This window comes from Quercus suber, unplaced genomic scaffold (genome assembly GCF_002906115.3).
Source record: "Quercus suber isolate HL8 unplaced genomic scaffold, Cork oak 2.0 scaffold_474, whole genome shotgun sequence".
Classification (NCBI taxonomy): Eukaryota; Viridiplantae; Streptophyta; class Magnoliopsida; order Fagales; family Fagaceae; genus Quercus; species Quercus suber.
Window position 1 is genome coordinate 243,770 of NW_027069925.1, and position 72,089 is coordinate 315,858.

At 34.5% G+C, this 72,089-nt stretch overlaps 4 protein-coding genes, 1 long non-coding RNA gene and 1 pseudogene across 10 annotated transcripts; 3 read left to right on the plus strand and 3 right to left on the minus strand.

Moving 5' to 3' along the window:
* The first annotated feature begins 4,054 nt into the window (after positions 1-4,054).
* On the plus strand, positions 4,055-7,228 carry LOC111994719 (probably inactive leucine-rich repeat receptor-like protein kinase IMK2). The gene is made up of 2 exons (XM_024026598.2): positions 4,055-6,088; positions 6,370-7,228. Exons 1-2 carry the CDS (start codon positions 4,165-4,167, stop codon positions 6,987-6,989), a joined length of 2,544 nt encoding a protein of 847 aa, XP_023882366.1. The 5' UTR covers positions 4,055-4,164; the 3' UTR covers positions 6,990-7,228.
* Positions 7,229-8,251: 1,023 nt separating this feature from the next.
* LOC112015178 (uncharacterized) lies at positions 8,252-11,817 on the plus strand. 3 transcript variants are annotated; one of them, XM_065762815.1, is made up of 3 exons: positions 8,252-9,300; positions 9,865-9,959; positions 10,069-10,434. In XM_065762815.1, the coding sequence occupies exons 1-2, from the start codon at positions 8,428-8,430 to the stop codon at positions 9,919-9,921; spliced, it is 930 nt and encodes a 309-aa protein (XP_065618887.1). In that variant the 5' UTR covers positions 8,252-8,427; the 3' UTR covers positions 9,922-9,959; positions 10,069-10,434. The 3 variants fall into 3 exon arrangements, with proteins under 3 accessions (XP_065618887.1, XP_065618888.1, XP_023903312.2); XM_065762816.1 differs by having other exon boundaries at positions 10,102-10,434; XM_024047544.2 differs by lacking the exon at positions 10,069-10,434 and adding an exon at positions 11,132-11,817 and having other exon boundaries at positions 8,261-9,300.
* A 3,173-nt stretch (positions 11,818-14,990) lies between these two features.
* LOC112025144 (uncharacterized) lies at positions 14,991-21,369 on the plus strand. Of its 2 annotated transcripts, none has more exons than XM_065762811.1 (2): positions 14,991-16,401; positions 19,405-21,369. In XM_065762811.1, coding segments are annotated over exons 1-2 (1,815 nt in total). In that variant the 5' UTR covers positions 14,991-16,399; the 3' UTR covers positions 21,218-21,369. The 2 variants fall into 2 exon arrangements, with proteins under 2 accessions (XP_065618883.1, XP_065618882.1); XM_065762810.1 differs by lacking the exon at positions 14,991-16,401 and adding an exon at positions 17,996-18,353.
* A 660-nt stretch (positions 21,370-22,029) lies between these two features.
* LOC111994712 (protein DETOXIFICATION 44, chloroplastic) lies at positions 22,030-29,738 on the minus strand. Of its 3 annotated transcripts, XR_010624714.1 has the most exons (14): positions 29,411-29,738; positions 29,210-29,331; positions 28,727-28,882; positions 28,472-28,614; positions 27,499-27,634; positions 26,870-26,966; positions 26,662-26,762; positions 25,344-25,507; positions 24,377-24,448; positions 24,147-24,263; positions 23,258-23,353; positions 23,056-23,177; positions 22,420-22,652; positions 22,030-22,326 (listed from the first exon to the last, which is right to left on the minus strand). XR_010624714.1 is itself a non-coding variant. In XM_065762812.1 (13 exons), exons 1-13 carry the CDS (start codon positions 29,674-29,676, stop codon positions 22,589-22,591), a joined length of 1,647 nt encoding a protein of 548 aa, XP_065618884.1. In that variant the 5' UTR covers positions 29,677-29,738; the 3' UTR covers positions 22,030-22,588. The 3 variants fall into 3 exon arrangements, 2 of the variants coding, with proteins under 2 accessions (XP_065618884.1, XP_023882359.2); XM_065762812.1 differs by having other exon boundaries at positions 22,030-22,652; positions 28,472-28,605; XM_024026591.2 differs by having other exon boundaries at positions 22,030-22,652.
* A 22,446-nt stretch (positions 29,739-52,184) lies between these two features.
* On the minus strand, positions 52,185-55,581 carry LOC111988219 (uncharacterized). Its single transcript, XR_002880397.2, has 3 exons — positions 55,022-55,581; positions 54,670-54,720; positions 52,185-53,166 (listed from the first exon to the last, which is right to left on the minus strand). It is a non-coding gene; the product is annotated as an uncharacterized LOC111988219 (long non-coding RNA).
* Positions 55,582-58,955: 3,374 nt separating this feature from the next.
* Positions 58,956-59,547, minus strand: LOC111988221 (pyridoxal 5'-phosphate synthase-like subunit PDX1.2; annotated as a pseudogene).
* Positions 59,548-72,089: the final 12,542 nt, after the last annotated feature.

The window sequence follows — 72,089 nt, forward strand, 5'->3', positions numbered from 1 at the left end:
TACATTGATATTGGGTCATTGACATAGCTTTTCACATTCTTCTATTTTCATAATGAAACGATTGTGAAAGCTGATGTTGGTATTTTTAACTATGGGTTTCTTGCCCTCATTTTGATTTTGATGCTGATTCATTTGCATTCTATTGTCTAAATCTTGAAAAGCTAATTATAGCCAAGAAATGTTCAGTTGTATTGCCTTGTATTTGATAAATAGTCCTGTAGTTCAATTTGATAAACAGCCATGCATGTTCAGTTGCTTGCTATATAATTATGATGTTGCTTAAGTTAGTGTAAGTTATTATGGAGAATGCTAGCAGCAGCAGTGATTGTTAGCCACCTTTAAGATACTGGTGCCACTTTATATTAGAGCTAGGGATGGCAGTGGGGTGGGGCGGGGCAGGCCGAAGGATGGGGTCTTCGTCCCCGCCCTACATGGTTTTGTCTTGCCTCATCCCAGCCCCGTCCCGCCTTGCATGATGGGGAAAACTTTCTCATCCATCCCTGCCCCTTGAGGTTCCACGAAATCCCGTCCCACCTCGTAAAACTTTACTTTTTGTTAATTTGTCTTACAACTAATACAATTTTTTTAGTGAAACCTATTTCATTAATAAAAATATACTTGAAATTACAACTAAATTTATCTCATCAAATCAAATCAATTTTTCTTAAAAAATTGAATAATATTTTCAAGCATTTAACAAGACAATCACAAAAAAAAAAAAAAAAAAATCTCATAGTATAATACATAACAAAATAAAGGCAGAAAATTACATTGGGTATAATAAAATAAGCTAATATTGATATGTTTGTTTAAATAGTAGGGTTTTAGGGTATGAAAAATTAACAAATATATCCCTTAGCAACGCGGGGCGGGTCTAAAAAGTCTAAACTCATTCCCACTCCGCCTCATAATGTGCGGTTAAAATCTTGCTCCATCTCCGCCTCATCACCTTTGTGGGATTGGAAAAATCCGTGTGACGTGAAGCAGAGAGGGACGAGTCAAGCGGGGCGGAGCGGGGCAAAATTGCCATCCCCAATTAGAGCACCAAAAGATTGTTAGTTGTTATTTTCGATCTTCTTCTTCTTCGTTTTTCTTTTATTATTACTATTGCTTTAAATTGTAGTAGTCATGGTATTATGATCATTCTGGGTGCGTTTGTGACTTCCAATATTAAAAAAAATGGTATTATGATAAGGGTTGTGTTAACCCGTTAACCACAATTTTTTTTACTTTTTTTCTGACAAAATTTGTCTGTTTTTGCAGTTTATGTCAATTTTTTCAGTTGTGAGGCGCCCGTTAACCACAATTTTTTTACTTTTTTTCTGACAAAATTTGTCTTTTTTTGCAGTTTATGTCAATTTTTTCAGTTGTGTAGGTACTATTTGGTTTTTTTGACTTTTTCTGACAAATTTTTTTGTCTTTTTTTTGCACTTAACAAGCACAGGCGGTGCTTGATAACATCCCCTTATGATAATTTTTTGATTGAATCTGCTGGCGATGAGTTGATCCAAGTGTTGCCAGTAGGCTCAGTGGTCCCAGAGTACGACGGTAAAAATTCAGCCATTGGGTTCAGTCTTCAGTGGTCCTGAAATGTCTTTGCCGACGAAATTGAGTAGGCTAAATCCTAATATTACTGTCATGTTCATTGTGAAACCTAAAAGGACGAAATCGGTAAATAGCCATAAAATCTAAACTATGTAGTTAGTTGTTAATAGTTTCAAACTATACTTTTTACTAGCATTTCGAGTTTAAGAAACTCGATTTAATATTTTGATCGGGTCTGAGTTGACATTTTTTTCACGTGGCGTCCATATGGAAATCGAGTATCTGATACTCGATTTATAATCCCATATATATCAGAACAGCTCCAGCGAAAAAGAAAAAGAAATTAGAGAGAAGAAAAAAAAAAGCCGAAAAAGAAAGAAAGAACACAGGCCGCGCGAACCAGGCCATGCGGCCGCTTGTTTCTGGGTCTTTTTTTTTTTCCTTCTCTGATGAACACATGGATGGGTATTTGAGCTTGATCTTTTTTTGGAATTGAGTATCTGAGACTCGATTTATAATCCCATATATATCAGAACAACTCCAGCGAAAAAGAAAAAGAAATCAGAGAGAAGAACACAAGTCACGCGACCCAAGCCGCGTGGCGGATGGGTTGCATGACCTAGGCCTCGCGAGCCCGGGTCGCGTAGGCTGCCTGTTTCTGGGTTTTTTTTTCCTTCTCTGATGAACACATGGATGGGTATTTGAGCTTGATCTTTTTCTGGATTCTTTCTCTCTCCCTCCCTGTTATCTGATTGTATTTTTTTTTTTTTTTGGTATTTTGGCTTGTATATGAGAGACTTGGAGACTTGAAATATTTTCAAAATTTTTTGGTTTGTAAACTGAGTCTCTAAGACTCGATTTCCAAGTGGTCTTCATGTGGAAAAAGGTGCCACATCAGACCATGGAAATCGAGTTTTTGAGAGTCGATTTATAGGCCAAAATTGAGCAACTTAGACTCGAGATACTAGTAAATAATAAAGTTTGGAAACTGGAACTATTAACTAGATAGTTAGAAAAAAAAAGTAGTTACCTATTTTTCCCTAATCTTGGGTGATGTTCTTCTCGTTGGATTGTTTATCATGTAGAATCTTTTTACTGCTGTACTTATTAAAAGGAATCTCTCATCATACTGGAAAGTGGAAACAAGAAGACTGCAAAGATCCAAAACAATCAATCAACCCGTGCCTCTTTAAGACTTTCAATTGTGGATTTTGGCGTTCGGAATTTGATTCAGTTGTTATGGATCACAAAAGCGTTTCAAGCATATATTAAAGTTTTTCATCTAACATAAAGAACTGGTTAGCCCGTACGAGTGGAACATTTTGCATTCAGCCGCGTATTCAGTAGGATTAACATAATGTATCGCGGAAGTGGCATATTTTTTATGCAAGATTCTGTTATGAGATTAAATCGGTGGTGCTTTTTTTCTACCCTAGTTCTATCATCTGGATGATAAAAAATAAAAAATAAAGTTCTATCATTTGGATAAGATCTTTTTTCTAATTCCTCCAATCATCGTATCATATATATATATATATATATATATTAAAACTATCGAATAAAAAGTTTAATTCTTCTAACAAAAAATTTAGAAAAAAAAGTGGTAATTGAGAGAAAATCTGATTAAGAATCAAATTAGATTTTAACTGCACTACAATTTTGCACTAATTATCCCTCTAATTGCTCACCAATTTGATACTAATAAGTGTCTTTTGATATGATATGGGTTTCAATTGCTCCAAGTGTTATTCTATCTCTATATTTGTGAAAAGTGTATATATAGAATCATGAATTAAACTTAAAAAACATAAAAACACTCAATTAAAAATGTATTATACTTCTATCTAAAACTTTTGGACATGTAAAATACTTCTAAAACCTAAAATTATTTGGTTTCAAAAAAAAAAAAAAAACCTAAAATTATTTTAAATCCATATAAATTTTTTTTTTCTTTTTTGGTAAACTGGGAGAATAATATTAACTAGGAAGAACTGTTACAAGATACAGAAGAAACCACCCTGGTCCGTGACATCCCCAGGGAATCAGCCAACAAAAAGGGGGTTACAACAGGGGGAGGATATAAATTTACATTTTGCCCATTATGTTTAAATCTCATGTTAACTTGTTATCATGTTATGGTTATTCTTAATTTCCACGTTATTAGCCTATTACCTAGGCAAGTCGATAAGGTCGTTGAATCGAATCTTCAGGCCCACCATACTTACCCCTCAGATAAAAACATCTTTAGGGTTGCAGGCCCATAACAACATCCAGCACATGTCGCCGCAAGAAAAGTAGCCGTTGGGAGAGTGACCCCCCACCTCTAATGACTGACTTTGTTTCAACCCCAACCGTTACAGAGAGAAAAAAAAATGGACCGATTAAAACTAGCCGTTAATATAAACTAAGAGCAAGACTAAAACTGACCCCATTTCAACTGACTTTGGACTCTGAACCCCATCTCTCTTCTAATCAAGATTCCCTTCTCTTCTCTCTCACTTCTCACATGCTTTATCTGACCCTTCCCTCTATATTTCTTCCTCTCAATCATTTCACTTTAGCTATTTAGTTTTTCCTTTCATTGTTCCTCAATATACAGTCCTCTAGATCAAAAAACTCATGGACACCAAGTTTGGGAGTCCATTTGTCACAAACCCATTTCAGTTTCTTCACTTTCCATCTAAAGAAACCACTAATTGGTTTAGTAAAGTTTTCCTTTATACCTTGTTGTTTTTTCAAATTTTGGGTTTTACTAAACTTGTTTCAGGTGGTCACCAATGGGATGGGATAATTGTTACTCAAGCAGATTATCAAGCGCTCAGGGCCTTGAAACATGAACTAGTCGATTTCAAAGGCGTGTTGCGCAGCTGGAATGACAGTGGTTATGGTGCTTGTTCTGGTGGGTGGGCAGGAATCAAGTGTGTACATGGTCAAGTCATTGCTCTCCAGCTTCCTTGGAAGGGATTGGGTGGCAAAATCTCTGAGAAGATTGGCCAGCTTCAATCTCTTAGAAAGATTAACCTCCATGACAATGTTCTTGCTGGCAGTGTTCCTTGGTCTCTTGGTTTCTTACCCAATCTCAGAGGGGTGTACCTCTTCAATAACCAGCTTTCGGGTTCTATTCCTCCTTCAATTGGTAACTGTCTTCTCCTTCAGACTCTTGATTTAAGTAATAATGCACTCACTGGGGCAATTCCTAGTCTTGAAAACTCAACCAGGTTAATTAGACTCAATCTGAGCTTCAATTCATTGACGGGTACAATCCCAAATAGTCTCACTAAATCCCATTCTTTGATCTTCCTTGCTCTCCAGCGCAACAATGTCTCTGGCTCTATTCCTAATACTTGGGGTCAAATAGGAAAAAATACTTACCACCTTCAGTTCTTGACTCTTGATCATAATCTTATCTCTGGAACTATTCCTGTTTCTCTTAGCAAGTTGGGAAGGCTTGAAGAGATTTCTCTTAGCCATAACAAGCTTTCTGGGACCGTACCTAGTGAGCTAGGCAGCCTCTTGAGGCTCCAAAGGCTAGATTTGTCATACAATGCTATTAATGGAAGCTTTCCTGTTAGCCTTTCCAACCTTTCCTCTCTTGTTTCATTGAATCTAGAGGGCAACCACCTTGGAAACCAGGTCCCAGAAGCACTGGACAGGTTACAAAACCTTTCAGTACTCAATCTAAAGAATAATCAATTCAAAGGCCAAATCCCAGCAACCATAGGGAATATCTCGGGCATTAACGCAATTGATTTGTCTCATAATAATTTCAGCGGAAAAATTCCAGATTCACTTGACAACTTAGCAAATCTCACTTCTTTCAATGTTTCTTACAACAATCTGACTGGTGCAGTCCCATTGCTCCTTTCCAAAAAGTTCAATTCAAGCTCTTTTGTAGGCAATATTCTATGTGGGTATGACTCTTCTATCCCATGTCCTTTTTTATCTCCACCTCAGAACAATCCAGGACCATTTCAAGGGCCTACTGTGAAACCGCACCACCACCACCACCGCAAACTAAGCACCAAGGACATAATTCTCATAGCAGCTGGTGCAGTCTTAGCCGCTTTGCTTCTTCTGTGTTGCATTTTGCTTTGTTGTTTGATCAGGAAAAGAGCTGCTTCAAAAGGAAAGAATGGTAAAACCGCGAAAAGTGCTGCTGCTTTGGGAAGTTCCGAGAAGGAAATTACTTCTGGCACTCATGTTGAATCCGGAGGTGAAACAGGTGGCAAATTAGTTCACTTTGATGGGCCATTTCTCTTTACAGCTGATGATCTATTGTGTGCAACTGCTGAAATAATGGGAAAGAGCGCTTATGGAACTGCATACAAGGCTACTTTAGAGGATGGTAATCAAGTTGCTGTGAAGAGGCTGAGAGAAAAGACTACAAAGGGTCATAAGGAGTTTGAATCTGAGGTTGCTGCACTAGGCAAAGTTCGACACCCGAATCTCCTAGCCCTTAGAGCTTATTACATGGGACCCAAGGGAGAGAAGCTTCTTGTCTATGATTACTTGACTAATGGGAGTCTAGCATCCTTCCTTCATGGTAAGTAGATTCGCAATCTATTTAATTTCCCAAAATGATTTTTGACATGTTTGGGGCTATGCAAATATTAACTTTTTATAGTATAGAAATTCAATGGTCAATAAGGTCTTCTACAATAGTCATTTTCTAACCATGATACATTAGCTGTTATTACTGGCTATTCAATATTCATGCTAATGCAATCCAGTGGTTGAATTTAATTGAAGAATCTTAAGGTACAGTGCCATAGCTTTTTACTTTACCATTTTTAGTTCTGACATATGTACCTTATGCATGTGCAGCTCGTGGGCCAGAAACCATTATCAATTGGCCAACAAGGATGAACATTGCCAAGGGCATTGCACGTGGTTTATGCCACCTGCACGCACAAGAGGAAATGGCACATGGAAATCTCACATCGAGCAACATAATACTTGATGAGCAGATCAATGCCCACATTGCAGACTTTGGCCTCTCTCGTCTTATGACAGCTGCTGCAAACACCAATGTGATTGCTACTGCAGGCTCACTTGGCTACAATGCACCAGAGCTCTCAAAGATGAAGAAGGCCAACACAAAGACCGATGTCTATAGTCTTGGGGTGATTATATTGGAGCTCTTGACCGGGAAATCACCCAGTGAAGGCATGAATGGGATGGATTTGCCCCAATGGGTGGCATCAATTGTGAAGGAGGAATGGACAAATGAAGTTTTTGATTTGGAGCTCATGAGGGATGCGCCAATTATAGGTGACGAGTTGCTTAACACATTGAAATTAGCTCTGCATTGTGTTGATCCTTCACCAGCAGCACGGCCAGAAGTTCAACAAGTTCTTCAGCAGCTAGAAGAGATTAAGCCAGAGCTGCCAGGAAGTTCAGGTGATGATGGAGCAGTCAAACTGCCATCATCAGCAAGTGAATGATTAGTTTATTTAATTTTGGGGTTTTATATAGTTTACTTGGTTTATAGGAGATGAGAGATATAGGTATTAGGTAGTGCTCAAATTCTTTGATTCTTATTGTTTGTATGTAAATACAAGCTCATTCCAAACATTATTTAGAATAAGCATTCTTTTCTTATGTAGGAGAATGATGTATTCTTTCTTCTTTTTTAAAACCAGAATTGGTGTATTCTTTCAATAAAATTATGAATTTGCAAGACTTTTTATGTGTGATTTATGTGATTTTGTGACTACTCCATTTTTCTAACATGGCCAGTGAAGTATATCATTTTAATTCAGTTTCCATTGATAAACAGTGGCAGTTGCTTTTGATAATGTCAAGAATGTTGGTGATGTCCCACAGAGCAAAAAAAGAGCAATTTTCAAGAATCCCAATATTATCTTTGATTGCCATTGGTGTTACAAAAATGTACTTGAATGCAGTTTTTCATGTGAAATCTACGGATTATACACAAGACTAAATCTAGGGATTAGCTCATTCTTAAACTGATATATGAATTCAGATTGGTTTCCAATTAAAATGATAGGGGATACTTCAATGAACAGTTGATTAATTCCTGGAGATTTGAACCCTGGCCTTTGCCCTTCACACCTCACAAGCACTTATACTTGTAGAGTGACCATTGCACCAAGGGTGTGCGGTGGTTAAGTGTTTCCTTATGAATTAAATGTTACTTTTAAATTGGTACCTAAATTATGAAAACTCGCAATTTGCACACTTAAGTGTTACTATTTCGACAATATCAATATGCTCTTTTTGTCGATATCTATTAGAAACTTCGAAATTGTTAACCAACACAAAAATGACATTTTGGACGAAAAAAAAAATGATATTTTTTTCAAATATTCTTAAGTATTTCTAGAATATAATGAAATAATACTTCTTCCTATCACATTTATAGTAGACTTACCATAAATTTAATGAGTAAACCCATTAAAAATGTGAGATGAAAGAGTATCCTTCATTGTATTTTGGAACTTACTCATCTTTTTTAGACATGTTAACTACAAAAATTTTAGACTTTCCCTAAGACATGCATTGGCATGTTAACTATAAAAACTTTAGACGTTTCATAAGACATACATTGATATTATTATAAGAAAAAAAGTTCGGCTTTAAACATATTTAGAACCAAACTCGTATTAATTATAATATTTGGCGGTGAAAGTTTTAAAAGCTGGGATATCTATTTATAAGTATCCCCAAATTTAGGGATTGAATGTTTGTTTTTGGCATTTTCTTTTTGGCTACTTCGTACTTTGGGTAATTGTAAAACCAAAATACATAGAACATGTCATTCCAAATTTAAGCAAACAAACTTACCAGAACCCCCTTAGCTTTCTCTCTGGTCAAATCCTTCACTCTCTCTCTCTCTCTCTCTCTCTCTCTCTCTCTTTCATGGACGATCTTCCCATAGAGAAGATAGCAATATCAGGACCCACCCTAGCCTCCTTGATCCAACGGTTCTCCACTTCCCCAGGCCCAATAGACGGTCTCCTATACGGCCACGTGTCCCTCCTCACTCCCTCCACTCTCTCCGACGACACATCCTCTTCCTCCTCTTCCCTTCCCTCCACTTCCACTTCCCTCCCTCCCATTTCCTCTTCCTCCCAAACCCTAATCGCCACCATCACTTCCTTCCTCTCCCTTTCCGCCGGCCACGTCAAACCCCTCCTCCTCCCTCCTCCGCCGCCCTCCTCCTCCCTCCTCGGCTGGTTCTCCGCCCGCCGCCGCTCCCCTCTCCGCCCTTCCCTCCGCGAATTCTCTCTCTCCCACTCCCTCTCTTCCCTCCCTTCCCTTTCCTTCCCAATCCTCTCCTCTCGCTCCTCTCTCTCTCCTTGCATTTTCCTCCTCTTCTCCTCTCCGATCCACGACCAAACCATCCACACTCACGAATACCGCGCCTACCAATTCCGCTCCTCTCTCCTTTCCTTCGATCCCAAATCCATCGAAGTTATCAACATCGGCCCAGCTTTCCGCTCCCATTACGGTGCGTTTAGCCCTAACTCTCCTTTCCCTTCTCTGCCTTGCGACCATAGCTCCTCCATGGTTGTCGACGACGAGAAGGAAGAGGAGGAGAGGCTGAGAGCTGAGCAGACTCAGCTCGACGACTGCGCTGAGGGATTCCAGGTTGGGAGATTGAGCAAGATGATGGGAAATGAAGCCGCCAATTACTCCGCCGGATTGGAGGATTTGTACGGGAAAATGCTCGTTAAGATCGAGACCTTGGCGAGGCAAGTCGAGCAGAGCTCTGCTCTGGTTTTCGAGCAGGTAATTGTTCGATTTTCATTGATTTGTTCAAGGAAATAACTTAATTTTGATTTGAATTATGCACTGTGATTTATTGTTCGACTTAAGGATGTGATATAATTTGATTAGTTTTTAGAAAGACAGTAACTGATATTGGCTTTGTTTGTATTCAAATGATTTTTTTGGTGTAATTTTTGAATTATGTACTGTGATTACTCAAATCCATTGATTTTGAAGAATGCGGATGAATTCGAATTGGTTGATTTTGATGAATGTGGATAGATTTGATGAAGTTTCAGTAAGACAGTAACTGAATTTTGATCTAGGAAGCACGGACACCTCATTTAGGGTATCGTACCGGCAGTTTCATGTTATAATTTTTCAAAAATTCCTCGTGTGACCATGTCATACCCGTGTCCTTACCCATACCTGTGTTTGTGTCCATGCTTTCTAGATTTTGATCAATTCAGTTATTGGGTTTATATGTATTCAATTTTTTCCCCCAGTTTGGTATTGAAATTTTCATCCCATTGACAATGAAATTAATGGGTTTTTATTTTTTCTTCTTTTTGTGTTTTTGGGCAGGAAAATCATAATAGGAAGTTGAAATACAAAGCTGCTCGGTTCACTGGATCTGAATAAATGCCGTAATTTGCTGGTATCTATTTATTCCATGTCAGGTAATTTTGTTTATATCATTTGAGTTTATCTTCATAATTGAGTGAAACAATCTGTAATCACTTAGTAAAGCAATTATTCTATATTTGGCAATCTGAAATGGCTGTACAGGTTATGTGATTCTTCTTTATATGACCAATACAGAGTTCACACTCAAAAAATTATCAACTAGAAGTCTTCTTTGAATATAAAGTAGCATGGGGAAGACATGATTCAAGTGATAAGTTTTGATCAAATTTCGTGTATTATAGTTTAAAATTAAAATGGTGCATTTTGTCTAATTAAACATTACACATATGATTTATGTAATCTTGCGCTGATGCCTAGTTGATGTACTTAAAATATTGTGTTTTGAGGCCTTGGAAAAAGATAAGAAATGTCATCTCAATTGGAGTTATATTCTGTTTGGCATTAAAAGACAATCTAAAGCTACATTATTTATCATCTATATGAGCCACGTTAATTTAGTTGGTTCTAGATTTTATCTTATGCTCTACTTATCAATTAGTGATCGTGTACTCACACAGCCATCTTTTATAGAGGAAGTGGTCATTTCTGTATGTAATCTTTTGCTAATGATAAATAATTAAATATCAATGCCTGAAAATCCAGGCATCTTCCTATGCATCTGTTTCCTCATGTGGGTGGGCATGTGTGTTTTGGGGTGGAAGAGTTATACAGGGAGAGGATCCATCATCCTCTAAAAGTTGCATATGTGGATTGGAAAAAAAAAAAAGAAAAATGCAACACCACCCCCCTCTACCTCTGTGAATAAAGCCCATGAGGACTTCCTTCTGATCTTGTCCGCTTAAGTGGGACCACATTCATTAGTGGTGGGGTTAAGATACATAGTTTCAGTTCTCTCAGTTTTTCTATGAATAATGGTTCATCGAGTATGGATAAGTAGATTGTCAGCTTTGTCTGTTGGTTTAACTACTTTATATGTATTGTTTCCAGGTATGTCTTAGGCTTTCATTTTTTTTTTTCCCAATTTTAAAATCCTGTGTGAAAGATGGGGTTTTTGTGATAAAATTTTGTGATGTTTGCCTTTTCTGCTTCTTCCTCCATTCATTTTTAAATTTTATTTTTTGCTTCTGATATTAAATATTGAGTTTTTCAGTCCTCAATTGTAAAATTGATGCTTGCTTCTTCATTTTCAAATACATCCCTCCAGGTGCTGACCCTTGATCAAGTCACTGCCCTTCTCTCTGTGTTTTTGACTCATTCCATTCACTTCTAAAGCTCTTTGTATAAAGCTTGCCTTGGCAGCTGGAATAAGGAGTCTTATTATGGTCATACGATGCATTAGCAACGTTGCAGGTCGTGGCCAGACAGAGCTGTTTTTGCCCCACCGTTGTGAGTTCTTTATAGAAAGGCTTGCCTTGGCGGCTGGACTAAGGACTCTTGCTATGGTCATTTCCACTTACATTAGCAACAATAGAGGCCATGTTAATCATATGGCTGGATGGTGCTGTTGCTGTCTTTTGTTGTGAGTTTCTGAGGGAAGGCTTTGCCTCGGCAATTGGAGTAAATATCAATTTGCATTAGCAACAATAGAGGTCATATGGCTGGACGGTGCTGTTGCTGTCCCCTCATGATCTACTTTGGTACTTTGAAACCTCGCTATTAGCTTGAGATTTTGTTGCTGTATTTCAAATTTAAATTTGTTTCTAGTAGCTATCCTCCATTTCATTTTAGAAAAGAGAGAGAGAGAGAAGCCATTGTATGGGATTTGGATGTTCTTTAGTTTGCAGAGCTTAACTAGGGCTTCCTTTGTTTCTCTGCTTTTCTCTGAAGCAAATTTCTATTAACTATCTCAATATGCTTCCAAATTGCAACATAAGAAGTATTTATTGATAACCGAAGATACTGCATATATTTTACAATGCTACATAGAAATGATTCCTGAGGTAGAGGTTTGGCAGAGGTGGGTGAGATATAGGTGCCTTCTCTTGGGTGAGGGCAGAACAACCGGGAAAGAAAATGAGGGAAGGTTAGGCAAACGGAGGAGAGAAAATAATAGCCTGAAGCGAATATGCATCTACTCCAGTTAATGTGCTTCAAGTTTAGAAATTAAAAAAAAATCCCTCTTGTTGATGCATTTCGTTATACACTAGCCTCTCAATTACATTACCAGATAATTAATTCATTCAATTATCTCTCCCGGTTGCTAGATTTTGCTTTATCGTATTATCTGTCTTGACAAGCTTTTAATAGGTAAAGTTTGTCATATTGTCTTAATCTCATTTATCAATTAATTCGTTGAATTATGGGTAAGAGTGCCTCACTTCTCGAACTCAACAAAGTTAGGAATCTATTGTGGGGCGAAGTGGTTAAGATGTTTCAAACTCAATATCTCATAAATATTAAGCTAGTTTTTGAAGTTTGGATAAATGTATATACTCCCTTCGTCTCATTTTTTTTTGTCCCGTTTGAAAAGTCAAACTTTTTAAGGGAACATCATTTATTGTCTTGTCTACTTTTTAAAAATATATAAGTTTTTAAAACTATCATTTAAAAAATTTATCAAAAAATTGAATTTGTAAATTAATATGGATATAATAGGAACATTAGTAAATTAATGACTTTTATTTTTAGAAATGGGACAATATTTTGGGACATCTCAAAATTGAATAGAGGACAAAAAAATTGAGACGGAGGGAGTATTAACTATCTATAGTTGTGTATTAATTATATATGATTATTTTTATAAATTTTATATAATAATTTATTTTTTATTTGAAATAACAACAATAATAACTATTATTATTATTGTTGTTGTTGATGATGGCATTTCTTCTCATGTTTAGTTAATTTGACAATAATTGACGCAAAAACCATAAAAAAAATTAAATATTTTTGAATTTACTAAAATTCATCATAATCATTCAAATTTCCTAATTCCTATTAATCAAATGTAACGTTTATAATATTTATTCTATGTAATTAAAAAAGTACTAATAGAATAAAAATATTTATTTTCTTATATTAATTATTTAAGTATTATGTGGAGTAAAAACCAAGCAACCCAAGGATTGAGGTTCAAACCGAAACTACTAATTTGTAGAGATGGATAAAAAGTCAACTCAGATGTTTAAGGAAAACTCAAATGAATTAATAACAACAAGGATAGATGATGTAGGGAAAAAAAGAAAGTGTTTCACTCTTATAGACTTCCTCGGTCAATTCGAGGAGAAGTACAATTCTTTGATATCACAACTTACAATGAAGTTTATATAATGTTTTTACAATCTTTCTCCTTAGACTAAAGTTTTTGGATCCCTTGTGCATGGGGGATTAGCTTCTATTTATATTGAGGTTGGATTCATTCCTACCGTCCACCTGTAGGGCAGATATGTGCAGTAGGGAGAATACTTGTCTCTTGCCCTATTTTCCTTTTCTTTTGAGGCTGAGATGAGTGGGTAACAAGTTGCTAGAGCTATTCAAGGGTGTCATTTGGTTATAAATGCAACATGGTTTTTTTGGTGAAATGCATTTAATGCAGATGAGATAGTTGCTTCTCCCCGAAGTTTCTTTCTCCATTGTCTTAGGCTCTACTATTCCTCTGTTGGAATGACTGTATGTCAATAACTTATTGGTTTAATTGGTTATGAAAATGTTTTTGAGGTCAATATGCTCCTTGGACTATTTCCGACTTCCGATAAATTGGTAATCATTGGACAGATCCTTTTGAAATTTGCAACAACAATTCCCTTAGGCTTATTTGGGTCAAATCTTTGGATGTGATCAGGGTGAGCTTTGCTTGGGCTGCCTCCCTTTTATTTGGGCCCATTATTTTTGGTTTGCTATTAACTCGTTGGAAGCTTTTGGGCCTTGGGCCCATTCTTTTGGATTTTCCCCCGCACAAATATAATGAAATTTTGATGTCATTTTTCTAAGATTTATATGAGAAATAATTGGTCTGAAATATGGTATTCTTGATCAATTTAGTTGCTTTTGCAATAATTGAAACAAAGTTTAACAAAAGAGAAAAATAATTAATATTTGCATTCTTGAGTATGCATAAAACATGTCTATCTATATCAGTTACTATATCACACAATTTTTAAATTTATAAATACATATAGTATGATCAACCCTTATTGTCTTCAATTTTTTCTATAAAATAAAAAATTTTACAACAAAAATTATTGAAATATTGGAAGAAACTAATAACAAATTAGTGATATTTATGTCAATTTGAAATAATTCGAATAGTTATAATGATTTACATACTTAAAGAAAGTATACTTTGTATATACTCTCTGTTTTTTATAAATTTGACAATTACAATGGGAGAGAGGATTTGAATCTTGCTAACTAATTGAGATTCAAAACTCTTGGCAATTTATATATACTCGATCTATGAAAATCTACTCAGTTATTGGATGGGATATATTTTAATATTTCTTGTGGGCATAATTTTGCTAATAAGGTAGTGTGATTATGTATTTGAATTAGTGTAGCTTGTTGGTGAGGCAACACAGCATTACATAACTAAAATTTTGAGATCAAATATAGATCCACATGACACTGATGATATTTTAATGAAATGAGAATTTTGTATTTGTTGTAAATATAAAGATTTGACATTCTTTGAAAGTTTATTGCTCGAATTCCCACTCTTCAACAAAGAAATTTATAATGTTTAAATTTAGGAGTTATATAAAAATTCTTGTAGTTCAATTAACATTTTCCCTCTTTCAACTATCAATTTTTTAAATTAAAAAAAAAATACAAAAAAATTGGGAGTCCATAAAATGATAAAACTAACTTTTTATAAAATATATGATTAGAGCAACCGTATTAGTCCGTGCAAATTTTCTGTCTATTTTGCAAGAAAAACTTACTTTTTCTATTTTATACACTCATTTTTATAAAATACCTACATCAATTTGTCTATTTTACTATCTATTTTATTTAAATAATCATTTTTCTCTTTTTTTTTTTTTTATTTCTCACCGGTCCCACCATCTTACCAAACTCTCCAAAATATCTCTGACACTCTTTATATTTTTATTTTCCACTTTCTTCTTGTTTCTTGTTTCTTTTTTTTTTCTTTGTTTTTTTTTTCTTTTCCTTCTCCTTACAACTTCGGCATCTTCATCTTGTTCCTCTCTTTCTCTTTCTCATTCTTTTTCTTTTTCTTTTTCTATTTGAGTTTGATTATGGCCAGTAATTTTGGGTTTGCAATTTTGGTGGTGATTTTGGGTAGATTTTTCCACTACATAGATGGTGATTTTGGGGCTCTCCATTGACTGTTGTTGCTGCTACTCTTCTTCTTCAACACCTTGTTCTTCTTGCCGATCCACTCGCCAATCTAAGCCCCGATCCACTCTCTTTGTCTCTATTGGTGTGTTCGCTTATGGGTGTGTTTGGTTTTGTGGCGTTTGTAGTTGATTTTGTGGTTGATTTTTTATTTTGTGTATGTGGGAGTGCGTATCAGAGGAAGAAAAAGATGATGAGGGTGTTGGTTTTGCATATGGAGAAGAGATAGAAAAAAAAAAAAAAAAAGAGCGAAACTAGAAATTATTAAAATAATGTATAGAAGAGTTACACAGTATATATATGCACGATTATTGTAACACTTGAATATTTATACACAATTTTACACTAATATAGGTGTTTTTTGGCCAAAACGTGTCAAATGAGCTACTTTTTGTATTTTACAAAATTATTCATAAACTGTTGCTGCTCTCATAGGGAATAAGGACTTAAAATATTTTATCATTTATTTAAAGGAATATAAAACTTTTTTTTTTTTTAACATATCATGAACTGGATGACAAGACAGTTTTTTATTTTTTATTTTTAATTCCGTTCCCTTTTATCAATTTATCTTCTCCGGTACAGAAAGTAGCCGCAATTTCCTAGAAGATTAGAGCTACAGTTTTTAGTTTTTACACGATGCTTTTGGATAACTGGACATAGTGAAACTTTACTAAAATAAACAAAACTAAAACTTGGCTGGAATGGACCTGGAAGGTACGAGAGGACAGGAAAAATCTTGTTCACCAAGAAAACGAGGTGCGGTACCCGTAAGCAAAATTGTCCACATATATTTTACGGCCCAGCTGCAAATCAAATTGCTTTTGCTTTCTACATCAACAAATATTACTTGATACTATCTCTGAAACATTATAACTTACTTAATACTATCTCTGAAACAGTCCTCTGTTTAACAATTCCTTCGTCGCCAAGTTTTAAAAGGTGACAAGTCAAAGATGCTAAGAACGACCTTGAGATCTCTAGTAGCTCAAAACAGACAATATATATATATATATATATATACCCTACCACACCAAGAGGGTAAACTTTTTCACAAAGCTTCCACAGAAAGAGAGAGAGGATAGCAAAAGTGTAATACAAAGGGAGCCACGTTGAACTCGCATGAAGTCTGAGATTGTTGACGAGTGAGTTTCATTTTCGACAAGAATTTATCATGTAAGTTTCACTAAGATAATTTTACATCTCTCTAGCTTTTTTTTTTTCTTCTCTAAATTATATTAAGTATGAACCTCCTTGTCTATCTTTGATATGGGTTTCTTATATTTCATTATTTTGTGTGAATATAAGGTCTGTACTTGATTTCATACTCATTTGGTCCTTAGTCCTTTTTTTATTTATAGACAATATAAGAATTATTATTGATGAAAATGGAAAAAGAAACATACAATGTGTTCATGAGAATGAACACAGCAAAGCACAAAATAGAACACCACAGAAAACAATCAAGAGACTAAACTAAGAGAAGAAAAAACTGAACAATAGAAGAACATTCTATAAAACCCCAGCACCGAGACCAATCAAAAAGACTTCTCTGGCACAGGCCTATTAACTCAACCAAAGACTTCTCAAAATCTTCAAAGGACTGACAATTACACTCCATCCATACAGTCCAACGTCCTCTAATTAAATTCTAAATATCTGAATCATGTTTCCCAAGCAAAAAATTTAGAATTTTTGGCCCATGCAGATCTCAAACCTGCGACTTTCGCGTTATTAGCACAACGCTCTAACCTGGTCCTTAGTCCTTGGTCATTACTGGTCTTTTACTATTTGCTTTGTGGATATGCATTGTTTTGCTTTCTTGTTGCTTACTATACGTATAATTGGATTTTTTTGGGTTTTCGTACACCATAGTACTATACAATTATAACCATGCACTCTTGAGTGATAGTCACTCCACAAATACAAAGTTTTTGTGAGATAGCAAACAATAACTGAGTAAGAGAAAGCTTCACACACTTTTTTTTTTTTTTTTTANCGATCCACTCGCCAATCTAAGCCCTCATCCACTCTCTTTGTCTCTGTTGGTGTGTTCGCTTATGGGTGTGTTTGGTTTTATGGTGTTTGTAGTTGATTTTTTATTTTGTGTATGTGAGAGTGTGTATCAGAGCAAGAAAAAGATGATGAGGGTGTTGGTTTTGCAGATGGAGAAGAGATAGAAAAAAAAAAGAGCGAAATTAGAAATTATTAAAATAATATATAGAAGAGTTACAGTAACAATATATATATATATATATATATATATGCACAATTACTATAACACTTGAATATTTAAGTACAATTTTACACTAATGTGAATGTATTTTGGTCAAAACGGGTCAAATGAGCTACTTTTTATATTTTACAAAATTATCCATAAACTGCTGTTGCTCTCACAGGGAATAAGGACTTAAAATATTTTATCATTTATTTAAAGGAATATAAAACTTTTTATTTTTTTAACAAATCATGAATTGGATGACAAGACAGTTTTTTATTTTTAATTCCGTTCCCTTTTATCAATTTATCTTTTCCGGTACAGAAAGTAGCCGCAATTTCCTAGAAGATTAGAGCGACAGTTTTTAGTTTTTACACGATGCCTTTGGATAACTGGACATAGTGAAACTTTACTAAAATAAACAAAACTAAAACTTGGCTGGAATGGACCTGGACGGTACGAGAACAAAGAGGACAGGAAAAATCTTGTTCACCAAGAAAACGAGGTGCGGTACCCGTAAGCAAAATTGTCCACATATATTTTACGGCTCAGCTGCAAATCAAATTGCTTTTGCTTTCTACGTCAACAAATATTACTTGATACTATCTCTGAAACATTATAACTTACTTAATACTATCTCTGAAACAGTCCTCTGTTTAACAATTCCTTCGTCGCCAAGTTTTAAAAGGTGACAAGTCAAAGATGCTAAGAACGACCTTGAGATATCTAGTAGCTCAAAACAGACAATATATATATACCCTACCACACCAAGAGGGTAAACCTTTTCACAAAGCTTACACAGAAAGAGAGAGAGGATAGCAAAAGTGTAATACAAAGGGAGCCACGTTGAACTCGCATGAAGTCTGAGATTGTTGACGAGTGAGTTTCATTTTCGACAAGAATTTGTCATGTAAGTTTCACTAAGATAATTTTACATCTGTCTAGCTTTTTTTTTCTCTAAATTATATTAAGTATGAACCTCCTTGTCTATCTTTGATATGGGTTTCTTATATTTCATTATTTTGTATGAATATAAGGTCTGTACTTGATTTCATACTCATTTGGTCCTTAGTCCTTTTTTTATTTATAGACAATATAAGAATTATTATTGATGAAAATGGAAAACGAAACATACAATGTGTTCATGAGAATGAACACAGCAAAGCACAAAATAGAACACCACAGAAAACAATCAAGAGACTAAACTAAGAGAAGAAAAAATATGAACAATAGAAGAACATTCTATAAAACCCCAGGCACCGAGACCAATCAAAAAGACTTCTCTGGCACAGGCCTATTAACTCAACCAAAGACTTCTCAAAATCTTCAAAGGACTGACAATTACACTCCTTCCATACAGTCCAACGTCCTCTAATTAAATTCTAAATATCTGAATCATGTTTCCCAAGCAAAAAATTTAGAATTTTTGGCCCATGCAGATCTCGAACCTGCGACCTTCGCGTTATTAGCACAACGCTCTAACCTGGTCCTTAGTACTTGGTCATTACTGGTCTTTTACCATCTGCTTTGTGGATATGCATTGTTTTGCTTTCTTGTTGCTTACTATACGTATAATTGGATTTTTTTGGGTTTTCGTACACCATAGTACTATACAAATATCACCATGCGCCTTTAGTGATAGCCACTTCACAAATACAAAGTTTTTGTGGGATGGGGGACAAGAGCCTGATAAGAGAAAGTTTCACACACTTTTTTTTTTTTTTTTTTTTTTGTGGAGAAACACACTTATATACTTAAATTAGGTTAAAATATAATTTCTATCTTGTTAAAAAAAAGTATTCTACAATTAAAGCATATGAGGATCAAAACCTTTTTAAGCATTTAGAAAAAAATGGACTTTGTCTCTTGAAAGGGAGGAACTTATAAACTCATTCATTTGTTGTTAAATAAACTGAATATTTTATTTATTTATTTATTTTTTTGGTGGTGGGTGATTTCAGGGATAGAAAATCAAGAAAGAGACGTAATGGGTGTGATTCAATAGAAGAAACTTTAGCAAAGTGGAAGAAATTAAACTATCAATATGATTTTGGAAAAGATGGAGTTGATGTGACACGTAAACTTCCGGCCAAGGGCTCAACAAAGGGGTGTATGCCAGGAAAAGGCGGCCCAGAGAACTCAAGTTGCAAATATAGAGGTGTTAGACAGAGGACTTGGGGCAAGTGGGTGGCCGAAATTCGGGAGCCGTTTAATGGGGACTCTGCACGGAGAAAGAGTAGCCGGCTTTGGCTTGGTACTTTTGACAGTGCTGTTGAAGCAGCTCTTGCTTATGATGAAGCTGCAAAAGCTATGTATGGTAATTTGGCTCGTTTAAATTTCCCCAAGTACTGTGAGGAATCAACGTACTGCAATGTATTGTCCTCAGATACATTTAAAAGCTCACCAAAGGAATTATCAGATAGTTACGGTGTTGGTGAGGTTAAGGAATCAAAGATGAATAATCTGTCCCCTGCAGGCAAGCTTTACCGTTCCAAAGTTGCTGTTAATGAATCAGAGGAGAAACAAAACTGTTCTGAGGCCTGTGTGTCAAATGAATCAACAGAGGAATTGAAGGTAACACCAGAACGTTCTGACCAGTTAAAAAAAGAACGTTCTGAGGGTTGCATACCTGGCTGTTCTCAGAATAATGAGACTGAGGAATTGAAGCTAGAACACACTTTGAGACAGCCTAGAAAAGTGAAATGTAAATTAAGATCTGATGCTAACCCTTCAAATGATGTTGAAGTTGAAATGTCGACAATGAGCAAAGAAATGAAGGGAGAACTTATAGGAGGTTTAAAATCCAGTGGTTTCAATGATAAACATAATAATCGATTGCATTATGAGCCCATAGATGTGGCCTCGAATACAAGTATTCATTGCAAGTTTTCTGATGATGCTGAAATTGACATGATGGAAATGAGGGAAGAAACTGATGGAGAATTTGCCGAAGTATTAAATTCTGACGATGGTTTCGACGGTCTTTATGATTTCTTGCATGGTGTGACCACAGATGTGGACTGCAATCCAAGAACTGATAATATGGTGATAATGAGAGATGAAAAGATGGGAGAATTATCAGGAATATGTAAATTCGATGACTATATTGATTTCCACAATACTTATGATGTATTGCATGATGCACCTGTAGATGTAAACTGCAATCAAATAAGTTATTGCAAGCCTTGTAATGTTGAAGGTGAAATGCCGATGATGAAGAAACAAATGAAGAGAGAACTTTCAGAAATCATGGAATCTCAATATTGTAATATTTTCAAAGATTATAGTGACTTGTGTAAGCCTTCTTATAATGGTGTCAAATCTGATAAAGCTTTCACAAGGGAAGACATACAAGAAAGTTTTACAGATTCCAGTTACAGTAATGGTTTCGACAACAGGTCTCACTACCTGCATAATTGGTCAACAAACAGAGCTATTGAGCCTTTGTGTGAAGGCAGCATTGTTAATTCTACATTGAAACAAGAGGGAAATTATGATTTTAATCAATTGGAGTCGGCTTCTATAGGCTACCCACTAGGAGGAAGTCCGTCTTATCACCGGTTGCAGAACTCAGTCACTTACTTGCCTGGGAGCTCCAATCAAAAGCAAGAGTTAGATTCCGGCGTGGACTATAATTTTGGCTTATCGGAACAGCATATGCAGCTAGAATCAGGAGGAGGTTACAATTGGGATGTTGTGAAATCAGATTATGATACTCGCTTATTGGAAGAGCAGCAATATTTTGATTTACGGTTCCCCAAGTGGGGATATTAGGTACGATATTAGGATGTTTTACAAGTCAGTTGTGAGATTTGTACTCTTTCGATGTAACTGGGTGGATTATGAAAAAGAGATTCATTGTTTTAATTTTTTTTTTAATAAGAAAAATCATTGTGTTCTTGTTATGTAAAAAAAAGAATTGGCCATTGTTATCACATTTCATTTTTGTTAAACTCAAGATATCCAATCGAGTTTCAGAAAAAAAAAATGTAATGTTATTCAATCTAAAGAGCGAATTCTCTGTCTGCTATAAGTCATATAATGAAAAGAAAGGGAAAAAAAAAAATGCTATGCTATCATTTTATTTTTTGGGTGGGCAGAGGGCAGTTCGATTAATGGAAAAGAAAGAAGCAAGCTGCGTTCAAGTAGTTAAGAATTTGGATTTTGCTAGATTAAAAAAAAAAAAAAGTAGTTAAGAATTCTGTGCTACAAGTCAGACCCCAAGAAATGGTATCTTAGCGCAAATCAGCAACACGAATGTTGTTAATTCCAATGGAGGTCAGCACCAACAGACCTACTCAGATATTTACATCAAAGTCGATGGTGTACTATCTCTCACAAATTTGGATTTTGCTTTCACACAATTGCGGGATCCAAGGTTTGAGAAAGATCATATGCTAGATACATGAGATAATTTATAATTATTGCCATATCTTTGGCTTCTATCCAAAGATATTTTCAGTTTAACTGTGGGTGTTGGTTGGCAATTTGGCATTTTAAATGCCAGGCTCTTTTCAAATTCCTTTAGCAATCCCACATTGTTTTGGAAATTAAATTAATTTAATTTAATGACAGACATATTCTCATAGTGTTCAAAAGCAAACATATTAGATCGACAAAAACAGGCAAGTAATATGTGTAAAAACTTAAAATGCCGATCAATCTTGGTAGGATATTGTCCTAATGTAGTTTGTCCTATAATGTGGTGTGTGTGTGTATATATATACACACACATATATGTACATATAAATGGGTCAAATTTACCAATTGGGAGTAGGAGAAAGCTCAAAAGATTACTGAACCTGGTGAAGCCTGAAAGGGACAACAACTTGCGCCTGAAACTGTTTTTACCTTCAGCTTCCTCCAATAATACATTCTACCACCTTATCAAACCAGCCAGACTTATATCCAGTTAGTTGTTAGCAGTTGACAGATACTCTGGTTAATGAATCCACGGGGCCTCAATAAAAGTATACCTCAGTTGAAAACCTCAACGCAAAATTCTTGTGACTGGCACTGGTAAAAGTTTGTTTGAGTGACTTCAAAATAAGGGTAACTTAAAAGAGTGTGATGTCCCAGGACCTGGACGGCACTCAACAAGCATAGCAGATGGCAGAGACATGGGATGCAGAATTTGACCAAATCTCACTCACTTTCTTGCTTCATCTCAGACCAGACCATTTTCCATGGTCCACTTTTTGATCCCAACCTAAGGGAATATGATCAAACGAGTATCAGGCTTAAGACCAAAAGAGCAGACTGATAACAAGTGGATATGACTCAACCCAAATATCCCTAATTAATTCTGAAGCCATGATCAAAATAACTAATTTTGGGAATACAAAAGACCTTGTGAGTTAACCAATCTGCATGATATCATTGTAAGAACTTAAGCAGAACAAACCAAACCAAACTATTGCCAGTCACATGAATCACGCTCTTCACTGAGCTTGGTCAAATTCAAATATTCATCATCCCAACAACCCACCCCCCCCAAAAAAAAGCAACACCAAACTAAAGTGATACCATGTAACAGTTGATACTGGACTTTACCATTAATTATATGCCATGACTAGATGTTGCCTCATACACAGAATTAGAAATTAGTTTACCTCCAAATTCCAGCTACTACACGCAAGGTCATGAAGAGAAACAACCCTGACCAGACACCAGCAAGACCAAATGCTGGAGCAGCCACAAGTAGGTACATTGAAGAGATCAACCCAACGAGCACCTATGCATCACAACAAAAGAGCTGAGAAAGGAGAATAAATCAAATCAGTAAATAATAATATAATAGAAAGTGGGATGCACCATAGAGTAGGCAGCATATCCAAAGTCTGAAACCCCATAGTAGAGCCCATCAAGAACAAATGCTAAAGCATTCATTGGCTGTGATCCAGCAACAAACTGCAGAATAGTAATATGTTAAATATTTTAAACAAAAACACAATTTTCATAAATGATGATGATTGTTACAAGAATTTTATAGATAAAATTATAAATATCATCCATATTTGCATCAGTCAACCCCCACTGTGTGTCCTTGCCAAAATTTAAGGGTTCAACCTTACCCTGCCAACCCTTTGCATTTACTGGTTCTAAAATAAGACATCTAAACTGGGAAGAACATAAGCTGTCACCACCAGTGGCGGAGGCTGGAATTTTAGTTTGGTGGGGATATATATATATATATAAGAAGTAAACTAACACCATATAAAGATTTTTGATTCAATTTCTCTTTTGAACTTAACCTTTTTTTTTTCCTTTTCTTCTCAAAAAAAAAAAAAAAAAAAGGTGGTAAGAAACATCTCAACATTATGGCTTTTAGTTAGATATCACAACATACTATTTAACAAGAAATGAATTACATAATATTATTACCACTCCATAACCAAGAAATGAAAGTCAAACCATTTTCAATCACCAGGCTACAGATTGACTGGTGGGGAATAAAATGGGAAGGTTACCTATGACATTCACAGTGGGTTCAAACCTTGTGGATCCAATATCTACCTTTACTAGATCTGTAGTGGATCCATTTATTATAGAGTGACTAAATTTTACTAGACTTGAAAGGACTAAATACTTTAGTCTGATAACATGAAACTTCAAAAGAGCACAAACCATGATCATTCTCAGATTCAATCCAAAAGGTAAAAAGCTGTCCAATTATTAAACTTTCAGATCTATAGTTTCTTACCAAAATACCAGACCAGGCAATTGCCAGAACTTCCACGTCTGCAGTGAACAAACTAGAAAATGCCCCAAATCCAAGAAATAAAATAACAGCCAGTGCAATTCCTGACACTAAACCAATCTGAAGCACAATAGCATAGAAATATTTAGTCAGTTTCCATGTTTGTTCTTTGGGGGAAAATCGAAACCTGTTCAAAGTGGTAATGACATAAAAGTTAGGATAATAGTATAAACCTGAAGAACTCTGTAAATCACTTGACGTGACTGTTCATAATTTCCTTGTGAGTAACCACTTGCAAGCAGAGCCTGTGAGAATAACCAATGCATTATGCATATGATGACAGAAACAGTGAAGACTCAACTAAAGCATCTCACCCAGTTGCAGCTTATGTCTGCATGCGTGTGTGTGTGTGTGTTGGGAGAGAGATCAACACATTTTATGTGCCGTGCTCCTATAAATAAGTCTTCCATCTTAGCTGATTAGAATTATAACCAGCACAGAAGTTGCATCTAACCAGAATCACCAAATTTTATTCTTGTATGATACATCTGTTAAAATCATCCACTCAGATACTGGACACAAGGCATGTGAGCATAGAATCAGAGCAGATCAAACAGCCTCTGCATGTTGATTTTTAACTTTTTAACAAATCTTCTCCAGACTGACCACCCCTCAATTTGATGCTAACCAAACACAATGAATTTTCCAAAACAATTACCAGATTGATTCTTGCAAGTAAATAGGCTGGAAAAAGCTTCATAATAGCTTTAAGTTCAGTTTTCAAGGAAAAAAAAAGGGGTAAGATTAATATGAACTTCAGATTATTTGTAATGTGTAGCATGCATTTCCATTATTCTCATCCAACAGAATCTCCAAAGTCAAACTCAGGACTCAGATATTTGAAATTTATTATGCTTTTCATATCTGATAACTAGACATTTTTTCTCATTTTGTGTGTGTGTGTGTGTGGGGGGGTATGTTAAATTGGTCCCAAGTCATTAAGTATATGTAAACCTCAAAGGCATCTCTAATGGCTGAGATCAGATTGTAATTATAAACGGAAATTACGCGCGTCCCAAAAAATTAATTCTACAGAGATCTACAGAAGTTTCCCAGCTACTCCTAAGACACTTTTTTCGGTTCAATTCATTGTCAACAACTTGATTACACATGGGACACACTGGCATGCGCAAACTATACCTGACCAGCAAGAGCTAAAGCATCAGTAAGTAAAGACACTGCCAACCAAACTTGTATGCAAATTTGATGACCAGCCATAGGTATAGGACCCTCTCTAGCTGCCATGGATGTCGCCAGTGTCATGGTTACAAGCACAGCTAGGGTCCTCCCAATGAGAAGCCCACCTGCAAAATAAATAACCGGAACTAGTAATTAAGAGGAGAAGCTTAAAAAAATTACGGTATTGCATGATCAGTACTAATTTATTGTTCTTCTGTTTTACCTATGCAGCTTTTATGTCAGGCCAGCAAGGCAACCATCATGAAGACCATAACAAGATAAAGTTTAAAGTAATATATAATCATTTACCTTCTGATAACACTATTTGACTTAAGGATATGGATTGCAGTTAATGATATGGATTTAATAACAATGCAATGGTTGTGCCAAAGTAATCTTTTATGAACTTCTGTAGCTGTACCAAACACAACAATCATGCATACCCCATATCTCACTGTTTGGTTAACTATCTTACCACTTGACTTAACTCAAGAACATAAAAGCATGCACAGAAGACAGATATAAATTATCTTTTACACCATGCATGGTCGCTTGGAGTAGTTTCTACAAAATAGTTGCTTAGCATAAGGTAGCCAACTGGGTTTGGTTTGATGCTAACTGATAAGCCATGGATTCTACAAAAATACATAAGCCCAATATCCAGATAGATATTAGACTTGTTATGCAAAAAGCAATTATTTTGTTGAGAGAAAAGTACTGCAAACTCAATCACAAGTTCATGAATACGCCACAAGGACTAAATCATAAATGCAACAATCAAATCACAGAACTTGCAAAAGGCTGGTATGTGACTGCCTACAAAACTCTTTTTTTTTTTCTTTTTTTTTCTTTTTTGTTGATAAGTGAGAAAGATGTATATTCAAAAACTGCTAAATGCAAAGTAGCACAAAGCATATCAAAAAGTACAAAAAAAGAGAGAAAAGAAAAAACATAAAAGAAGCACTAATTACAAAGAAAGAGAAAGCTAAGGAACAAAGGGAGAGAAGCTGCCTACAAAACTCTAAAAATTTGTTTTCTCTAGTCTAGTACTCATCAACATCATTATTTCCAGTTTCACTTTTTTTTTTTGGGAAAAATCTTGCTTCAAGATAACATAGCTTCATGCCAGTTAGCTACTGCCTATAGCAATTGATAATCCAGAAAACTTCAAAAAGAATAACTTTTTTCTTGAGATTTTTGCTACCTAAAGGAGTACAAGCATTGTGAGAGTAAAAGTTCAGTCAGACAATTGTAAAACTTAGTTGGCAAAGGAACCTACCAGATTTTAGATAGCTAGCAACTTTTCTCCCATCAATGTTTGGAGAAATAAGCAATACTTTTCCATTCAGTTCCCAAAGAAGAATAAAAGCAATTAAATATCTGGTGAAAATGTACAAAAATGAATCTGTTAGGATAGTAAAGTTGACAACAATATGCAACTTACAAGAACACCAAGCATTATCAAGTTTACCACATTACTGACGTACTCAGAAATCACAGTAGCAATGGCAGCCCCACCAATGCCAATACCAAAAAGAAAGATCAATATTGGATCCAATAATGCATTAAGTAAGTTGCCTGCACCTGTATTTAAGAGTCATTCATCATATATACAGTTAGCAATCTCATCATGACAGAGAAAATCTATTTAGTGAACCTCGTTATGTGTGACAATAGAATAATGGGATTAATACTTGAGTGAGTGCATGGGTGTAAATAGGATTCTAACTAGTTGAACCTTTTTTTTTTTTTTGATAAGTTAGTTAAGGTCTACAAACTGATTGGTAAGTCAAGCAAAACTGCATAATTCCAAATTTAACATCTCAATCTCCTGTAGAAGTTCTCTTAAAACAAATGTTCAAAAATACTATAAATTGGACAGTCCATAAACTCATCAATCATTAAATACCTAAGAAAGGCTCTCAAAGTTCATTATCATAGACTAAAAGAAAAAATTTGAAGTGAATGACTCCAGAAAGGAAATTGTATTGAGCATCAAAAGGAATATAAATCTAAATGTACAGATAAAACATGTACCGTACACACACACATATATAAAAGGAGAGAGAGAGAGAGAAAGAGAGAGAGAGAGAGAGAGAAGCATGCTGCAACTTGCCAATGGCATAAAGAGGGGTCTTTGTGTCCTTAAATCCACGAAAAGTGCCTTGTGCAGCTAGTGCAATAACAATTGGTGGAGCACCAAAGGCCCTCCAAGTAAGAAACTGCTCAGCTGGCACTCGCATTGGTGAATCCTACAACATATCAAACCTCATTAAACACCTGCCAAATAATAAATCCAGCCTTATAACATACAACATACAAGAAAAAATCATACCACATCAAAATAAGTAAACAAACATAGAAGGCACATATTACACTGCAATAGACTAAAGGCTCCAATGAAAACTTTTAGAAATCATGATTATAAAAATTTGATTTCTAGAGTTTTTAACTAGAACTTCACCACTATGACTGCTAAATGACTTAACAACTAATGTTGAGCATCGCTCTATATCTTGCACCAGAAAATTAAATGTCTTCTTTCACAACGTAAGTATATTTCTAGTGTGTTTGTCTGTATACCCATAGGTAGCTCTGTGGGCATAGAGTAATGTATAGGATTTACCATATTAGGAGTTCCAAAGAAAGTTGTAACAGTTTACAACATAATTTATGACCATTCAGAACTTTCACCCAAAATTGAGGTTATTATTTCATAGTGCAATGGTCCATTGGTTCACAATATTTCTTGATTGACCAATCCATTATTTCTAAAAATAGATTTATATACCCATAGTTATATTTTCAAGCACAGAAATATCTAAGTTAACCATTGTTAATATTTTATAAAAAATAAAAATAAAATATTTTGCTGTAGATATTCAAAATTTTCCTTCAAAATATATCAACATCTTTTATCATGTAAAGGACAGACTAATGCATCAACACTTTCATTTACACAATTAAAAACATCAACAAAGATCAACCAAATTCAACAATGACTCTAAAAAATACAAGAGAACGTTTTGGTAATAATTAATAACCAATTCATTGATTATTAAGTTCATACTTTAGCAAAGTCTACGTACAGCAGGTATACCCATGATATTCATCAAGAAACCAGAGCCAAAAGAGAGTGCAACAGCTTCAGCAATGCCGATGCTAGCAGCAAGTGCTAAAGAAGTTGATACGGAGGGAAGGAGAACCTTGCCTCTGTGCTCACCTGCACGATCTTAATGACAATCACAAAAAGAAAGCCCCCCATTAAATAAATAAATAAATAAAATCCAAAACTAAAAACAAAACAAATAATTTTTACATACAAGTATACCACAATTACTCACCTTTGTCCATTTCAGAATCTTTAGCGGCTTTACTAATCAATGCCTGCTCCTCAGCAACAAACGATGTTGTGATGTTGAGCAATGGAACATTAAACAATTTGGACACCAGATTGAAAACCGAAACCGATACCCCAACCGCAGCCAATTCAACCGATCCTAAGGAGAAATTTAACAAAAGCAAAAAACTATTAACAGTCATAAAACAAAAACAAAAACAAAATGAAAACTAGTTATCACTTATAGCCTGAGTGTATCGGATTTTGCCACATCATCAATTCCGCTCGTTTCACAATGGATGGATAGGATTTTATGAACTTCATGGCAGAGTTAATAAGCAAGATTAATAGATGCACACAAACTAATACCAAATAATATGCAAAGACTGCACAAATCAGTAACCTGAACATTCAAAATTTCCAATAGTACCAACAATTCATTCAGAAAATTATTCAAACACTTCAAAATCAACAACAAAATGAATACCTAAGTGGCCAACAAAGGCAGAATCAACCAAAGACGCAATCGGATCGGCAGCCAAAGCCAAGGCCGCCGGCAATGCAATCGACAAAATCTCCAGCGCCAATTCATCGACCTTAATCCCATCTCTGCAAAAATAAAATCACAAACATATAAAGCCCTAAACGACATGGAATTGAGAACTTATAGTTAAAAAATGGAGCGTACCTTAAAGGACGAAGACGAGAAGAAAACGACGGAGGGACCGGGTCGACCCGAGGCGGAGGAGTTTCGGCGGGTTTGGGGTCTTGCGGCGGGGTTTCTATTGAGGTGGAAGCGCGTTTCTGAGGCGAAGATTTGAGCACGGTGGTTCGAAGGCGAAACGATAAATTAGGGTTTCTGATTGGGGACTGGGATTGGGATTTAAACGACAATGGATTGGGCTTCGGTGAGTATAGGCAGAGAAGGTGATGGCGCGTGAGAGTACTCGCCATTTTTAAAGTTGAAACTCAGAGTGAAGTGAGAGCTTGAAGAAGCAACCATATATTTTATTGAAGCTTTATCTACCAACGAATTTAACGGTCAGATTTCGCGCTCTCGTATAAATATCTTCCACTGTATATATGAGGCTGTGACTGAGTTGGGCTTTTCTTTTATGTCTTCTTTAGTTGAGCCACAAAGTTGAGGGGACTTTTTGCCTCTAGAGTTCGAACCAAAGCCCACTTTTTACATTTTATTGAGCTTTTAATTTATGTATTATAGAGGTTTTTTTAATTTTTTTTTAATTTTTTTTTTTGAAAATATAGGTGAAGCTTTTAAGTTTATCAAAAAGGCAATTGGTCTATTTAGAGGAGCAACTCTTCATTCTTTCTTTCTTCTTTTTTTTTCTTTTTTTCATTAAAAAATGCAGTCCAATTAGCAATTAGCAGCATTATGAGGCAATAAATTATCTTTCTCAAGAATAAAAACAAAATCCAAAGCATTCAAAAGAAAAAAGATGATCCTTTTATGTTTTTGAGGATCCTTAAATGTGTGAGAGATTGCGGCCCCAACCCAAACCTAAAAACTACAAGTTTTGGTTATGTCTCACGTGAATGGGGTGAAATCGTGTTATTACCTCTCAAGAGACAGTAGAGAGGATCCTACTATTATTATTCTATTTTCTAAGTTAAAGGTTTTACAATGAAGTCACTACTTATTTAATTGGAAAAATAAGAAAACTAAATTAAAAAGTGTATCATTCTTATTGATGAATTGAAAACGATAAATCTCTTTGATAAATAATCAAAAATTACACTGCTGTGGTCTTAGATACAATCTACAACAAAAATACAATACTTTGATTTCTAGTTACAATCTAGAAATAGAAAATTACATGGATAAGTCTAATCCACTAACCCTTGATCTAAGTTTGAAAGCTTTGTTACAAAATTGGGAAGGTGTTATGTACCCAACTTGCTTAGTAAAACCAATCTCTTAGACTATGGTGGCCAATGATCATATCACAACATTCAAACAATTTTTATCATCTAAGAACAAGTAATTAAAGCATGAAACATACATCAATAAGCATGATAAAATTCTATTCCAGGCATGCAAATAATTGAAATTGAAAGACATGGTGAATATGTGTGTGATGTGTGATAAATCTTAAACATGTGAACATGTTATTGAGTTCTTAGACCTAGCATTAAATTAGAGACTAAGATTAGTTCATAGATCCAAATTGATTTTGAAAACAATTTCTAACTTTTGAAAAGAATATTAAGACTTTGCAAAGAGATTCTATTTAGAAAAGAAGATTTGATTTTGAAATATATTTCATTCTTAAAAACAAGTTTGAGGATTTTAGATCAAAAGGATGTTATTGAAACTAAAATAGAAAATTGTTTTATCATGAGTGCATAAAATTATTTTAAAACAATTTTGATGCAGAAAAATATTTAAAGACAATGCTTTTTTTTTTTTTTTTTAAATATGGTGGCCAATGATCATATCACAGCATTCAAACAATTTATATCATCTAAGAACAAGTAATTAAAGCATGAAACATACATCAATAAGCATGATGAAATTCTATTCTAGGCATGCAAATAATTGAAATTGAAAGACATGGTGAATATGTGTGTGATGTGTGATAAATCTTAAACATGTGAACATGTTATTGAGTTCTTAGACCTAGCATTAAATTAGAGGCTAAGATTAGTTCATAGATCCAAATTGATTTTGAAAACAATTTCTAATTTTTGAAAAGAATATTAAGACTTTGCAAAGAGATTATATTTAGAAAAGAAGATTTGATTTTGAAATATATTTCATTCTTAAAAACAAGTTTGAGGGTTTTAGATCAAAAGGATGTTATTGAAACTAAAATAGAAAATTGTTTTACCATGAGTGCATAAAATTATTTTAAAACAATTTTGATGCAGAAAAATATTTAAAGACAATGCAGATTTTTTTTTTTTAATATGGAAAAGCAGTACATATATTAGTTGTAAAACAGTGCAGATTTTTAGATGCAAAAACAATGCAGATTTTTGTATATAGTGCAGAAAAATAATGTTTTGAGGAAAAAAAAAATCTTTTTAGCTAATTGGATCTATGAACCAAACTTTAATCAATAAAATAATTCTAGATCTAGGATGCAAGAACATGTGACTCTAGAATTATAGATCAAAAGCACGAAAACGTATTTATAATGAGGAGAAACCCTAATTCTGAACATGTGAACATACTTCTTTGAATTAAAAACCCTAGAAAAATAGAAGGAATTGCTAGTCAATAGAATAGGTAAGAAACATGTTCTCCATGATTGCACCAGTAGTTAGTAATAAATAATCAATCAAAAGAACAAAATATTGAAAATTTATGGTTATCCTGCTCAATATACTTTCAATTGTATTGCCATACCTTACCAGAAAATTGTAAATATATTTTAGGAGTCCACAATTGCAACATTTTTGAAAATCATGCACCTTGAAAAATTAAGGGGATAATTGCAGTTTATCCACATGTGATTAGTTCGGTTTTAATAATGCCTACCCATAGTTTGAAAAGTATCACTTAATCCACTTGAGGAAGCCTCCGTTAGACCGCTATAACTCACCACTCCCTTTAACTGTTAAAAACATTAAAATATATATATATATATAGCAAAAACAAACCAATCAAGATCTAAAAGTGATATTTGTAAAAATTGTGAGAGTTTTTATATATTATTTTGACTGAAGAACACTGAAAACAAACCCATAAATGGATCTGGAACCCAATAAGAAGAAGCCAATGCTTATGCTTTTTACTCCAAGCAGCCATTAATTATCTAATGGTACCAGTAGGTATCAAACTTCAAGTTCCATCAGGACAAAATATGAGACTTGAATTTTTTATTAATAAATATGAGACTTGAACTGGGAACAACAAAGCTGAAGATCTACTCGCTTGCTTCCCAAGGACTCACCAACAAACATTTAGTAAGAGTGTAAGACCACCACAAGAAAAACCTCTCGCCAACACACGCACAAACCTGCAGATCCACTCCCTCAAATCTTTTCCTATGACTACTTATCAGCAAGAAAACTCTAAAGACAAAACCTGTAAACATAAAACACACAAACACAGACGACGAAGACTCTAAGAGCATTCAAGTGGTGGATGAGATCATCACTGCACACTTTTGGTGTGATGGTCACTTCACAAGTATAAGTACTTGTGGAGTGTGGAGAGGTAAAGGCTGAGATTCAAGTTTCTAGAAGAAAGTTTCACACACATATATACTTAGATCATGCTAGAGTAGAATTTCTATCTTGTAAAAAAAAAGTGGTGGATGAGATCCCAAGGCATTGAATACAGTAGAAGAGCAAGAAGATCCAATTTTCTGGGATGATTCAAATTTTTTGGGTTAAGCTTGTTGTTCTATTTCTAGTTTAGCAGTGGCTTCACCAATGACAAGATTTCGACCTAATTAAGTCCCTGCCTTATCAATGACAAGATTTTGACCACATCAAGGCAAATCCAAAAACCATCAAACCAAAATAAAATTCAAACCACAACCCAGAAAATTTGAACCCACAAATCCATTAAACCTAGAAATTAATTGAAGGAGTTTGGGGCTTATATCAAGAGTAAAAGAATTGGTCTTTTGTTGTGGGAATAAAAAACCCAAATTGAGAAAAAGGAAAGAAATAATAGAGACAAAAAGTTTTGACGCCAAAGCCTTTTCCTTTGGGGTCAGCAACACCTTCAATTTCTTTGGCTCTTTCAACCTTTTCTCCTCCACATCGAATTGGATTTTTCATTTTACCTTCTTTAGTGGAAATGGAATCACACTCAAACCCTCTTTGTAGTCATGGCCCTAACCTTAGGAAAAAGAAAGAAGAACTTGCACTGAAAATAGAGTCAGGTGAAATGAACTTGACAGAATATAAATACATAACAGGGAATATTACTCAAACACTAGAATGACACAATATAGATACATAACGGGGCAAATTACTCAAATACAAGAATCTGGACACTACAAGGATGGTAAAATAAAAAGCACACAAGATATAAGTAGTACAACCAAAAAATAAGTAATAAGAGATGATACAAAGTGGGTAAAAATTTTATAAGAGTAATAAGATGAGAGCATCAGGACAACAGATCTAATAGTTATATATACAAATTTACAATGTCAACGAGACATAATTAAAATGTCTTTCAGGCTGGGTTTATGTCATCAATGGTCAGAGTGTCAGATAGGAATTGTGCTGGAGGCACCCAATATGAGAAGAATCATACAAGAAAATTGTCATCATTAACATATGTCTGTTACCTGAACTAATGCAAAACTTATAGTATTGGTCATACCTGAAAAGTGTAGGCACACATGAAGAGAAAATTAAAACAAAGAAGTGCATCATAAGCACAAAATAAGGATTGCTGGGAAACTTATCCGCGCAATTTGGCATGTGGAAAGATAATTTTAAGCGAGGCAGCATAGGCTACAGCTTAGGTTTTAACAAATGGTTACCACAGAGTAAACGTCGAAGGAAAGTTTAACATCAAAAGTAAAATCATCCGCTTTGATGAGTAAAACTCATAATTGCAGATAGTTACATTTGCTCCATGGCAATCATCACATTAGCTTTTGGTCTCAATCACTGCTAATTACCAGACCCTGACAAACTAGTAACTACCATGAAAGTAAGATTCATGCAATCCAAAATGCACGAGAAAATTGGAATTAAAAAAAAAAAAAGGCTGTTAATCGAAACTAGTATCTGTGTAGTTTAGAACTTCTGTAGCCCTATATTTCATAGTTGGCCGGCCATTTTCAATACCCTCTTCCGCATGTTGCACAAGACCATGGAACTGCTAAATGCAAGAAGACAACTTTGCCATCATTTGGATGGAAGGTTAGCAATTCCACAGGCGGTTGCAGCTCCTCCACCATTTAAACAAGCCTAGAATATTCAAAATACATGTCCATGAAGCAAAGTATGTGTATCATGAACCATGTAAATGCATAACTATAATCCTCGAGTTCCAAAATCATAAGCAATTTCTGCTTCTGAGTAGCAGCGAAATTACTTCAAAACTGACAAAATTTAACTCTCAGAACATAATTGTGCCAAAATATAATTTCACCATGTTAAAGCATATACTATAATTCGAAAGGAAAAAAAAAAAGCATTTGAATCTGTGGCCTTCCATGGCAATGCACCACATCCCACAAACTGAACAATGATTTTTTGAGTATCTAAACTTCAATCTTATAAATATGACAACATTCAACTTTGTCAAGGCAAACAACTAAAAAATTTACAATCCAAATGTGGATCCAAGAGTTTACATAGAATGCTTTTACTTAGGGAACGGGGATTCAGAATAAAAATATAATTTACAATCTAAATAATGTTCCTTATAACACAGTAGTTTAAATGTGTTACATCCTAATTTGACTTCTTCTTGAGACAAATCAGAATGTCCAACCTCAGTTACTTCAATGGAATGGAAGAGGAGGAACTGGTGTTGGCCAAGATGGTTGCGTAAGTAGGAAGACAGATTTCGCGTATACAGACACATAATAGCAGGAGATGCCAGGTAAAATTTTCCCTCCATCTCGCAGTTGGCTCACCACTTTCAATACCCTTGTCTGCATGTTGCACAAGACAATGTAATTGCCCAATTGTAAGAAGACAATTTCGCTGACATTTGGATGGAAAGCTAGCAAGGCCCCGGGCGGGGTGATCCCATTGGCTATCTTAACAAGATCGGAATGATCTGAAACCGTATCCTTGAAGTTAACTTTGTGTTTCAGACACCATGTGCCGTAATTCTCGAGTTCCCAAACATAGAATTTGTAAGCACCATCGTCGTGAGGAGAGTGGTGACCAGGGATTTGGAATATCCGGAGATGTCCTTGGAACACTCCAAAGGACATTAAATCTCGAGGCAAAAGGTTGATGGGTGGGTCGATATAGTGGCATCGTTCTGCATCATTGAAAGGATCGAACTTGACAAAGCCTTTGATCATCAAACCATATTTATCTGCATCGATCCAATACAGAATCCCATTGCAGACAAGAACACCAGCATCCAGAGACGTCATTCTGAAGGGATTCAATCCCCGTTGTGAAGAAACAACCGAGCCGCGCCATTCACCGGTTTCAGAAGAAAATATCTGCAAACTTAACTGCGTAGTATTGGTTTCAGTGGGAGAATGAATGAGTACCACCTTATATCTGTAATAGGCATTCGTAACACATCTCTGCTCTTTATCACAGCTACATAAATCGCATACAAAGCCAACCATGTCGTTCCTTCTTGAACAGGGAAGATGAGGAAGCGTGAGCCATTGTTTGGTAAGCGGATTACAGATGCAATACTCGCAAAAGGATGGCTTACGAATCGGTGGAACTTCACTGCGTACCAGCAATAAGTCATTGAACGATGCTACGATGCAAAAGGGATAGTTTTTTCTTGCTCGTTCGAAACATGGAAGAAAGTCGAGAAAATCGAGTCCGCCACCACCACCACAGTCGATGAACAACTCAGAATTATCGGATGGAAGAACCAAGATATTTTTTTGAGACTCTTTATACTGTAACAGAAGAGTAAAGGGCACGGAGTCTGAGTCTGATCTACTCAATTGGTGGCGGTGGTGAATGAAGCGGCGAACAAAATAAGGATCGGAAATAAGAGAAAACCACGACTTCGAGACGGACATACATTGTATAGCCGATCGGCAAGGGAGTCGACAAAGGACCTCGATTAACACATAACCGAGTTTTGACCGGATCGAATCATCCGGATCTTTTTCTCTTTTGCGACATGGATACAGCATCGGATCCTCCGACGGATCTTCTACTCTTCTTTTGCAACGCGAACCGAAAGAATGGGTCGTCCTTGTACCTGATTCCACCATGGCAAGCAGAGGCAGAGGGAGACAGGGTACCTCGGAAAATAAGAGAAACTGGAGAAGTTGTAACTTTAGGGATTTTTATAGGCAAACTTAAGGGTGTCGATTTTCTTGACTGTGGCGGTGTAATCCACACCGTTTAGTTTTATCTTTATCTCTAAACGGAAGCCCCGTTTTGTAGTCCGATCGGAATTGGGTCATATTTATAATAATTTTTTTTTACACCTTATATCTGTAATAGGCATTCGTAACACATCTCTGCTCTTTATCACAGCTACATAAATCGCATACAAAGCCAACCATGTCGTTCCTTCTTGAACAGGGAAGATGAGGAAGCGTGAGCCATTGTTTGGTAAGCGGATTACAGATGCAATACTCGCAAAAGGATGGCTTACGAATCGGTGGAACTTCACTGCGTACCAGCAATAAGTCATTGAACGATGCTTCGATGCAAAAGGGATAGTTTTTTCTTGCTCGTTCGAAACATGGAAGAAAGTCGAGAAAATCGAGTCCGCCACCACCACCACAGTCGATGAACAACTCAGAATTATCGGATGGAAGAACCAAGATATTTTTTTGAGACTCTTTATACTGTAACAGAAGAGTAAAGGGCTCGGAGTCTGAGTCTGATCTACTCAATTGGTGGCGGTGGTGAATGAAGCGGCGAACAAAATAAGGATCGGAAATAAGAGAAAACCACGACTTCGAGACGGACATACATTGTATAGCCGATCGGCAAGGGAGTCGACAAAGGAACTCGATCAACACATAACCGAGTTTTGACCGGATCGAATCATCCGGATCTTTTTCTCTTTTGCGACATGGATACAGCATCGGATCCTCCGACGGATCTTCTACTCTTCTTTTGCAACGCGAACCAAAAGAATGGGTCGTCCTTGTACCTGACTCCACCATGGCAAGCAGAGGCAGAGGGAGACAGGGTACCTCGGAAAATAAGAGAAAGTGGAGAAGTTGTAACTTTAGGGACTTTTATAGGCAAACTTAAGGGTGTCGATTTTCTTGACTGTGGCGGTGTAATCCACACCGTTTAGTTTTATCTTTATCTCTAAACGGAAGCCCCGTTTTGTAGTCCGATCGGAATTGGGTCATATTTATAATAATTTTTTTTTTAAGATTATAATTATAATATTATAATAATTCTAAAATTATAATGATAGTTAATAAAAATAATATAATAAGTTTATTGCTTATAATATTATGTTAAAAAGGACTCGCCTTGGAGACACGTGTCGCGTATCCAATGCGTCCAGTGGCACTAGTCACTGGACATAAACCCCACCCTGTTAAAAAAATATGGAGTTTTTAGACGTCTAAGAGCATTCGCATCATGAAATGTTATTTCATCTCATTTTATTATCTCAAAAAGTTATTTTATCAATTATACCATACAATTTTACAACTCATTCAACATTCCAAAATTCTATTTTACCATACTACACATTAAAATAATATAAAAATATTCTCACTACAACCGCAACTTAGCAAACCCACAACTCAGCAAGCATGTTCATTCAACCACAACTCAACTGATCAACCATAACTCACAGCAACAATTCCCATCAAAACCCCATCGGAACCACCACACGCTAAACCCCATCAGAACCACCACGCCAATCTCCACCATTGCACGAACCCCATCGAAACCCATAACCATCAATCCCAAAACCCATTAAACCTGAAACCCATCAACCATCGTAAGAGACCCATCAGCAAACCCATCGCCATGAGAGAATAGAACCATTGCTGTAGAGACCTATCAACAGACCCATCGTCGTGAGAGAGAGACCCACACTATGCCATGCCACTACCAAACCACGCCACCACTAGACCCACGCTAGACCCGTGACCCACGCTAGACAAAACCATCACTGTGAGAGAGATATGTGAAAGAGGGGTTTGGAATGTCAAGAGAGAAAAGATACAGAGATTGATGGACAGAGAAAGAGGCAGATAAAAGGTATGGAATAAAATATATTAAACCGGTTTGCAATGGTACTGTAGCACAATTGTAAATGTTTTGGGTTTACAAGTCCTAGTGCTGGAGGTTTTTTGAGGTTTTGATGCTAAATATGCCTACATATGGCATTTACAATTTCAGATGCGAATGCTATAAGAGCATTTTCATCAGCTCTCTTATAAAAAATGTCATTTTGACACACCAAAAACTTACTTTATCATTTTACCACATCATTTTACAATATCTCATTCATCATGTTTTATTCTTCAATTCTATACATTAAAATAATATTTACAACACATTAAAATAATATATTAACTCCTCCCCATCATTAACAGCAACAACACCTACAACAACGGCATAACCACCACCACTGCCGCAATAACAGCCACCAACAACTACTGTTGCAACAACACCAACAGCCACCACCGACACAAACTCACATCCACCAACACCACCTTATTTTTTTTTTTTTTTTTTTTTCCATAACAACCCACCACATTCACAAACCTCAAAACCCATCCCAAATCAAACAATCCAATCCCAAATCATTGTTATCCTCCAATCCAATTTCTCAAACCAACTCCAATCCCCAAAATCAACCATAAACAATCCAAACAAATAAAGGGAATAAGATCTTAGTGAGATCGGGCAGATTAAGGCAAAGGCAAGTTGCTTGGAGTGACATTGGCAGAGGCAAAGCAAGCTACTTGGCGAGCGGCATCGGTGGAGGCGAGCGGTGTTAGCGTCAGAGGAGAGGCGAGCTGCTTGGCGAGTAGAGGGGGTGAGCTGCCGGCAAGTGGCGGAGGCGAGTTGCTAGTGAGTGGCGGAGGCAAGGTAGCGGGTGAAGAGATCACTGTGGCGGATTGTGAGAGAGGCTATGAGAGAGAGAGAGAGAGAGAGGAGAGAAGGGTTGAGAGAAAAGTCAGGCATACAAACGAGAGAGAAAAAAAAAGGAGATAAACTGACAGAGAGGAGAGAGAGAAAATCATTAAAAAATTAATATTTTTTTGTTGTTGAGAATACTAAGTATTTTTAACACACACATGGAGAGAGGGGGAGAATACTAAAATTAATATTTCCATATAGGATTTATGGCCGTACCGTTCCATCTTTAGAATGGTACTGTTCATATATGCCAAATGTTTTGGCATTTGGCACACCTCATGAGAGAGGATTTTTGGTGTTTGGTGTGCGAAATGCCAAATATTTGGCATTTGGCACACCCCTGATGGTAATGCTCTAACATTCAGAAAATAAAAATAACTAAATGTAAATAAACAATTAAAAATTATATTCAATTTAATGAAACCCTTTTTTTAGGTTTTTTTTTTCCACCCTCAGAATGATATTTACTTTTTCATGTTAAAGAAAAATTAAGTGAATTTTAAGATTTTTCACTTAATTAATTAATAAAACCATAATTTCTTTCTAATCATAGATTCATAATTATCTTAATGAAAAATAAAATCCAAGTGACTTGCCCACATTGTCCCTATAAGTATTAAAGATAAAATTAAGGGTAAATTGCAAATTACACCTCTAAAATTTAGAGGTGTTTGGATTTTAAACCCTAAAGTTTCAGAATTTGAAATTTGCTCCTTAAAGATTTGGAGTGTTTGGATTTTATACTCTAACATTTCAAAATTTGTATTTTATCCCCTAAAATTTGGAAGCATTTGGATTTTACACCCCAAATTCTGAAACTTTTGGGTGTAAAATCCAAATATTCCAAAACTTTAAAGAGTATAATCCAAACTCCCCTAAAATTTAGGAATTAAAATCCAAATTCTAAAAAATTAGGGTATAAAATCCAAACATTCCCAAATTTCAGGGATACTAAATTTTGAAACTTTTGTAAAATTCAAACACCCTTAAACTTTTGAGGTGTAATTTGCAATTTACCTTAAACTACAACTTTAGGCTTAACTAGTCGCTAACCCGTGCAATGCACAGGAAAGTCATATTGTACGAAATATTAAATTACTAAATGAAAAATATTAATCAAACTTAAGATTCTAGTCTAAAAAATATTAAATATTAAATTCTTTGTTTCTTCCTCTTGTACATTAAGATTCCAGTCTCAAAATTTTGTAACTTTGATATGAAATATTAAATTACTAAATGAAAAATATTAATCAAACTTAAATTAAAATTAACAAAAACACAACCCATAAACTTAAATTAAATCCAAACACAAACACATGAAGAAGAAAATAGTCTCATATTAATACAAACAGAGCATAAACTGAGAATTCTAAAAAGTTGTCTCAAATTAATACAAATAGAGTATAAACTGGGAATTAAATTATGCATAGACAATCTTATTGCTTATTCTGACATTGTAAAATTGTAAACAGCTTTTTTAGACATGTTTACACCCGTAGCATCTCAAGTAATGACTCATTGGTTATACATGTTTATGCCTTTAAGGATATAGCACACCCCAAAATTGGTCTTGATATAGGGTTTTAAGGTCCACAAAGTTCCACACAAAACCAAATTAAACAACATGAACATGAACATGAACTAAATTTTCAACCAACCCAGATAAATTAAGAGAGCAATAAAAAGTTGCAATAAGTTGGAATAGAAAACATAATGGGTTAGGTTAGATTTAAAAAAATGCTTTATTTTGTAAATTAACTTTAACTTTTTTGTAATGAATAACTTTAACTTAACAAAGTCTACCTTATATTGATTTTTATAAACTAATTATTTAGTCAACTTAGAAAAAAAAAAAAAAGCATGAACAATAAGTTTAAACTACTAAGCAAATACAATGAGATAAAAAATAAAACAATTAAGCAAATCTCAAAACCAAAGACAAATACATTAATTTACAATAAGCGACACTATCATGTATATTTGATATTTATAACATTCTCTCATGACTTAATAACATGGCAATAGGAAATCTCCATTAAAAAAAAGTAAAAGAAAAAAAGAAATCAACTACATGGTAATATAATAATATAAACTTATAATATTATAAACCTATAAATGTAAAGAAATTGACAACCACAAAGTTATTTACTAATTTTTTTAATGGCATTGGTAGAAAACTACAAAGGAAAATCAATCAAAAGCAGTAAACTACTTTAGTTTAGCACGTTAATCTCGATTTCGAAGATCAAAGCCGGTTCCAAAAGCTTGAAGGAGATGGTCAGACCGAAGATTTAGGGGAAGTAGTTGATACCATTTGAGAGATATGAGAAGAGAGATTATTGAGTTTTGGGGGAAGGAGAAGGTAGTGTGAGAGATATGAGAAAGAGAGATTTTTATTATTTTTTATTATTGTGTTTTTGGTTTTTTTTTTTCTTTGAAGTATCGGTTTTTTTTGGGTTTGAGCTTGAGTGAGTTTAAGTTGAACTTGTTAGAGAGATAGTTTTAGTCCTTATTAAGTTTGGACTAAACAAAAATAATTTTATTTAAATATTATCCTGATGTGGAAAATTGTTAGAGTTTCAAAGACTTCGGTTATATATATATATATATATATAAGGAAAATCAAAGAATGTGTCTAGTTTTCGTTATTGACTATCGTGTACAGTGTGCATGCTGCACAAGTAGCAGAGCATAGCACACGGTATTACCATTTGTGTAACCCAATCTCCCTCTTACAAACAAATAAGAAGCTCTTGTAAGGAAAATGGATCAATTTAATTTTGTATATCATGTCCCTCATCGCTCAGATTCAAACAAAGATTTTCAACCATCTTCTCTGTCTCTCTCCCTCTCTGAAGATCTATGTTTTCTCTTTGCCTCTCTCTCTTTGTGAAGATCTGTAGTTATGAATTTTGCTAGCTCCAAGACGCTAGCTTTGATGCCATGTTCACCAAAGCCTTTGATCATCACTGGTAGATTTGTTCTGCCTATTTTGCAAAACTGTTGCAAAATCGGTTCAATCATCTTGGTTCTCAGTTTTTTCAGTTGAAGCTATTGTTACTAGTTATTTTTTATTTTTATTTAATAACTAGACAGAATTGCCATTCGGTTGACCAATTGCACTATTCGGTCTGGTTTTAAAAACCATTACATGGAGTCCAAATCTTCTGTCTCACTTTTCCTGTTCCACTTTATGCTCCACTAATAAAAACTTGCCACGTATCCATCCTTCTTAATTAATTAATAATTTTATGCTTTTCTTATTCTATTAACTAAAATAAATAAATAAAATCCAACACATCCCCACCACCCCACAACAACCATCGACCTTTACCGGTAGCACTATCAAGAGATCACCGGCGTCATCAACGCTGCTAGTTACAGGCTTACAGCCATCCACTGCCACCTTTGTTTTCAAATCTATAACTTTATTAGTTTTGTGACCTCTTGCTAGTGGGTACCCTGTATCCATGACCGCCACTTTGTCTTCAAATCTATGTTTGGGTCCACCGTCTTCTTCAATGAATACAGAAGTGAAAATGTTTTGCTAGTAGTTTTTGTCATCAGATGATGGCATCGGCGAAAACTCACAAATGGGACCAACGATTACAAATATCTCCTAGATCCACATGCCCCTCATGGGCATCATGCTGATCCAAACTAATCTCACCCACTGTGCCATGAGCTATCAACCATGGTTTACTTTAATTAATTGCTTGCACACTATCAGAGATGAGATTGGTTACCCAAAAATTGAACATTTACATAAAGCAATACTCATGGAACCCAATAACTACAAAAATCTCACTCAACTGACCCATTAATCAATCTCTTCCCAATGGCGGTGGTGGTGGGGATGTGGACTTGATGGCGGTGGAATTGATGACGCCAAAGATCTCTTGCTAGTGGTGGAAGGTTGGTGGTGGACTGGTAGTGGTGGGTGGGTTGGGCTTTATTTATTTATTTTAGGCAATAGAATCAGAAAAACATAAAATTAGAATTTAATTAAATAGGTGGGACATGTGGCAAGTTTTTATTAGTGCAGCATAGAGTGAAACAGGAAAAGTGAAACAAAAAATTTGACTCGCATTACATGACCTCTCATTTTCTTTTTAGCTTTTATATACGGCTCTTTACAACCTCACTTTAAGTATAAGTATAGTTATTTTAACTTTTGTTTTTTAATTATAAGTATAGCACACTTTCAACGACAACAACCAAGGAAAATCTCCTGGGTTTTTATTTTTGAAAGAAAAAGTTTGGGTTCCAAGGAAAATCTCATGATTTTTTTTTTATGAAAAGACAAATTTCTTTTACAAACTTTGCTTGTCCAAAATACTTTTTTTTTTTTTCTTTTAAGAAATTCCAACGTGGTAAAAGAAAACATTTTTTTTTAAAGAACTTGGTTTTTCAGATTAAAGAGAAAAATAAAACATTTTTTTTCTTTGAAAACATTTTAGAGAAAAAGCATTTCTTAAAGGAAAGTTTTGAAAGAAAACTCTCTCTTTTTTTTTTTAGAAAGATTTTGTTTTAAAAGGAACCTCTTTTGGAGAAAGAAAGTTTTTTTTTTTTTTTGGTTGAAAACCGTTTCCTTAGAAAAAGCATGTAAAGAATTTTGTATTACCCAAACAACTTTAATTTATGGCAACATTATTGATGAGAAAAGTAAAGAGCAATAATAATAATAGTGCTATGTATTTAAAGTCAAGGAAAGTAAAGTGTTGAAATTTAAATAGAAAGAAAAGTAAATGGATGAAATTTAAATTAAACGTTAAAATAAAGAACTGGAATTTAAATGACAATAAAATAGAGTGCTGGAAAAATAAATGACATTAAAGTAAAGAGCTTGAAAATTAAAATGCTGAAATATTATAAAAGTTCATTAAAAAAATGGTTTTTTTTTTTAGAGAGAGAGAGAGAGAGAGAGAGAGAGAGAGAGAGAGAGGAGAGAAGGGTTGAGAGAAAAGTGAGGCATACAAACGAGAGAGAAAAGAAAAAAGGAGATAAACTGACAGAGAGGAGAGAGAGAAAATCATTAAAAAATTAATATTTTTTTGTTGTTGAGAATACTAAGTATTTTTAACACACACATGGAAAGAGGGGGAGAATACTAAAATTAATATTTCCATATAGGATTTCTGGCCGTACCGTTCCATCTTTGGAATGGTACTGTTCATATATGCCAAATGTTTTGGCATTTGGCACACCTTATGAGAGAGGATTTTTGGTGTTTGGTGTGCGAAATGCCAAATATTTGGCATTTGGCATACCTAATGGTAATGCTCTAACATTCAGAAAATAAAAATAACTAAATGTAAATAAACAATTAAAAATTATATTCAATTTAATGAAACCCTTTTTTTAGGTTTTTTTTTTTCCACCCTCAGAATGATATTTACTTTTTCATGTTAAAGAAAAATTAAGTGAATTTTAGGATTTTTCACTTAATTAATTAATAAAACCATAATTTCTTTCTAATCATAGATTCATAATTATCTTAATGAAAAATAAAATCCAAGTGACTTGCCCACGTTGTCCCTATAAGTATTAAAGATAAAATTAAGGGTAAATTGCAAATTACACCTCTAAAATTTAGAGGTGTTTGGATTTTAAACCCTAAAGTTTCAGAATTTGAAATTTGCTCCTTAAAGATTTGGAGTGTTTGGATTTTATACTCTAACGTTTCAAAATTTGTATTTTATCCCCTAAAATTTGGAAGCATTTGGATTTTACACCCCAAATTCTGAAACTTTTGGGTGTAAAATCCAAATATTCCAAAACTTTAAAGAGTATAATCCAAACTCCCCTAAAATTTAGGAGTTAAAATCCAAATTCTAAAAAATTAGGGTATAAAATCCAAACATTCACAAACTTCAGGGATACTAAATTTTGAAACTTCTGTAAAATTCAAACACCCTTAAACTTTTGAGGTGTAATTTGCAATTTATCTTAAAACTACAACTTTAGGCTTAACTAGTCGCTAACCCGTGCAATGCACGGAAAAGTCATATTGTATGAAATATTAAATTACTAAATGAAAAATATTAATCAAACTTAAGATTCTAGTCTAAAAAATATTAAATATTAAATTCTTTGTTTCTTCCTCTTGTACATTAAGATTCCAGTCTCAAAATTTTGTAACTTTGATATGAAATATTAAATTACTAAATGAAAAATATTAATCAAACTTAAATTAAAATTAACAAAAACACAACCCATAAACTTAAATTAAATCCAAACACAAACAAATGAAGAAGAAAAAAGTCTCATATTAATACAAACAGAGCATAAACTGAGAATTCTAAAAAGTGGTCTCAAATTAATACAAATAGAGTATAAACTGGGAATTAAATTATGCATAGACAATCTTATTGCTTATTCTGACATTGTAAAATTGTAAACAACTTTTTTAGACATGTTTACACCCGTAGCATCTCAAGTAATGACTCATTGGTTATACATGTTTATGCCTTTAAGGATATAGCACACCCCAAAATTGGTCTTTGATATAGGGTTTTAAGGTCCACAAAGTTCCACACAAAACCAAATTAAACAACATGAACATGAACATGAACTAAATTTTCAACCAACCCAGATAAATTAAGAGAGCAATAAAAAGTTGCAATAAGTTGGAATAGAAAACATAATGGGTTAGGTTAGATTTAAAAAAAATGCTTTATTTTGTAAATTAACTTTAACTTTTTTGTAATGAATAACTTTAACTTAACAAAGTCTACCTTATATTGATTTTTATAAACTAATTATTTAGTCAACTTAGAAAAAAAAAAAAAAAAGCATGAACAATAAGTTTAAACTACTAAGCAAATACAATGAGATAAAAAATAAAACAATTAAGCAAATCTCAAAACCAAAGACAAATACATTAATTTACAATAAGCGACACTATCATGTATATTTGATATTTATAACATTCTCTCATGACTTAATAACATGGCAATAGGAAATCTCCATTAAAAAAAAGTAAAAGAAAAAAAGAAATCAACTACATGGTAATATAATAATATAAACTTATAATATTATAAACCTATAAATGTAAAGAAATTGACAACCACAAAGTTATTTACTAATTTTTTTAATGGCATTGGCAGAAAACTACAAAGGAAAATCAGTCAAAAGCAGTAAACTACTCTAGTTTAGCACGTTAATCTCGATTTCGAAGATCAAAGCCGGTTCCACAAGCTTGAAGGAGATGGTCAGATCGAAGATTTAGGGGAAGTAGTTGATACCATTTGAGAGATATGAGAAGAGAGATTATTGAGTTTTGGGGGAAGGAGATGAGAAAGAGAGATTTTTATTATTTTTTATTATTGTGTTTTTGGTTTTTTTTTCTTTGAAGTATCGGTTTTTTTTGAGTTTGAGTTTGAGTGAGTTTAAGTTGAACTTGTTAGAGAGAGAGTTTTAGTTCTTGTTAACTTTGGACTAAACAAAAATAATTCTATTTAAATATTATCCTGACGTGGAAAATTGTTAGAGTTTCAAAGACTTCGGTTTTATATATATATATATATAAGGAAAATCAAAGAATGTGTCTAGTTTTCGTTATTGACTATCATGAACTGTGTGCATGCTGCACAAGTATTACCATTTGTGTAACCCAATCTCCCTCTTACAAACAAATAAGAAGCTCTTGTAAGGAAAATGGATCAATTTAATTTTGTATATCATGTCCCTCATCGCTCAGATTCAAACAAAGATTTTCAACCATCTTCTCTGTCTCTCTCCCTCTCTCAAGATCTATGTTTTCTCTTTGCCTCTCTCTCTTTGTGAAGATCTGTAGTTATGAATTTTGCCAGCTCCAAGACGCTAGCTTTGATGCCATGTTCACCAAAGCCTTTGATCATCACTGGTAGATTTGTTCTGCCTATTTTGCAAAACTGTTGCAAAATCGGTTCAATCATCTTGGTTCTCTGTTTTTTCAGTTGAAGCTATTGTTACTAGTTATTTTTTATTTTTATTTAATAACTAGACAAAATTGCCATTCGGTTGACCAATTGCACTATTCGGTCTGGTTTTAAAAACCATTACATGGAGTCCAAATCTTTTGTCTCACTTTTCCTGTTCCACTTTATGCTCCACTAATAAAAACTTGCCACGTATCCATCCTTTTTAATTAATTAATAATTTTATGCTTTTCTTATTCTATTAACTAAAATAAATAAATAAAACCCAACACATCCCCACCACCCCACAACAACCATCGACCTTTACCAGCAGCACTATCAAGAGATCACCGGCATCATCAACGCTGCTAGTTACAGGCTTACAGCCATCCACTGCCACCTTTGTTTTCAAATCTATAACTTTATTAGTTTTGTGACCTCTTGCTAGTGGGTACCCCGTATCCATGACCGCCACTTTGTCTTCAAATCTATGTTTGGGTCCACCGTCTTCTTCAATGAATACAGAAGTGAAAAGGTTTTGCTAGTAGTTTTTGTCATCAGATGATGGCATCGGGGAAAACTCACAAATGGGACCAACGATTACAAATATCTCCTAGATCCACATGCCCCTCATGGGCATCATGCTGATCCAAACTAATCTCACCCACTATGCCATGAGCTATCAACCATGGTTTACTTTAATTAATTGCTTGCACACTATCAGAGATGAGATTGGTTACCCAAAAATTGAACATTTACATAAAGCAATACTCATGGAACCCAATAACTACAAAAATCTCACTCAACTGACCCATTAATCAATCTCTTCCCAATGGCGGTGGTGGTGGGGATGTGGACTTGATGGCGATGGAATTGATGACGCCAAAGATCTCTTGCTAGTGGTGGAAGGTTGGTGGTGGACCGGTAGTGGTGGGTGGGTTGGGTTTTATTTATTTATTTTAGGCAATAGAATCAGAAAAACATAAAATTAGAATTCAATTAAATAGGTGGGACATGTGGCAAGTTTTTATTAGTGCAGCATAGAGTGAAACAGGAAAAGTGAAACAAAAAATTTGACTCGCATTACATGACCTCTCATTTTCTTTTTAGCTTTTATATACGGCTCTTTACAACCTCACTTTAAGTATAAGTATAGTTATTTTAACTTTTGTTTTTTAATTATAAGTATAGCACACTTTCAACGACAACAACCAAGGAAAATCTCCTGGGTTTTTATTTTTGAAAGAAAAAGTTTGGGTTCCAAGGAAAATCTCATGATTTTTTTTTTATGAAAAGACAAATTTCTTTTACAAACTTTGCTTGTCCAAAATACTTTTTTTTTTTTTCTTTTAAGAAATTCCAACGTGGTAAAAGAAAACATTTTTTTTTAAAGAACTTGGTTTTTCAGATTAAAGAGAAAAATAAAACATTTTTTTTCTTTGAAAACATTTTAGAGAAAAAGCATTTCTTAAAGGAAAGTTTTGAAAGAAAACTCTCTCTTTTTTTTTTTAGAAAGATTTTGTTTTAAAAGGAACCTCTTTTGGAGAAAGAAAGTTTTTTTTTTTTTTTGGTTGAAAACCGTTTCCTTAGAAAAAGCATGTAAAGAATTTTGTATTACCCAAACAACTTTAATTTATGGCAACATTATTGATGAGAAAAGTAAAGAGCAATAATAATAATAGTGCTATGTATTTAAAGTCAAGGAAAGTAAAGTGTTGAAATTTAAATAGAAAGAAAAGTAAATGGATGAAATTTAAATTAAACGTTAAAATAAAGAACTGGAATTTAAATGACAATAAAATAGAGTGCTGGAAAAATAAATGACATTAAAGTAAAGAGCTTGAAAATTAAAATGCTGAAATATTATAAAAGTTCATTAAAAAAATGGTTTTTTTTTTTAGAAATCTCTCTTAAATTAACCTTAATCTCTTTCAAGCCCAATGGGTGCTTCACCAAAAAGAGAGGGGAGTTATAAGCTATCAACCATCCTTAAGATAACATACTTGTATTGTGCCATACTTGAGGTTTAAGACCCATTTAAAAGAGATGAGTATAATTTTATTTATTTATTTATTTATAATTTTTGTGTCTAGATAGTAGTGGTGGTGGTGGTGGTGGTGGTGGGGTGTGTGTGTGTGTATGTGAATATATATATTGAGCAAGAAATTAAAAGGGATGACATAAAAGTAAATGGCGAAGGGATTGCATGAAATTAAAATGGATGACAATAAAAGTAAGGGGGAGAGGATTGCTTGAAATTAGAATGGATGAAAATAAAGATAAGAACATAAAAATTCCTATATGCCTAGAAGAAAATGTGATTTCTTCCCCCTAAGGCTACTTCCCATGTTAGGTCTAGGTGATGGTTCAGTACCCATCTAGGAAATATACATACAACATCACAACCAACAACAAACAATAATAGAGACATAAAGATAAAGAGGTAGATACACAACAAAATAAAGCTAGGAATTTAAAGCAAGGAAAATAAAGAGACAAGAAAAGTAAAGAGAGATTTATATATATGAAATGGAAGATGTTTACATGATGAAGTAAAGAAGATGGGATGGGTATAGTTATAGAAAAACTACCTCATCCCTACAAGTTTACTCAAAAAATTACAAATAAAATGAAAGAGACTTTTTTTTTTTTTTTTTTTTTTTTTTTTTTTTTGTGGTTATGGGTTTCCTAAAGAGGGGGGAAAAAGAATTTTTCAGCATTTTCTAGGGATTTTTTCCATTCTTTCTTCCTATTTTCTCTCTTTTTTTTCTCATAAAAAGTTCCTTTTTTTTTTTTACAAATATGGGAGGGGGTGGGGGGGTGGTGTTATTTATAGAGGTGGTGGAAAATTGGAGGCTAAGTGTAGTGTACCCTAATACTACCCCTAGCCTCCCAATTTTGTCACCCCATCAGGCTATTTTGTCTTCTTTTTTTTTTTTTAATGATCCGATCTTCGTGCAGCTGTTTGGAGGCCTTTCCGAGCTCCATTTTCTTCAAACTTTATATTCCTGGAAATTTTTGGATGTCTAATTCCCAATGGTCATAATCTTACAAGATTTGGGGTTACGATTGTCGAGATATTGCGCTCAAAAGGAAGGTGGTGCAATGTTGAAAATTCTGTGACATTTTTCCTTGGAAAAATTGCATCTTCCAAACCAGGGAAAATATAATTGAGCCCTTTTTATGAGAAGTGGTTAAGACCTTGTTCTTTAAGTTGGTTCAGTCGAATCACTCCAATCCTTGGCAAATGGGTACAATTTATTGCGCGAAATTGACCCAAAAACTGCCTGTTTTTCTTGAAAAAAAGTGAAGATTTTATTATGGTTTTTGGTATTTTGGTGATATCTCATCCGTTTTAACTCCAATTTTGGCCCATAAACTATTGTTTCGAAGGGAAATATATGCCCTACAAGAGGGTCCAAATTCAACGCGATCTAATTATTGGATAAAAAAGTTAACTTTTTTTACCATACCCTATTAGGGTTTTGGCCTCAATTGCTATCAAAAAGGGTTTTTAAATATTGTGACCTTTTGATCCACTATTTGATCATGTTGTATTTATTTTGTTTTACCCTTTTTGGCTTTGAAACTTGTAATTTGCACCTTTTTCAATGTTTTTGGATTTTGGAATTTGTTTTGAGATGTGAATCAAGGTCGGACAAAATACAATATCGACACTCACCTATATTTGAAAACTTATGCCTCTCTATAAAACTTGTAATAATGTATGATTAGTTATTGCCTACGTGTAAACTCAAAAAAAATTTTTATTGTCCACGTAATCAGGCAGGAATTTTACCATGGAATGATTCAATTATTGGATTTTTAGATATCTATCTTTTTTGAATTCCAAATTTTCTCATTTATCTAAATTTTTAATTTATAAAATGGTGGTTCCAGTTAATTCAATTGATAAAGTTAATTATAGTCAAATAAGAGATTTGAAGTTTGATCTCTACCTACACCAAAAACCAATTGGTGGCTAAAATTCACATACAAAAAAAAAAAAAAAAAATCCAATTGTATTGGCTTTGTTTCTCCAAAAAAGAAAAAAAAAAAATTTACACAATGTCTCCATTCTGGTGTTATGTTCTTTTATTCCAGTTCATGCTTTGAATTCCCTTCACCTTGCATTTAAGTTGATTCTTTTTGTATTCTTGTCTTAAGGGGGACCTTGGTTGGGGAATTCTATAATATTTTTTATGTTTCCATTGAGTTTCTCCTGATTATCGTGTCACAGGATATTAGAGAATTTGAACCAAAGGAACGTTGAATGCTTCTTAAATTTGTGACACGTTCTCTACCTCCATACTTGGGTTCAAACACTGACAGCCAACCGTTACTACCCATAACCATAAGGTATAATATTGATCATTCATCTTCTATATATAATTTTACAAATTTATTTTTTCTAAATGATTTTCACCCCATTCCTCTTTGGTATCTGCAATGAATGTAATTGGGCATCTATGTGTACTGTGTACCCTTTATAAGTCTTCAGGTGCTCAAGATTGCATTTGGCTTACTTTTCACATTATTTTCAGTGTTTTGGGTAAATGCATATTCAAGATTGATTACACCAGAAACCTAAGCCCTTTAAGTTTTCCTGAGAATAACTGTGTGCGCTAACGGGGTTGCAGGGTCATGTGTGTAAGTTAAAACTTCAACCATATTCATTGGAAACTATAAAAAACATGAGATTAATATTCATACAAAACGAAAACAAAGCCATCCATATCTATGTACATATCCCTACAACCACAAAGGCACAAACACAAACTTTTCATCTCAAACTGATTTCATGCCCAAACTGCTCGTTAGCCAAACACAAACTATACAAACAGTCGCATCTTATTTCAAACATATTTACAGACATAGAAGTAAACAAAATTTTCAAGTTCCTGAGCTAGTTACAAATATGCAAAACAAGTTTCAATATAGTGGGAAACCCAAAAAAAATAAGAGCAATTGTTTACTAGAACTGAACCATTACAATTCTCTCTATGCGTCTTTTAACCTTTGTCCAAAGATCAACAAATTCAACAGCCCATTGACTAAAGTCTTCATGGTCAACGTCCACCATTCTGCTATTTGCATCAGAAGTAGCGGAATCGGTGAAATCCTCAGGATTAGAAATCTCAGCTCCAGCCCCTACCACTCTTTCAGCCCTTGTGTCATCCCCTGGCACTACTTCAACAAATCTCCGTCCAGATCCATTGGTTCCCAACTCCGAGAATGGGTAACAATGCGAGTATGCCCTTTTAAAAGGTCCACATCATAACCTTCCCAAGGCATTGACGAGCAGAAGTAATCTTCCGGGATTTTATTTGTGTATGACGACCATAGTAGCTGCAATGTCCGGATGAAATCCTCAAAACTTTGAATTGATCCTATATCAATCTTGATATCTTCTCTTATACCCTCAACTCGGATCTCCTTAACTGGTGGTTCATATTGCTCTTTAATAATTATAGAATCTAGCTCTTTAAAAAAGTAAATCCAGGGCACAAATGTGGTTAGGATAATATTATTATGGTCTCTATAGTTGACCACAAAACCAGGTAAGGGATTTAATATTGTGGCACGATCATCCATGACTACATTTTCAATCGCTTCGTTAATCTCGGTAACCATACTTTGAAACCCCTCATTTCTTTTAAGGTATATATAACCTCTAAGGAAAAGATCCTCATCACTACCAAGATCCTCTTCAATTGGAATCTTCCTAATTATATCCTCATTTTCCACATTTGCATGTAGCGAGACCTTACACTAAAAGAAGCAATGGATTCATTGTCCCCCTGCATTTCTTAACCTATAACAAGTTAACAGACAAGACAACAACATGAGATATTGGTATGAAATGAAAACAACATTACATTTAGTTTTATGAATGATAAATCTTAGCTTTTAATTGCTAGGGTACCTTTTACCAACAGTTAACAGTCAATGAAAAACATTTTAAGGTTTGGCCAAATTTTACAATGAAACAAACACGGCTAAATGATGAAAATAATTTTCATAAAACGTTTTACAGCGACACAAACAGAGAGTAAATAAATCCTTCCCATACAAAGAGATGCACCTTAAAAACAATTCATTAGATGATTTTATTTTCTTTAGTACTCCTCCCCTAAAAAATCATAATAACCCGAAACCCCACAAACTCCCATTCATGACCTGACCTCCAACTTATAAAAGGGAGGCAGTAAACAAAGTTACTCAAGTGGGTTTCTAAACAACAATAGATACAAGTTCCAAATATTTCCAAAAATCTCGACATGTTAACCAACTTTCAGCATAAAATAGGTTTCTATACAACTTAACGAAATTCTTGAAGAAAGTAAACTAATTAGTTTTAACTACATCAGACTATTAGACTAGTACTGCAGTTTAACTTTTAAAATGTCAGAAATCCTTTGGGGAAAAAAAACTCTCTAAGGTGTTAAATGGCAAAGTCCCACATCAAAATGGTTAATACAGTCAGCATAACATTGTTGAACTCTAAAGATTCATGTTGGTTTTTTTTTTTTTTTTTTTCAGTGAGAATCACGTTGGTATATATTTTGTATTTAGTTAACATAACATCTAAAGTAGCAATAAAACAATGTTCACATTCACTTAGAATCTTATCAGAGTATTTAAATAACCTCCTAGAAAAAATAAAATGCATATGCATCAGGATGCCTTTCAACTGTGAAAACCAAAACAACCAAATGTAACTCCAACTTCTGAACATCTCAAATAAATATAAACACTAGGGAAGAAACTCAAGAAAGTCATTGCAGTCATGATAAAAAAGCATGCACATATATAATGGGAGATTCATAAGCCTAAACAACAAAATCAACATGAGATAGATCCCCCTTCAAAATAAGACTATATTGCAACATCTCAAAATGGAATACAGGAAAAACTAGTTGGGACAAAGGGAGTAACAACATTCAAAAGTGAAATCAATGAAATTTTCAGTTTTTATGCACAATAGATGCAACACTTCAAATGCCACATCATTTGATCAAGTGGCACATAGATTCAAAGACAACATTATGGTGATTGGAATTCATGCGAGTGTATACTGATTACAAACACATTTTTAACAACGCAATATGCATTTCACCGTAAAAAAACCAATGAAAGACTCTTGATCCCATAGCAGTTTGAACAATGCCAAAAAGTATCACCATTTAAATAAATCTCAACATTAACACAATAAGCATATAACAATCGACAGCATTGGCAATTTTGAATGTCAGACATCAAAGCATATGAACCAAACTATAAATTCAAGAGGGAACTAATTAGAAAAAGGATATACCTTTGAAAATCCCAGACCCAAATAGAATTCTGAGCAAACTAGTTACAAAACCTGCAACAAATAACAAGAATTCAAAATTACTAACTAAATCCCCCATCTTTCAAAGATACTAACAAATAACAACATTTGAAAGTACAAACTAAATCTTACAAAATATAAACAAACTGTTAAAGAACAACCGCCAACAAAAGTATTCAAAACAAAAACACAAACAAACACATAAAAAAGTCGTTTTTTTACATGAAAGAATGCTATTAAAAATAAATAAATAAAAATGCAAACAAACACAGTTTCAACTTTCAAGGATCAAACTTTCTTAGCATTCAAGAGGGAATATTTGAAAAGGATATACCTTGGTACAAGAGCTGAAAGAGAGACCATGAGTGACCAACAATGTATGACCGTACTTGAAGAATAGGAGAGAAATACCGTGGAATAAACCGAATCGAAGAGAAAGATTGAATCTTGAAGGGAGAGACGTGAAAAAAGATGGATATGATTGTAAGTGAACCGAGAGGTGAAACGAAGAGAAAGAGTGTGTTGAACAAACCGACGTAGTGAACTAGACAATCTATAAACCGGAATCGGAAAGAAAATTCGATGTGAGAATCAAAGAGATAGTCCTTGTTGAGGAGAGAGGTTTTTCTTCTTCTTTTTCCTTTGATTTTTGCTGTCTTTCCGTGTTACTTCTCAAGTTTCCGATTTTTAGTTTTACCTTTTTTTTTTTTTTTTTTTTTTAACTTCTCACTTCTCATTAGTTTTTTTTGGGGGCTCATCTTCCTTTCACTTATACTAATTTAAAAAAGAAATAAAAACTGAAGTTTCCAAGGATTTTTTTTTTTTTTTTACTTTTTTTTTAATTTAATAAAGAACATGGTTATAAATTTATACCAATTTCGTTTTTTATTTATTGAATTACATAATTTAACTTCAAAAGTAAAATTTTTATATATATATATATATATCAAAAGTAAAATTCATGCAATCAAAACGCACGAGAAAATTGAAAGTAGTGTTTTTAGAAAGAAAAAAAAAAGGCTGTTAATCGAAATCAGTACCTGTGTAGTTTAGAACCTCTGTAGCCCCATATTTCATAGTTGGCCGGCCATTTTCAATACCCTCTTCCGCACGTTGCACAAGACCATGGAATTGCTAGATGTAAGAAGAAAACTTTGCCATCATTTGGGTGGAGGGTAAGCAATTCCACAGGCGGTTGCAGCTCCTCCACCATTAAACAAGCCTAGACTATTTTAAATACATGTCCATGAAGTTAAGTACGTGTATCATGAACCATGTAAATGCATAACTATAATCCTCGAGTTCCGAAATCATAAGTAATTTCTGCTTCTGAGTAGCAGCGAAACTACATCGAAACTGATGAAATTTAACTCTGAGAACATAATTGTGCCAAAATATAATTTCACTATGTTAAAGCATATACTATAATTTAAAAGGAAAAAACAAAAGCATTTGAATCTGTGGCCTTCCATGGCAATGCACCACATCCCACAAACTGAACAATGATTTTGAGCATCTGAACTTCAATCTTATAAATATGACAACATTCAACTTCGTCAAGGCAAACAACTAAAAAATTTACTATCCAAATGTGGATCCAAGAGTTTACATAGAATGCTTTTACTAAGGGAATGGGGATTCAGAATAAAAGTATAATTTACAATCTAAATAATGTTCCTTATAACACAGTAGTTTAAATGTGTTCCATCCTAATTTGACTTCTTCTTGAGACAAATCAGAATGTTCGACCTTCAATGGAATGGAAGAGGAGGAACTGGTGTTGGCCAAGATGGTTGCGTAAGTAGGAAGACAGATTTCGCGTATACAGACACCCCATAGCTGGAGTTGCCAGCTAAAATTTTCCCTCCATCTCGCAGTTCGCTCACCACTTTCAATACCCTTGTCATCATGTTACACAAGACAATGTAATTGCCCAATTGTAAGAAGACAATTTCGCTGGCATTTGGATGGAATGCTAGCAAGGCCCTGGGCGGGTGATCCCATTGGCTATCTTAACAAGATCGGAATGATCTGAAACCGTATCCTTGAAGTAAACTTTGTGTTTCAGACACCATGTGCCGTAATTCTCGAGTTCCCAAACATAGAATTTGTAAGCACCATCGTTGTGAGGATACTGGTGACAAGGGCTTTGGAATATCCGGAGATGCCCTTGGAACACTCCAAAGGACACTGAATCTCGAGCCAAAAGGTCGATAGATGGGTCGATATAGTGGCATCGTTCTGCATCATTGAAAGGATCGCAACTTGACAAAGCCTTTGATCATCAAATCATGTTTATCTGCATCGACCCAATGCAGCATCCCATTGCAGACAACAACACCAGCATCCAGAGACGTCATTCCGAAGGGATTCAATCCCCGTAGTGAAGAAACAACCAAGCCGCGCCATTCACCAGTTTCAGAAGAAATTAAATATCTGCATACTTAACTATGTAGTATTGGTTTCAGTGGGAGAATGAATGAGTACCACCTTATATCTGTAATAGGCATTCGTAACACATCCCTGCTCTTTATCACAGCTACATAAATCGCATATAAAGCCAACCATGTTGTTCCTTCGTGAATAGGGAAGATGAGGGAGCCTGAGCCATTGTTTGGTAAGCGGATTGCAAATGCAATACTCGCAAAAGGATGGCCTACGACCCGGTGGAACTTCACTGCGTACCAGCAATAAGTCATTGAGCGATGCTTTGATGCAAAAGGGATAGTTTTTTCTTGCTCGTTCGATACAGGGAAGAAAGTCGAGAAAATCGATTCTGCCGCCACCACCACAGTCGATGAACAACTCAGAATTATCAGATGGAAGAACCAACATATTTTTTTTGAGACTCTTTATACTATAACAGAAGAGTAAAGGCCTCTGAGTCTAATCTACTCAATTGGCGGCGGTGTTGAATGAAGCGGCAAACAAAATAAGGATTGGAAATAAGAGAAAACCAGCGACTTCGAGACTGACATACATTGTGTTGGAAAAATAGTATTGAGTGAATAAGAAATTGACATATTATTTGTTCACTTGAAGATGTTATTAAAAATGATGAAAATCTTGAGTCCCACGGAGGAAAGGAAAGAGATAATATATGAGTTTATATGCTCATGAGCTAGACTTTTTTTTTTTTGGAGAAACAAAAAAATGGGGATCTTTATGGTCATATTACAACCCCCGGGCAGGGAGTCAGTGGCTTCGGTTAGGGAGTTCGTAGTCGGTACCCATTCTGTACCCTCTGTGTGGGAGTCACCTCACATTTTGTGAGTACATCTCATCACTAAGTTTACCCACCAACGAAAACCTGTGGGCAGCGGGACTCGAACCTAGGTGTGTTGCACGAAGTGTCCAAGCCTTACTCACTCAGCCAAGCCCTCGTTGGCTCATGAGCTGGACATTGGGTTGGGCTTTGGCATATGTGGATGAGGCTCTTGTCCAAATAATAATTTTATTATTTTATTTTTTGATTAGTAGTCTGTGCACAACAGTTTTTCTTTGAAATATGTCTTTCACTAAATATATAAATTCATAGTCCCTCATTCATGAAAACTAACTTTTTAGAGAGAAACTCTTCCAGAAAGAAAATTTTGTGCATTCATTTGAGTCAAGAGAGAGAAAGAGACATAATAGTTCGCAGAAGCACCTTGTGTGTTCTTTTCCATGTCTGAGATCATTTTATCTGGAGGTAAGACTTCGTGAGTCTCAAAACACATAGATTGTGGTGAGGGGCAAATCTCTTTAAGGAGATTGTAAACACAAGACTTAATCTGAATCATTCATCCTTCACATTTGGTCTTGAGTTTTTAATTATTTGCAGATTTCTTTTTTATATATTTTATTTTGCTTTTGCTATCATATCTATTTGTTTATTGCTTATATTTAGATCTGTATGTCATTTTTTGCTTAATCACAAAGTAAATTGTTAAATATATCCAACAATCTTAAAGTAGATTTTTATATTTTAATTTATTTTGTAACTTACGGTGAAAGGAATTTTATGTTTGTTGAAAAACACTAAATCGGTAGTTGTATATACTTTGCGCAAAACTTGGAAAAACTGGGTTTGTGTTTATTGTTTAGTGTGAACTTGTTTATATTATAAATTAGGATAAAATGCAAAACTCACCCTTTAAGTTTCACAATTTTTCATTTCAGTCCTATAAATTGAGTTTTGTCATTTTAGTCATCTAAATTTCATTTTTTTTCTAATTAAGTCTTCCGTTAATTTTCTGTTAATTTTTGCCGTTAACTTACCATGTTATTCAAGATCCGACCCATTTAAGTCCTTTGTCTTCATCTAAGTTATTCAAGATTCTTATCTGACCCATTAAAATCCTTATATTCTTGACGGTTTTCGCTACATTTCCAAACTCAAATAAATCCCCTTGAATCCTTATCATAGCCACACCTTCTCTTAAATGCTTCTCCATGGTTTTCACACCCACAAACAAATGGGCAATGAAAGTTATGCTTGTTAATGAAACTGTCCTTATCTACAAGAGCAATAGCTTCACTCTCGTCGATGTAATCGACCCCAATGGCTTCAAGAATTTGGGCCTCAACGAAATGGCCGACACAGGCACTGACCATTATGGGGATCGAAACGATGCGCTTGATTTCCTTGATGAGAGATGGGTTTGGCATGTGAGAAATGCCTCATTGAGATGGATCTGACACGTTGAGACAACATGCACTAGCTTGTTCAACGATCTTGGCTTGTTTGGAGTTTGTAACTTCGGCAATGGCTCCGCCACATAGCATTTAGGTTAGCCCAGCCTTAAGGGAAAATGGGTTTGTCTTGGCATCTGTGATGGCTATGCTATTGTAGACCATGACGGCACCATCTTCAGCCATCACACCAAGTGTTTGTGAAATTGCCTGAACCAAAAAATGATTAGAAAAGAAAAGGAAATAAGAAACAAGGAATGGTTGGCTTTTGGTAACAGAAAAATAAACAAATAAATAAATAAATATTAACTAAAGTATAAAACGATGTTGTTTTGGTAAGTTAACGGCAAATATTAACACCAAGTTAATAGAGGATTTAATTGGAAAAGAATGAAATTTAGAAGACTGAAATTACAAAACTCAAACTTATAGGACTGAAATGAAAAATATAAAACTTAGAGAATTAGAGGCTATTTGGATGCAAAAATTTCATCACTCAATTTTCATCACNTAAAAAAACCGTTGAGTCCCTTTTTCATAGATGATTACATTGTTAATACTAAATGGATGTTATTAGGAGTTTTATAATGATTTTTTTCTTCTATATTTCGCCCCCCTAACTTAAACTCCTGGCTCCGTCCCTGCAGCCAAACAACCTTTTTGCTACGAGTCCTACTATTTTTGAGAATTGAATTATTAAAACAGGTAAACTAAACACTCTCTTAGTTTAGAATTGAATTATTAAAATAGGTAAACTAAACACCCCCTTAGTTTTGCATTTTAAACTATAAATTTATTGTGATCTTCTAAAGTTGATTACGTGTTTGTCTGTGCGGGTGATATTGATTTTTCAAGACTATCCATCATCTTTTAAGAGCATTCACATCAGCATGTGTATTTTACACTTCTATTTTTACACTAAAAACCTACTTTTTCTATTTTACACATTCACTTTTACAAAACACCTACATCAATTCATTTATTTTACAAGTTATTCCAATAAAATATACATTATAATCTATTTTTTTATTATTTCTCACCAACCAACTCTCTTAAATACGCGCCCTCTCTCTCTCTCAATACCCATTTTCTGATTTCTCACTCTCTCACTCTCTCTCTCTCTCTCCATCTCTCTGGCCTTCCTCTTCCAGATCACAAAACACCATCTCCGCTCCGCTCCGATCCACCAAACTCTCCCTCTCTCCATCTCTCTGGCCTTCCTCTTCCAGATCACAAAACACCATATCTCTGCTCCGATCCGATCCGCTCCGATCCACCAAACACCACATCTCCAATCTCCGCTCCGATCCACGCTCCGCTCCGATCTCCGCTTCGATCCACCAAACGCCACATCTCCGATCGTTCCAGTCAAGCTCCAATCAGTATCTTTGTTGTTTGTCTGTGTGGGTTTGCTTGTGTGTGGGTGTGTTTGTGTATCTCGTGTTTTTCTTTTTTTTAGCAAGTGAATCTGTGTTGATCGGAGCTATGTGTGGATGTGTTTGTGTGTGAGTGTGTTTGTGTGTATCTGAGGAAAAAGAAGAAGATGAGAAGTGGTGAAGTTACTGAGGTTGTTGAGCCCGGAGAAGAGAGAGAAAAAAAAGGAGCGAAAGAAATTAATAAACTAATCTATACATGAACTACAGTAACCGTGTAAATTTACACAGTTACTGTAACTCGTGTATAGATACACACGATTTTAGACATTTTTAGAAGGACTGATGTAGTGTAGTTTTGAGGCAAAATATGTAAAAACAGCATCTTTTTTTTATTTTACATGATTTTACATACACTGGTACGAATGCTCTAATATTATAAAATTAATGTGATCTTTGCTTTTTGATAAAGTTGATTTGTGTCGGACAGTTGGTGGTTTTGTCTGTTCAATGTCTTCCATCTTCTTTAGTTATATTATATAATATTAGGTTATTTGTCTCTTTTGGATTTGTGGTTGACTGGGCATTGTGTAGGGTTGGTTAGTACGTATTGTGCCTGCACTGTTTCTGCAAATTGGTTTTGAAAAATGATTTTACTAATGCGTGCTCTAGGTCACACAATAATTAATTATTTTAAAAAAAAATTTTAAATTTAAAAAGTATTGACAGTTTTTCAATTCTCAAAAAAAATATTTTTAAAATTAAATGATTTATAATTCATTAAATGTGGGGTGTTTGTGTAAATCTCATAATTCATTTTGTGAATATCCTTAGTGATATACATGATGCTTGACTGGTTTATAGTTCATGGTAATTGAATATGCTGTGAATGTCAATCATGTGTCCTTGGCCTTTTATGTGCAATGGTGTATGGGCTAGATGAATAAAGGAAATTGGGAATTTTATTGGAGACATAAATTTTTTTTTTTTTGAATCCTTTTAAATGCTCTCAGGGTGTGGCTGCCATCTTATTTATTGGTTTTTTTTTTTTTTTTTTTGTCTATTTCATCAAGTGATCCACTAATTGATAATTAAAATAGCTTTATGAGAGCACTTATTAATAATTTCAAATGTGTGGATATATGCCCAATATTTGATAGTGTCAAACTTGAAAAAGAGAGACAAATTGCACACTAATGGGGTTGTAATTATGGGGTTTTACTCTTAGTTAGAGGCTGTACCATTCACCCATAGGCCAAAGGTGTTATTTATTTATAAAGTTTAAGGGATAATTTTATGTATTGATATGGAAGATACATGATAGTTGTATTTAAGCACGTATAGACTTATTTGATTACATACATGTATATATATTTTGGGCATGTGTGAACTTGATTAGATATTAATATGTTTAAACCCAATATATGTTTTGTAATATTTCTTTGGGTGATATATATGTTACATGCCTTAGTTGACATATTTGAGTTGTCAAAAATTTGGAATGCACAAGAGTCTGTTATGGGTGCTTATTAAGTAAGCAAAGATGAGACATTAGAGATGTTCGTTCATTATAAGAATGAAATTGAGAAATAATTCAATGAATGCAATAAGTTCTTGATTACCATAGAACTTGTGGGGGGATGCTATTATTTCCACTTTATTTTTTCATTGAAACGCCTTAAAAGAAAACCACTAAGACACCTTGTGAATTATGGAAAGAGTGATCGTCTTTCTATAAATTCTTTAAATGTGGGGGTGTTTGATGAAGGTGGTGATTCCAATTCCTAAAGGATAAAGAACTGCTAATTGTGTTTTAATTGGGTTATGGTCATAACAGTAGTGCATAGTGCTTTTCTAATTTATGAATCTACTATTCTTATATGCATGAAAATTAATTAGAATATATTTCAAGTGTTAAACTTTCTTAAAAGAAAGTTTGAGTCTATGTTTAGTATCTCTCATGATCAAGAGTTGATGGAAGAGAGGTTGAGCCTAAGCACAGTAAAAGAACAAACATCATATTCGTTTGGTCTAAATTTTCTAATTTAAATGTTAGAAGATGAACTTAAAGCCTCAAAGAAGCAATATCTTGAGAGATGCCTTCTTGGAAAAAAGATTGTCAATAGTGCAATAAATCCATCTTGGAAATCTATGCATAGTAATTGGTGGATTTAGCACCTAAGAATCTAAGAGTTGATGGAATTATTGACAATTACAAGGAAAGACTAGTTGTAGAAGGCTACAAACAAAAGGAGGATGTGAGTTTTCTTGATATATAATAAACCAAAGGGGTTTATGATTCTTGTACAAGGAAACAAATTGTGTAGGCTTGTTAAATCCTTGAATAGATTGAAGCAAGTTTCAATGCAATGACATGAGAAATTTGACAATGAGATGATGTCAAATGAGTTTAGGTTTAATGTGACTAGTGTGTTATGTGAAATATATCACAAGAGGCAATGTCGTTGTGAAATATGCTGGTGTATGTAGCAATAATAAAAGGCTACCAAGATGATGTTGACCATTAAGTTCAACTCGAAAGACATAGGTGTTGTAGATGTGATACTAGAAATAAAATTTTGTAATACATCTCATGGACTTGTCTTGTCTCAATCACATGAGAGATGTGATGACGGTCTAATGAGAACACCTTGTGTGAAGAGCATTTTTGTTTTTGGGAAGTCTTTATAAACCTAAACAAACATGCATTATTGGATACTTCTGCCTCCTATTTGTATATATTGGTAGAGCACAAAGTTATGGTAGGTCTCGACATATTTGTTGGAGACATAATACCATGAGGCAGTTGCTCTCAAATGGAAGTGATTCTAGATTATAAAATGGATCTGTAATCAATTGTTTAAGTGGAGAGCAAGTAAACTACTCATTGAGGGGAATGGGGTTAAAGCCTATGACCTAAAGTTTCCATGACGGTAATCCCACTTAGTTGACTGGAGATCCCAAGATCTAGGTTTTCAAAGGAACAACAAAATTATGGAGACTATTTTTTATCACTGTGGAGATTACATCTCCCACCCATTCCTATGATGAAATAGTGATGCCTATAAGCGATGTTTAGGGTAAGCTTTGCTTTTTATGATTCTTATATCTTGTAAATCCAAGTGGGGTATAGCAAGATGCTCTTAATAAGAGTCACATATATGAGTGTGAAGTGGGCTGCTTCCATGAGAGTTTTAAGGCTAAATTCTCTAAAGCACTTCATGAATTTACTAGGATATGTTCAGGGCCGAAATGAACACAACTATATGAATGAAATATGTTCGAAAAGGAACTATGTGAATTCTATTATCTTAGTATACACAAATGGTTAAACAGTTCAAGACATCATGTTTACTAGTTAGCTAGTATATCCGATAGTCTTTCACAAAAGAAAGTTCAAAGCCAAAAGCCACTTCTCCCGATACAATAACTTTTCTTCTACTCTCTCTGTGTCTGCATCATCATTTGCATTGTGTTTTATTAATTTCATTCATGTGGGTGATTGTTGGAAAAATAGTATTAAGTGAATAAGAAATTAACTTTGACTTTGTTCGCTTGAAGATGTTATTAAAAATGATGAAAATCCTGAGTCCCACATAGGAAAGGAAAGAGATAATATATATAAGTTTATATGCTCATGAGCTGGACATTGGGTTGGGCTTTGGCATATGTGGATTGAGCCCTCTTGTCCAAATAATAATTTTATTATTTTATTTTTTGAATTAGTTAGTCTGTGCACAACAGTTTTTCTTTGAATAGTGTGTCTATTCACTAAGTATATAAATTCATAGTCCCTCATTCATGAAAACTAACTTTTTAGAGAGAAACTCTTCCAGAGAGAAAAATTTTGTGCATTCATTTGAGTCAAAGAGAGAGAAAGAGACATAAAATAGTTCACAGAGCACAAACCTTGTGTGTTTCTTTTCCATGCTGTAGATCATTTTATCCTGGGAGGTAGACATTCGTGAGTCTCAAAGCACCATAGATTGTGTGAAGGGCGAAATCTGCTTTAAGGAGATTGTGTTAAACACAAGACTTAATCTGAATCATTCATCTTTCACACATTTGGTCTCTGAGTTTTTAATTATTTGCAGATTTCTTCTTATATATTTTATTTTGCTTTTGTCTATCATATCTATTTGTGTTATTGCTTATATATAGATCTGTATGTCATTCCTTTTGCTTAATCACAAAGTAAATTGTTGAAATATATCCAACACATTGGATAGCAAAGAAAGGGCTATACTTTAACTTGTACTTGACAGTCTTGACTCCACCATGGTATGTAGAAGCAGAGATAGGCTACCTTGGAAAAGGAGAAAAATAGGAGAAGTATTTAACTTTTGGGGTTTTTATAGGCAAACTTAAGGGTGTTCGGGTTTTCTAGTCCAATCGCAATTGGGTCATAAATAATTAATTAATAATTTTAAAATGATAAAGACGGTTAAGAAAATAATATAATAAGTTTATTTCATATATAATATTATGTTAAGAAAATATATAATAGATTTTTTTTTTTTAAATGTGAGTTTTTAGACATCTTAATTCTTACATTCAGAAAATAAAAATAACCAAATGTAAATAAATAATAAATAATTATTTTCAAAATATAAATTGAAACCCTTTTTTAGGGGTTTTTTTTCCCCCTCAAAATGGTATTTACTTTTTCAAGTTAAAGAAATATTAAGAGAATTTTAAGATTGTTCACTTAATTAATTAATAAAACCATATTTTATTGAAGCATTATCTGCCAACAAATTTAATGGTCAGATTTCGCGCTTTCTTTTATGTCTTCTTCAGTTGGGCCACGAAGTTGAGGGGACTTTTTGCCTCTAGAGTTTGAGCTGAAGCCCAATTTTGACATTTTTTTGGGGCTTTTTATTTCATGTATTATCCGGGTTTTGTTTTAAAAATTTTAAAATATAGGTGAAGCTTTTGAGTTGATCAAAAAAGGTAATTGGGTATGTTAGGACTTTTTATTGGCTTATGCATAACCTATTGAAATGCAAAAGGCAAAATAGATAACACTAGTTGCATGTAAAATACTTTAAAATGGAATAATACACACACACATACATGTTGGAGTAAAAAATATGTATTTTCTCTTGTTTTTTTCAACGGGTTTTAATGGTTTTTTGAAAGAATTGGCCCATGTTTATATTTATTAAAAAACTTAAGTTCGTATGTGATTATATATATATTAATAAAATATGATGTTATTTCTCACTATTATCAATAGTACCAACATCACCATAATAAAAGCTCACATCATAAGAAAAAGAAGAAGTCTAATCTCACTTCACCATTACACAATATAACCATTAGTCAACATGAATAAAAAATTTCAAAGGTTGTCATTATTAAATAAAAATAAACATAATCTAACATAATTAATATGAATTATATTGTGTTAATGCAATGGTTTATCTGTGATATCGTAATGTAATTGTTTTCTCTACACTTTATTTATATAAGATATACAAAATAAACTTTTTGAATGTGCACATACCTCATACTCCTAACCAAACTAAGAATTTGATAATTGTAGGGATATGTTAAAGGGTGGTCCTCTTGATTGTTGTGAAAGTAACGAGGTTGATATTGTTATTTGTTATTTTTGATGTTGTAGGAGGTGTTAGTATTGTGGTGATTATCTATTGTAATTGTTATTATTAAACATAATTAATGGAGATGTTATTAAAGTATGAGCATTTTTTAGATCATATTCTAATTTTTTTTCTCATTCAATTTGTGTTTATCTTAACATATGAATCTCATCATTACATAAACATAAACATAGTTAAGAAAAAAAAAAAGATAAATTATAACTTTATTGTGTTAATTTATTTGATATTGTGGTGTAGTAATGCAAAAAATGCATTCTGAAGGATTTTATAATTACATAAACATAAACATAATTATTAATAAATTAAATTAGAGATCTTAAATTGACTAAGAAACCATCATAATATCAATTGGAAAGTGTCATCATTGAAATATGTTGATTTCTTTTTTTATTCAAAATTTTTTGTTAATTTGATACCATCCTCACAATTATTGTTGAACTCATGTTGTCAACATAGCTACAATAAATAGTTTTGAGAAGGAAATAGTTTTAAATTTAAAGAAGTTTAATTTTTGATTTGGAATTCCTTCACATTTTAACATACATTTGTCTTTGACAATTATGTTGATTATATTCTTATTATTCACAAACTTTTAAAAAAGTCATCTCTCTCTCCCTCTGCCTCTCCCTCTCTCTCTCTCTCTCTCTCTCTCTCTCTCTCTCTCTCTTAAATAATTTTTTTGTTTTTTTATGTGGTGACACAGGGCTGCAAGTTATAACTAAGTAAATTGATAATCTAACAAAACCATCAATGCAAAAAAAATAAAATAATAATAATAATAATAAAATAGGAAAAACAACAAAAATTTTCCAAAATAAGCACAATTCATTTCAATCAAATTCAAATCAAACAAATATCCACAATTGTTTTATAAAAAAATATATCAATACAATAATAATTTCCATAAAATTAAATTTTTTTTAATTAAAAAAAAAAAACACATTCTCTTTTGGGTAATCTTCTAAGAAGTATGATATACTGCTTTCCAATTTCACAAGTATATAAATTAATAAATGATGACATAGGACATATTGACTTAGACTCTCTTGTGATTATTGGAGTCCTAAGCTCCATGTTAGGCACCTTTAAGGATATTTTCATCAATGACCATATTGGTCGACTGTCGAGCTTAAGGAGATGTAAATAAAATTCTTCTAGTACAAATGATTTATGCTAATAAACATTGATAATTTATTATAACCCACTCTTGAATTTTTTTTTTTTTTTTTAAATAACGTGAATGTTCCAGCATTATATAATCTATCAAAAATTTCTTAAATGTTGCAATTTTATGAGCATGCCACAACCACCTTATATATAACCATCTTGCACAATGCAATTAAATTAAATGAAAAATTTGTCTACAAAGATGTTATACATAGTGGTAATTGTCATTTTTGTTAATATTATCAAACATCATAATAGAATTTGGTAATGATTGAGACATGTGTAAGGTCGAAATTTATCAACCATCTTGTTGGCTTTATTCCATGCCAATTTACTTGTAATTTAAGCACTTAGTAACCCTGTATTTAGGTGGGATTATTGTAAGGGTAGTGTGTGAGAAGTTGTGAAGAAAAGCTCAAGTATGTGCAAAGAAGCAGAGTTTCGCGGCTAGGACTCGCGGGTGGCTCGTGGCTGCAAGTCGCCAACTTCAGGCACGTGAGATGCACGCAGGGAAGCTGAAGGGTCGCGCCAGCTATCGCACTACAAGACAAAATCCCAGGCTGGCCAGACCGTTACGTCACGACTTGATTTCGCGACTTGGACGAGCCATGAAACCAAGCCGCCAATTTACCCTGTTTGGCAAAAATCTGTCTCTTCGTATTCTCAGCTCACCTCACTATATATAGACCCTTATACCCACTAAATGGAGAGAGCTTCTAGAGAGAATTTTGTGAGAGAAAACCCTAGAGAAAAACAAGATTGCCTCATCCCCAATCTTCATCTAAGAAACTCTACAAATTCCTCTACTCTCTTCCTCTCCATTGTCATACCCTTGAGAGGTCTTTTACCAAATCCTTATCTCACCACACCCACGTCTATGAGAAGGTTTATTTGGTACTGAGGGAAGCAGTTTGGAAGGAACCAATATACATTGGTTGATACTATGGTCAAGTAGCGGAATCCGATAAGCTAGAAAAGAAAAAGGTTCGGCGCAACCTCGTTGGAGCAAGAAGCTTGGAGGGCTTAGATACTTGGGTAGATTAGACTCATCCCCAATCTTCATCTAAGAAACTCTACAAATTCCTCTACTCTCTTCCTCTCCATTGTCATACCCTTGAGAGGTCTTTTACCAAATCCTTATCTCACCACACCCACGTCTATGAGAAGGTTTATTTGGTACTGAGGGAAGCAGTTTGGAAGGAACCAATATACATTGGTTGATACTATGGTCAAGTAGCGGAATCCGATAAGCTAGAAAAGAAAAAGGTTCGGCGCAACCTCGTTGGAGCAAGAAGCTTGGAGGGCTTAGATACTTGGGTAGATTAGGCTTGGAAGGTCTATTGCTGTTCATGTATCCCAACTACATTTTCTAGTGGATTATTGACCGCTTGGAGGGCGGTGGAGAGGTTTTACGTTGAGGACTTCGGTTTCCTCTTCGATAACACATCGTGTGTTGTCCGTGTGTTTGCATCTTTCTTCCCTTTATCTTTGCCTTATATTTACAGCTGTGAATATGTTTATATTTGACTTAGATTGTCTATCAATTCTATTATAAGCTTATTATCATGTTCCGCACATTAATTGTTTGATATAAAGCTTGAATTGGTATTTTTGTAATTTGGGGTCTAAACGTTCAAGGGTGTTTCATACCTATATTGAACTTTCAATTGGTATCAAAGCGGGTACACTTGTTGTGGTTTTAATACCTGAGTGTGATCCTTGACCCTTGTTGAGATGGATAGGTCTCAATCTGTCACTATTCAACCATTTTTTTATGGTAATAATTATGCATTTTGGAAAGTCTGAATGAGGGCGTTTTTGTGTTCTATGGATGAGGCTGTGTGGGATGCTATTGAAATAAGTTGGACAAAGCCAGAGAATGCCAAATCCACTTGGGACAAGGCAACTCTTGCGGTGGCTAATGCAAACAGTAAAGCATTGAACGCCATTTTTTGTGGTATCTCTCCAGAAGAATTTCATAGGATTTCACATATTACCGCTGCTAAGGAAGCATGGGAGATTCTGGAGACGACATATGAAGGAACCAAGAAGGTGAAAGACACCAAACTTCAGATGTTAACCACTCACTTTGAGCAGCTAAAGATGGATGAGGATGAGTCCTTTGACTCTTTTTACAATAAGTTAAACGAGGTGGTAGTTGGCAAATTTAATTTGGGGGAAAAGACGGAGGAGTCTAAAGTTGTAAGGAAGATCCTTCAGTCACTACCAGAAAGCTTTTGTGCCAAAGTTACAGCCATTGAAGAGAGCAAAGATCTTGACGACATCAAGGTTCAAGAGCTGGTTGGTTCTCTGCAGACATATGAGTTGTCCCTGCCGTCTCAGAAGAAGAGCAAATCACTTGCTCTTAAAAGAATTGATGAGAGAGTGGCATCACATGACCCTTCAGAAGAAGATGCAATAGATAAAGATGTGGCGTTTCTTGTAAAAAACTTTCGAAAATTCTTGAAATTCAAGAATGGTGGGAAATTTGGTGACAAAGGAAAATTTCAGAGTTCCGAGAGGGAGAAGAAAGAATTCTGAAGGAAGGATGATAGAGATTCCCAATCATCTCAAGGAATCACTTGCTTTGAGTGTAATGGACACGGACACTTTAAAAAGGAATGTCCTAACTATTTGAAGTCCAAAGGAAAGGTCTATGCCATTACTCTGAGTGACTCGGATTCATCAAACTCTGACTTGGAAGAGAGCTGTGACAGAGATGGAAATTACTCCGTATTCATGACCATTGCTCATGTGAAGACCTCAGAGGATTTGGATATTCTTGTGAAGGAGCTTGGTGAGCACTCTGATTTGGAGTCTATGGGGATTGTTGAAGAATTGGAAGATGAAGAGAAGGAAGATTCAACTGATCTTCAAAAGAATTACGCCTCACTTCTGGAGAAATTGGGTGAGTATGCAAGAGTGGCAAAGGCGGCTATGAAGAAGATGAAGAAAGCTAAGAAGATTACAAAAGTCTCCTAGCACGATACAAGGAGGCAAAATGTGAGATTGAAGCACTTAATGGTGAGCTATCAAAAGCTTACACAAAAGTGAGATTCCTTGAGCAAGAGGTAGTGAAAGCTCATGTCAAGATAGATAGGGTCTCCTCCAGGAAGTTAGATGATGTTATTTCATCTCAAAAACATGCCTCAGACAAATCCGGATTGGGATACGCCGGAGGAAGTAGCTCATCAGCAAATGTCACCAAAGAAGTGAAGTTTGTAAAGGCTAAGGAGACGACTGTGGATAGGTCCAGTCCTGAGAAAATTAAAGCTGAGAAGAAGAAGAATGTGGCTGATCAATGGGTATTACATAAGTCAAGTAATCAATCAGAATCTAGATATGGAGCTAGAGGAAGATCACTCCTAAGACAGCAGCAGGGTCCTAGAACGGAGTATGTTTGTCATTATTGTGGATTGCAAGGACATACTAGACCCAACTGTCAAAAGCTGAGAGCAGACAACAATGCAAGTGCACCTCAGTCACGAGGAAGAAAAAATGATATGAGGACTTGGGTTGGTGAGCAACCAAGAAGCCAAAAACGTGATCCAGGAATGATGGACGTGATGAAGATGATCGGTGTGTTCACAAATTGCTTGGAAACCTTCACACAAAGATTTTACAGCCCTAACTCTCGTACCCGATCTGTCAAGGATATCACCCCAAACGCACGTGACGTGTGGGTGACGAAGGGTAATCATGCATAAGCATTACAACGTGTCCATGCATCAATACTTCCCATGTTTGTGTATATGCTTGGTTGTGTGCTTCTTTCTAGTTTTTAGATTTTTTTTGTTTGTCTTTGGTTCAAATGTTTTACATTGTTCTTTATGTTATGTTTTTGATCAATCTTTTATTGTTTTTGTATCAAAAATCCAAAAACACATAAAAAGTACAAAATCCAAAAAGTTTGATCACTTTGTTGAGTTTTTGTCTCAAAGTATGTTTTGTCTTGTACCTTTGTACTTATGGCTTTGTGCATTTAACGAGCTTAGTTTGTCTCTCATGCACTCAAATTATTGTGGAAGAAATTCTGAAATCTATGTGACTGTTGTAAATAGATCTTCAACTTTGTCATGAATGACTAGTGAATGGTTTTGTTGATCTTGAGACATGCTTAGACTCATGCCTATATATCTTCCCACCTTTTATTTTTTTTATTTTTGCTTAAAAGAGCTCTCTAAATGTAAATCTCCAAATAAAAAGAGATATAGAGCTGCAAAAGTCTGTCGCACAAACTAGTATTCGACTAAGAAAAAGGGAAAGCGACCAAAATAAAATGTATGAATGATGTCCAAAAAGCCAAAGGCTAACTCATCAATTGAAATATAAAAAATTTCAGGCATCTATCTCTCAATGAGATTTTCTTTGCTCAAAAATTGCAAATGATATGTTGAATGTGGAGCCAAATGTAAAGTTTCAAAGAATTGTTATCAAGTACTTGTGGGATGTCATATATGCATATTTCTATAATTGAGATAGATCACATTATCTAGTACTAGTTGTGTATGCCTTGATTGAATTGATCATTGAAGTTTCACATTGGACTAAGAACTATCTC

Excerpts from the sequence above, each read along its gene's own strand:
- LOC111994719 (XM_024026598.2), top strand. The coding sequence starts at position 4,165 with ATGGACACCAAGTTTGGGAGTCCATTTGTCACAAACCCATTTCAGTTT. Across the intron at positions 6,089-6,369 it reads TCTAGCATCCTTCCTTCATG|CTCGTGGGCCAGAAACCATT; the intron begins GTAAGTAGATTC and ends ATGCATGTGCAG.
- LOC112015178 (XM_065762815.1), top strand. The coding sequence starts at position 8,428 with ATGGACGATCTTCCCATAGAGAAGATAGCAATATCAGGACCCACCCTA. Across the intron at positions 9,301-9,864 it reads CTGCTCTGGTTTTCGAGCAG|GAAAATCATAATAGGAAGTT; the intron begins GTAATTGTTCGA and ends GTTTTTGGGCAG.
- LOC111994712 (XM_024026591.2), bottom strand. The coding sequence starts at position 29,676 with ATGGCGAGTACTCTCACGCGCCATCACCTTCTCTGCCTATACTCACCG. Across the intron at positions 23,354-24,146 it reads TTGCCTGGTCTGGTATTTTG|TTTGTTGCTGGATCACAGCC; the intron begins GTAAGAAACTAT and ends ACTATTCTGCAG. Across the intron at positions 22,653-23,055 it reads GTAGTAGCTGGAATTTGGAG|GTTGGGATCAAAAAGTGGAC; the intron begins GTAAACTAATTT and ends ATATTCCCTTAG.